This window comes from Eutrigla gurnardus, assembly GCF_963514095.1.
Source record: "Eutrigla gurnardus genome assembly, chromosome: 22".
Lineage (NCBI taxonomy): Eukaryota > Metazoa > Chordata > Actinopteri > Perciformes > Triglidae > Eutrigla > Eutrigla gurnardus.
The window spans coordinates 13,979,886-14,051,974 of NC_139933.1; the positions used below are offsets into that span (position 1 = coordinate 13,979,886).

General features: G+C 42.6%; 2 long non-coding RNA genes across 2 annotated transcripts; both read left to right on the top strand.

Moving 5' to 3' along the window:
• The first annotated feature begins 10,781 nt into the window (after positions 1-10,781).
• Positions 10,782-11,381, top strand: LOC311032603. The gene is made up of 3 exons (XR_014599193.1): positions 10,782-10,832; positions 11,059-11,150; positions 11,300-11,381. It is a non-coding gene; the product is annotated as an uncharacterized lncRNA (long non-coding RNA).
• Positions 11,382-27,728: 16,347 nt separating this feature from the next.
• LOC311032601 lies at positions 27,729-31,170 on the top strand. The gene is made up of 5 exons (XR_014599191.1): positions 27,729-27,868; positions 27,956-28,033; positions 30,429-30,518; positions 30,682-30,769; positions 30,968-31,170. It is a non-coding gene; the product is annotated as an uncharacterized lncRNA (long non-coding RNA).
• Positions 31,171-72,089: the final 40,919 nt, after the last annotated feature.

Genomic DNA, 72,089 nt, shown 5'->3' on the forward strand with positions numbered 1-72,089 from the left:
GAGGAGAAGGAGGTGCTGTCAGGTTCATTTTTAATCTGAATGCAACGTGTAACCTGTGACAAAGATGGACAAGAAGCTGACGTTGAGACACTTTTATTGGATGTAAAATCAGGATCAGGATAAATACTGATTTTGAGCAGTTTTGCTGATGATACTTTTAACAAATGTGCTCAGAGAGATATCAGTAATAATATCAACGTGATGAGATGTTTTAAATCCGACTGTGTGTGAACGCAGCACACGTTTCATCACGTGTCACCTCTGTACTTACGATACGAGTGACTGGCGGCTCTATTCGCGCTCAAGTATCGACTTTCCAGGACGAGAAACAAAGACGTCTAGTCTGAGTCTGGTCTGCTGGCGGTCTGATCTCCAATCCTGCCCGCGTTATTGGCTGTGAGGTGTGGCTGACGTCATTCTGTGTTATGGTTCAAATCCACGTGCGTTCTATCACGTTAACAACACGAAGACAACGCGTTGTTATGGACGCCATCCAGTTCAAATAAACACACGTGAATTCTAACACGTTAACAACACGTAGACAACAAGTCCATTATATCCTGCATCCTATCCATATCATATATGATTTATTCATGTGAAATTAGTTTGTTATTATTATTATCATTATCATTATTATTAGTATTAGTAGTAGTTTTAGTAGTACTTCTACTAGTAGTAGTAGTATAGTTGGCCTTACAATACACCTTCATTTCATAGAAAAACAAAAAATGAATGAGGTGAATGAAAAAAGTCCAAACACTCAGTTTAAAAGCATAGTTCATGATCAATACTTCAGAATTTCATTTGTTGACAACGAGATCCATAAATCCTGAAATCACTGTCTGACAAAATCTTTCCTCCAGTGTTGAACTTCATCACATCAAGATTAAACAACCATCATCACCACCAGAAGAGAATGTTTTCTTCTGCATTAACAAAGCCCGACCCTAACCCACTAACCCTGGTTTTTCTTTAAATATTTCAAGATATTCCTAATTTTAGGGCTGCACGGTGGTGTAGTGTGTAACACTGTGGCCTCACAGCGAGAGGAAGACTCAGACAACAACAACAACAGCTTGAGAAACCAGTGTATGAACGGCAGCTAAACATTAGGATATCTAGTATGCATGCGGTCTGCATACTTCTCCAGTGTGAGCACACTTCATACTCAGAATAGCACCTTTGTGTGCATTATTATATTATTATATTACTTTTGGCTGCTCAAAGAGGTAAAATGATCTAATAACTGACAACACAGGTAACAGAACAGGTTTTTTTTTTTTCTTGTTCCTCTCCTGTCGTGGAAACACTGTTTCTGCAGTTCTCAGTGTCCCGACACTGGGTGCTGCTGTACCTCCTCCTCCTCCTGCTGTTCCTCATCCTCGTTTTGCTGCGGTTTTTACTGCTGCTCCTCCTCCTGCTTTTCCTGCAGTTCCTCCTGCTCCAGCTCCTCCTCCTTCTGCTCCTGCTCCTCCTACTGCTGCTGTTCCTCCTCCTTGTTTGGGCTCGGATTCATTCCACTGTTGTTCAGACTCTCCGAGGTTAGTGTTTCTCTTTGTTTGTTGTATTGTTGGAGGATGTTGGTAACGTTCTTGTGAATGTGTTGCATGGGTAAAGTAAGATTTAATTGTGCCTTTTTAGATCCCAGTGTGTTTTTAATTAACAAATATTTCTGATTCTAGTGTGTAGTTTCCGCTTGTGTTTTATTGCATGTCGCATTCTGGGATTGTATAATGCTTTTATTCTGAAAAGCCCATACGGATATCACTCCCCACGGCGTAATTGCCAGCACCTGTGGCGCGTCAAATTGGCGGACTTTAAATTAGCTTCCAGAGGAAACCGACGAGGGGAACGGGTCATTCGGAAAGGGCAGGAAATCGAAGCAGAAACGGAGGGAGCGTGTTGTAGGGCGGTGTTATACAGCCTAGAGCTTCCCTGGCGGCACAGATGTATGTACTTGCTTCAGGTAACATGCCTCAGTCCTGTTAGTTGCACAGCCTGTGAATACATGTTACTGAGAGACACAGCTCGACTCTGTCTGTTATTTATGCACCTACACTTGTAACATGGTGTCAGAAGCTGTACCGGAACCCAGAGTGCGTGTGACTTTGCCTGTCGCTGGAACAGCATGCGTTTATTTGTTTTGATAGGCTTGTTAGACGTTTCAGTTAGCCTGCTAGCATTAGCATCGCGTCAAGGCGATGGCTTCCAACATTCCGCCACCAGAGCGCATGAAGATGACCAAGGATCTTCACAGTGTCATACTCACACAAGTGCTGTTCTTATTGTTTCATTTAGCCTGGAGTCACTTTTTGGTTTATTGCTCTTATTGCTATCATTTTATTATATTTTACTCTGCTATTTAATAAGAACGAGAAACGCACAATGACTTGAAGTTACAGGAAACGGACACTGGGTGGCAGCACTTACCTGCAGCGTTACTGGCGCTCTTTACAGCGCATCCCGGAAGTGAGGCTCCTCTGAAGGATTTGGAGAATGAGCCGTAGTGGTCCTGTTTCACTTACTGTTGTCCTGTGTTTCCAGGTTGGTTATTAACTTGTTATCTGACTTAAGATGTTCATAAGCTCCTATGAATCCCCGGTGATGTGGGGTCATGAAGCTAGAAGCTCGTCAAGTGTGTAAACCAACTAAAGTGCCAACGTACGTGACTATTGTAGCGCTAAAATGGCGTCTGTCACCATAGCCGATTATGTTTATTTTCTTTTGGCTCCTCACCATTTGTGGGACAATGCTGTATGTGTAAAACAAAAGTGTGTATGGTACATCATTTGAAATGGGCGTTTGTGGGCTATCATGAATGGAAATTATTATATGTGGAGTGTGTCATTGTGGAAGCTGTAAATGTGGAAGCTAATGCTAATGTGCAGGTTAAGACCATCTACGGCTACGGTTCGAGAGTTCGCGGGTTAAAGCGGCAAGCTATGGGCCAGCCATGTTTATTATTTCGGTTTGTGTTCATGCAGTGTAAATGTGAGATAGTTAACCTGCAGCAGAGATTCATTCTGTTGTATTAAGTGAACACTTAATGTAGATTAATGTACAGCTATTACTCTTTTGATGAGAGGATAGGGACTGATCTGTGTTAAAAGGAGAAGTGATTACATGATAGATGATAGGCTGATGACATGATGAAGGGAAAATGTTTATCTTTGGTTTAATACACATTTTGATGAAGTCTATTTCTTCAGAAATACAAAGAATATTAGACATTTATGGGAATGTCATTCAAATGTGGTTCATATACCAGTGCTTTAATGCAAACCAAAATAACAGGAATAATCTATGATTGCAGTTAAATGTTTAATATGAATGTGAGAATAAAGATAATCCAAAGGGTTTGGAGAATGGGCAGTAGTAGTCCTGTTTCACTTATTGCTGTCCTGTGTTTCCAGTCAGGATTATCTGTCAGCGGGGGCCTAGCCGGGACCCGCTACAACAGCAACTGGGTTAAATTTCGCTCAGAGTTTGAGGATTATTTGCTCGCAACCGGGATCGACAAGGCAGAGAAACCGGTGCAGGCAGCAACGCTCAGGAGGCTAATAGGGAAGGACTGCCATCATCTTTACAAGCACAACCTGGGTTTCACAGCGGAAGAGCAGAAAGACACGGGAGTGATACTCAACAAACTGGGGCAATACTTCACACCCATCAGAAACGTCATCTTTGACAGGTATGTTTTTGGCAACCTTAAACAAGAGGAAGGAGAACCTGGTAGATGCTTTTGTCACAAGACTGAGGGAGAAAGCTGCCACATTTTAAGAACTTTAAGAGACAAGCTCATTAGGCTTGTGCTTGGAATAACTGATGAGGGTGCCAGACGACGCATGCTAAGACAGAAGGAACTTAAGTTGGAGGGGGCTATTGACATTGGCCGTGCAGTGGAGATGCTGGACAGTAGGGCTAAACGATATGGACAAAATGTCATATCTCGATATTCATGCCAGATATCTCGATAAATACGATATGATTACGGGTTCGGTGAAAACCAAATATTTTTCAGAAAAATAAAAACATCATAATACAAAACAATGTGGAAACTGCAGTTTTATTGATGCTAACTTACTGCCAGTCATCAACATTAACATAAAGTCACCAATCAAATAAAAAATCAAACATTTTAGACCGTCTACACGGGAACCATGACTTTTGCAATGTGGTATGTTATAGAGTCTGTAATGTCTTTATGTCTGGTGGACGCCGACTCATACGGTGTAACGCTACTGAACGCATTGCAATACACGCCGAACACGACCTGCACAACACCCCGCTCTGGTTGACATCATCGTTATTGAATCCAAAATACCTCCAAATAATGGAGGATGATTTATGTTTCGACACCAAATCAGATTCGGCACCGCCACCGGCCGCATTATCTTCCGCACTCGTCTCACTTTCCTCTCTTTCTTTTTGATTTCCCCGCTTGTATGTCGTGTCTGCGTCTCCGTCTCCCTCGCTCCCGCGGCGGGAGTCCCGCCCTCGTATGTTCGTCATTGGTTAGCTTCAGCTGTCGATCCACAGCAAGCATGAAATAAGGTTTGTGGTTGGCTGGCCATAGCGGTGCATTCAAGTACAATCGTAAAAATGAAGTTCATTGTGACCGCCAGAGCTTTACATGCAGGGCGAGCGCGGGGGAAATCTATATCGTTTATATCGTTGCTTTTTCGATATTAATATCTAGAATGTTCATATCTCGATAACGATACGATAACGATATATTGTTATCGAGATATGAACATCAATCAATCCATGTCACTCGGCAGTAGGGCTGGGCTATATGGACCAAAAGTAGGGATGCTCGGATCGATCGGCCGCCGATCATTATCGGCCAATATGGATATTTTTTTTTTTTTTTTACCCGAGACCGTTTTACTGCGCCTGACGCAGTGTGGGAATTTCACGACGGCCACGAAGCCTGTCAAAGTTCCAGTGTAAACGGCGCTTGTGACGCTTGGTGAGCTTTTATGGACTTACAGCCCCCCTTGTGTGCATAGTCGGCTCGTCCCGTGTCTGTGGATCAGAGCGCTGTATCACCAGCGAATGCCTCGCACAGATTCGGCGGCACACAGAAGAGGATGTGTGTCTTCAAACACTCAAGTCGGTGGTGCTGGGGGGATGGCCAGGACACAAAGAGGAGAGTCCCAGGGCCATCGGAGAATAGGCTACTGGGCCATCAGGGATGAAATTAGCACACAGGACGGTGTGCTTTTTAGGAGCCAGCGCGTCATCATTCCAAAAGCTATGTGTTCTGAGATGCTGAGACAGATCCACTACAACCACGTGGGGGGGGGGGCCTGCGATACTCTACTGGCCTAATATGCAGGGGGAAATTAAAGACTGTGCAGCAGTGCTCTGTGTGCAACGAGTATGCACATGAACAACAGAAGGAGACAATGTCACACCCGCTCCCCACACGTCCCTGGCAGCTGGTGAGCATTGACCTGTTCAGCTACACAAGGCAGGACTTCCTGCTCATGGTGGATCACTATTCTGACTTCTGGGAGATTGATCTACTCCCAGACCTGGCAGCAGAAACAACTATCTATCAACTATCCCTGACCGGGTCATTTCTGAATGTGGAGGTCAGTTTGACTGTGGAGAGTTTCAAGCGTTTGCGAGGGAGTGGGGCTTCGAACATGTCATGTCCTCCCCAAGGCACCCGAAGGCAGGTATGAGCTGCTCTTCTCCCTGTGGCCGACCAGCTGCTGGAGCCTCAGGTCATCACCGGGGTCACTGACAAGCTGAGAATGAAGCATCAATCCGCAAAGCTGATGTATGACAGATCTGCAAGGGATCTTCCGGAGCTGGACATAGGCCAGCCCATCAGGATGAAACCGCTTCCAGGTGACGGGACGGGTCGATGGAGGAGAGGTGTATGCCTGCAGCAGGTGGGGCCGCGGTCGCCATCATCAACGTGGAAGGAACCGCCTATCGTCGCAACAGAGTTGATCTCGGACCAGCGGAGTGGCACTTCCACAGCCCTCAGCCCACACAGAACGGCCACCTGAGCAGCCTGGGGACACAGGTGCAGCTGTAGAGGGCCATGCGGGCAGGGGCAGCACGGAGGAAGTCGTCAGCAGCCCTGCATCATCTTCGAGGTCGTCGGCCCCGAGGTCACCGCCATCTTCCCCACAGGCTGTGACCAAACCATGCCATGAGTTACAGGTCCACACACACACAAACACACACAGGACAGTGGACTATATATATAGTATTTTGGTTTAAAAAAAAAAAAAGAAGATAAGAAACAGAAGATGGGATGTTCACTTCGAATGTTCTGATTCGACTATTCTGTTTGTTTTCTTCTGCAAAAGTTCTGATGGGTATTGAATTTCTCTCTCTTCCTGATAGGCTATTTCCTTTGCACTATTTTGATGTTGTTGTTCGGTGTTGTATTCTGCTTAAAGCTCTAGTCTATGATTTGAAAAAAGCTCCCCCCCACACACACACACACACCCCTCCCCTCTGTGCTCCTCAGAGCTCTATCGTTCTCCCCTCGCAGCCTCCCACCTCCCTCTTGTTTTATGAAAATAGTTCACCGAAATGTGTTTCTGAAAACATTTTAGGTAAGCAATAAGCGATGCAGTTGCTGAATTTGTCTTTATTTGAGATTGACAACGAGACCTTGCGGGCGGCGGCGCCATCTCTGGAAACTCGCCGCTCCGCGCCGGCATTACACGGCTCCTTACATAGACAATGAATGGGAACATTCCCTCCGCTGATGAGCTCGGGCAGGACGTTGTTTAGTTTCCGGTGTGTCCGGGACTTCCACAACATGTACCATGCAGTAATAGTGTTTATTACGGCCATGAATGATGAAACATTATAGGTGTAAATGCAGCGGGTGCCGGTCGGATTCCTCTCACACCCTGACTGTAGAACATCCCCGATCCCAAACTGCTCGGCGATCGCTCGCCACAATCCCGGATGGCTACTATTGGCTAAAGTTTGGCTCAAATGAAAAATAGGAGACTAGAGCTTTAAGAAAGGGTTCTGCTGTAGGGCGGTGTTATACAGCCCCCCCTGGCGGCACAGCCTGTGAATACACGTTACCGAGAGACACAGCTCGACTCTGTCTGTTATTTATGCACCTACTCTTGTAACAGAACGGACCAAGTGGGAAGAGCAGGAAGCCGAAGCAGGAACAGAGGGGACCGATCGCAGCAGCCACGCCAGAGCCAGAGCCAGGGACGAAGTGTTAGAAAGCCCCGTGAAGAAGCGGGCAGAGTGATACTCTTCCACGTGAGGAGCGATCTATGACTAAGCGTGAGCGCCCCGATTGTGTGCTGCAGCCCCTGCCTTTGCAGATAAGACTCTAGACTGCTTCATTAGACTCCCTCGGCTCTCAGCTCTTAGCTTCCCTCATTTTAATGCCCTTTTATTATTTGTCTTACCATTTTTAGTCTCTTACCCGTGTTTTAACCTGTTTTTATTCTGTAATAAACATCAGCGTTTCTGCTCTAGCATCGGTGGTCTTCTTGGTTTTAGCAACTGCTCTCTCGCCTGATTTTAAACCATAGTCATTTTGAATACACCTTTTTATGAAAATAACAAATGCACACTAGCAGCCTCCACAATAGCACCAGTGTTTATTATCATGGAAATCTGAGAACTCGCTCCAGCTATTGTGTGTCAAATTGGAATATTATTATTAGAATATTTATAATTATATAATTCCACAATGAATATTATACAATTATGACTGTATATATTTAAATCTGGTGTGGCTCCACAGAGGAGCCTGCGGTTCATGTCCATCCTGGGGGCAGGACTACTGTGTGGGACAGCGCTGGCCATCACCATCCCTGAGGGAGTGGGCTTACTGGGAGAGTCGTGGAGAGGTGAGCCGAGCCATCCTCACCTCACCTCATGACATCAGCGATGAAGCACAAGCTGTTCTTCCTTGTCTTTTATGTGGATTTACTTAAAAAAAATCAAATCCTTCTCTCTGCAGCATCCTCCCCCCTCATGTGCCATCCAGTCTGAACAATACAAATGCAAGGTCCACAGAGACGGACCGTCCACCTCAGTTCATCATCGGGGTCTCTTTGACTTTACGGGAAGTAACATGTTTGCACGTTCTGCTTAATGTCTTACTCTTTTGTAGTTTTTAGTTTATTTCTTATTTGCACACACAAGACATGTTTTGAGGTAGACAACCACCAGTGTTGATTACATATATGGACACAAGAATGTATCTTATAATTTATTTAATTTTCAGATTTATTCACAAATATATACAATGTAACAGAAAAAAACATTTACAAGTGACATGTTTGAAAACAGTTTTGGAAACAGTGTCTATTCGACATTTACAAATGGTAACAGCTCTCTTATCTGCAACCCATTGGCTGTTGAAGCGTTCATTGTTGGGGTGTAGTGTGTCATGCTGGATCAACAATACAAGTCTGTGCTCACAGAGCGGAGCAGGGCTTTACATAACATTTCATTAACATTCTATAAAATAAACAATTTCTGCACAAACTGTCAGAAACCGTCTCAGGGAAGCTCAACTGCATGCTCGTCGTCCTCATCGGGGTCTTGACCTGACTCCAGCTCGTCGCCGTAACAGACTTGAGTGGGCAAATGCTCACATTCGATGGCGTCTGGCACGTTGGAGAGGTGTTCTCTTCACGGATGAATCTCGGTTTACATTGTTCAGGGCAGATGGCAGACAGCGTGTGTGGCGTCGTGTGGGTGAGCGCTTTGCTGATGTCAATGTTGTGGATCGAGTGGCCCATGGTGGTGGTGGGGTTATGGTATGGGCAGGCATCTGTTATGGACGAAGAACACAGGTGCATTTTATTGATGGCATTTTGAATGCACAGAGATACCGTGATGAGATCCTGAGGCCCATTGTTGTGCCATACATCCATGAACATCACCTCATGTTTCAGCAAGATAATGCACGGCCCCATGTTGCAAGGATCTGTACACAATTCTTGGAAGCTGAAAATGTCCCAGTTCTTGCATGGCCAGCATACTCACCGGACATGTCACCCATTGAGCATGTTTGGGATGTGCTTGACCGGCGTATACGACAGCGTGTACCAGTTCCCACTAATATCCAGCAACTTCGCACAGCCATTGAAGAGGAGTGGACCAACATTCCACAGGCCACAATTGACAATCTGATAAACTCTATGCGAAGAAGATGTGTTGCACTGCATGAGGCAAATGGTGGTCACACCAGATACTGACTGGTTCTGAGTCCCCAGACCCCCAATAAAGCAAAAAAATGCACATTTCAGGGTGGCCTTTTATTGTGGACAGTCTAAGGCACACCTGTGCACTAATCATGATGTCAGATCAGCATCTTGATGTGGCACACCTGTGAGGTGGGATGGATTACCTCAGCAAAGCAGAAGTGCTCACTATCACACATTTAGACTGATTTGTGAACAATGTTTGAGAGAAATGGTAATATTGTGTATCTGGAATGAATTTTAGATCTTTAAGTCCATCTCATGAAAAATGGGAGCAAAAACAAAAGTGTTGCGTTTATATTTTTGTTGAGTGTACGTATGTGTGTGTATTGTTGTAGTCTTATCTGTCATAAACTGTAAGAGAGGAGAGCTGTGACCCCGGGTCAGATCGGCTCATGCAGGTTTCGTTTTCAGAAAACAGACGTGGAAGGAAGAGAGTCAGATTCATATAACTTATATGCTCTTTTACAAGATGATTCTTTCTAGGTTTAAAACATGGATCTATAAAAAAGACTAGTTAATATCTATGCTTGAAAGATCTCAACGTAGTAAAGTAAATTACTCCTATTCTCCTCTGCCTTCTAGGAAAATGACGGATCCTGGTGGTTCATCTCAGGTGAGTGTCATATCATTTAAACAATGAACCCATTTAGCATATTAAGTTGTTGCATTTTGTGTTATGAGACATTGACTTGCCATAACAAATTGAAAAATAGTATTGTATTTTAATTTCCAGTATCCATCACTCAGTCAACACCCACATTTATAACATTTGTTATTTCCTCCTGTCTAGGCAATGTTGCTTGACCATATCCTGAACAGGCTTTACAACCGGCTGTCAGGCTGGCTTGAAAGGGCCCCTCAAGATTATGATTTTCTAGAGTTCACCATTTCTCAGGAGCTTGTCATACTCAGCGCGTGTTCTGGCCAGCTTCAGATACCGCAGAATATTTTCAGTTTGTTAACAGAATTGCACGCCCTTGTGGCTGCTATAAATGAACAAGATCAAGTTGTAGCAGTTTCCCTGGAGAGAGGACAGATTGGTCGCCCTAGACTTATTTTAAGCGAGGAATATGTGTCTGAGCTTCTTAGTATGGGGTTATCAGTAACCTGTATAGCCCATCTTCAAGGGTTTTCCAGGTGGACACTCCAGAGACGGATGACAGAGTGGGGTCTCTCTGTTAGGGGTCTATACAGTACGTTATCAGATGAGGAGCTAGACAGCTTGATCTCAGATATCCACACCACCAACCCAAATGCCGGATACCGGATGGTGATGGGACTGCTACGGGCACAAGGACATCGCGTGCAGTGGCGCCGGATCCGTGCATCAATGCATAGAGTCGACACTTTGGGGGTTGTGACAAGGATGTCTGAGTTGCGTTGTGTGGTGCGCAGGTCATACTGTGTCCCAGGCCCCAGATCCCTGATGCACATAGACACCAACCACAAACTTATACGGTTAGTTTTTTGTCTAATACCACCCCATTCAAGGGCTTATTGTAAATGTACAAGATAAATGGTTCCATGGTTATACTTGTTTTACCCCCATCTACAATAAGGTACAACATCGTGATCTTCGGTGGGATTGATGGCTTCTCAAGGAAGGTAGGGATTATAATTTGAAGAATATTGTTACAGAATGTATGTTCATGGCGTAGTGATTATTTAAAGACTAGTACCATGTTGAAGTGAAGTTCAAGTGTTTCGTCTGAACATGTAGACTATATGTAGTACTAGGTTTAATCAGTTTATGTTTTCATATTTAGCTAAATCAATCTTTGAAAATATGTATGTTTTGTATACAATATGGTATTCTTTATTATTTCCATAGATTATGTATCTTGGGGTTAGCAACAACAACAAGGCTAGCACAACCCATGCCTTCTTCAGTGAAGCTGTAGAGAAGCATGGCTTTCCACAAAGGTAAATCTTGTACATTTAAATCGATATATTCGAGCTGTATATACAATATCTCACATTGTCATATAAGTGACCTCACCTATTGCCTTAAATCTACCATTACAATAAATTAAAAACTTCAGTCCTCACAAATTCCACAATCATCTCTCAAGGGTTCGGGGTGACCACGGGGTGGAAAACGTTGATGTTGCCCGTCTGATGTTTTCTGTTCGAGGAACCAGAAGAAACAGCTTCATTGCTGGGAAAAGTGTTCATAACCAGAGGTAACCACAAAGATACACGCATGCACCTACAATACTTACAAACCCTCCCCACTTTTATCATATGAGAAATACCCATTATCAACCCATTCACAATATGATTTATTTTAAGATTCATTTCATTATCTCATCTCTTATTTTCCTATTGATGATCTCTGGCATGTGCTCACACCTTGACTGAGTCCAACATTGGCACACTCAGTTGACTGAAATGATGTGAAAGGACACACACCAGCTGTCATGCATATGAGAGCAGAAACTATGAGGAGGATAGAGCTACCTATAGAGTTCAGAGATGGATATCTCAGACAGTCTCAGCTGACATCACCATTCTACCACAGGGCTGATACTCATATTGTCATTTTCTATTAGGACTTCATAGTATGCGAGAACATCATGCTGGACCATATGGACAGGCTTTAAGATATGAAATTACAGTGTGAATTGTCATTTTTATTTCACTTCTTACTCACTTCAACTATAAAACTGCTGTGATGTCAAACATGTCTCTTCACATCTTGATGATTTGTTTTCCATGACATCTCTGTAGCAACAGAACAGTTATGGTGATAACAATGCACACCAATCTCATATTTTACCTTTATTATAAAGAATGCAGTTCAAACAATTTGGGTATTAGTCTTGGACAATTATATTGTAATGGAGACTGCGCTAGTTTGAAGTGACTGGTAGCATTATTCACAATCATCCATAGATATTTACTTTTTCATCAAGGTTATTTTAGACATCCAGTGAAAAGACAAACTGTACAAAAAAGCCTGGTTCAGGTGCTGTCCAAGATGGAAAGCAGTTTTCCCAGAGTCCGTCAGATACATAAATATTACTCATATTGTCAACAACAATAACATCAATAGCCATATTAACCACGTCAATCCCCAAACGTTGTCACAGTCATTTACTCTGTTGTCTACATCATTCAAAATGGTGAATGCAAATCATGTCCTTTAAACAGAATTGAACGTCTGTGGAGAGATGTTTTCACAGCGGTCACATGCTGGTTCTACACTATGCTGCACCAGCTGGAGGAAGATGGTCTTCTTGACCTGTCCAGCAGTGTTCACCTCTTCTGCTGCCACTACGTGTTCATTCCTCGCCTCCAAGCTCATCTGGACACATTCAGAGAGGGCTGGGACAATCACCCTCTTTCTACAGAGAGGAATCTCACCCCAAACCAATTGTGGCACATGGGACTACGGCACAGCTCTGAGGAATACAATAATGGGGTAAGTATTTGTGAAGCACACTCACTATGCATGGAATGAGTCAAGATAAGTAATTACTCCTTATGTTACAGGATTTTCGCATCCCAGTGATTGACTGGGAGTGTAGTGGTCTCATACCCAGCGATCCTGACAGTGGTGTCCATGTCCCTGAGATCGACTGTCCTCTTACACCTGAAGGCCTTGCTGAAATTCATGCTGCTGTGGACCCAATGGGACCCTCATCATCCATGGGAGTGGACAAATATTTAACTGCACTCGAATATATGCAACGCAGAGGGCATGTGTAGAGTCATCTTAATTCACCTCAAAGTAGCACTTCACCCAAAATGCTCCCTCACAGCAGACTGAGACAATGCTGGGGTGCATCCTCTAACTTTGGGCCTACTCAAACCTTTCTTCGTTTCCACAACTGACCTGGCTGCTGTGTCATTACTGCATTTAAAAAATATAGATTTAGGGGGCGGCTGTGGCTATGGTTCAGGAGGTAGAGCGGTCATCCTCCAATTGGAAGATTGGCGGTTCGAACTTGAAAAAACAATATGTAACAGAGTTGGTCCATCTCAGACTGCACAGTGCACAGCATGAATAGATGCTCATGTAGAGACACATACCTCAATTGCTCTCCTTGGGTCAGAGAGCCAGACACTCTCTCCACATTGAAGTCCAGACTTAAAACCTACCTCTATGACAGAGCTTTTAGTTAGGCCTGGCTCAGGTAGCCCTCAACCATAGCTATGCTGCCATAGGCTTAGACTGCTGGGGGGCACAGCTAGGTTACATGGAGCCTCCCCCTCTCCTCTGTCCTGAGTGAGGGATCCCTCCTCTGGCACACACCCAGTGGTTTCTCCTCAGTTTTTCCTCAGTGGATGTTGTTATTATGCTGTATGCTGTGCAAAGCCATGTCAGACAAACTTTAAAGATAGACTATATAAACAAACTTGTATTAAGAAAACACTTGAACACTGGACCAAAGTATGGGTCTGCCAAAAAAGCACAAAATGCCCTGAGGAAACGGATTCACCGTGGGGCTGCAAAATGCAATGTTGGTGTATGGATGCTGAGGTGTTAACTAAAAAGTCACATGGAAACATTTGTACTTAATTAATAATTTATTTGATCAACCAACGTCTGAATATACAGTCCTTGTGTTCTTTAGGCTTAATAGTGGTTTACATCTTGCAGTGAACCCTCTGTATTTGCTTTCATAGTAGATTTGGATATTGTAAGTCCTACCTCCTGGAGAGCATTCTTCATTTCACTGGATGTTGTGATGTTTTTTTCAAGACCATCGAGATCATTCTGTGATCATTCACTGCTGTGGTCTTCTGTGGACCTCCAGGCCTTTTTGTGTTTCCGAGTTCACCACTGCTTTGTTTCCTCAGAATGTACCAAATTGTGGATTTTTCCACTCATAATATCCTTGTGATTTCTCTCATGTTTGTATCTGTTTTCCTGTACACCTGGAATAAACTCCAGACCTTTTATCTGATTAATTGATGGTGAAATAACGAAGGATTTGCTTGCAACTGTCCATGAAATAGCTTTTGAATCAGTTGTACAATTACTTTCGGTACCTTGAAAATGAGGGTGGTACACTTTAAGGAGCTGTAATTCCTACACCATTCCTCCAATCTAGATGTGGATACCCTCAAATTAAAGCTTCAGTCCATAAGCATTACATAACTGTAATTTGAATATATACCAGTAAACAGGTGAGCTATCATGTGTCAGTGTCCAAATATATATGGACCTAACTATACATCTGAAATAGTTGTTTCTACTGGCAAGGATCTAGAATGTCTATAGAAACACAGGACACAGCCACTTGTGAGTCAAGTAATTTAGGTATTTAATTGACCAATAGCTATAAATGAACACAAATAACTTTGTGAAACAATGTTAGTACAACAATGTGCCAGTGTGTCTTGTTAAAACAGTATGTCAGAGTGTCTTTTTCCAAAATGGTGGCAGTGTGTCTTGTAAGCTTATTAATGAACCACAAACTTTAAATAAGCAATAGCAACTGAATGAAACACTACTAGTAGAAGAGTATGTCTGTATGGTCTTAAACTAACTAAAGTAGTTCACAGCAGTCCAAATCCAGTGTCGCTTGTGGCAATGCAGGCGTTTAAGTGAGAACTAAATGAGTTGTAGCTGCTGTAACTGCCAGGCAAACCAAGGGTGCGGAAGCATGTCGATGATGTAGGATGTTCTGCTCGCACCACCTCCACTCTCATATCAGCCATGGGTATCTCCCATCCAATCCAGAACTTGATAAGCTGCTTCAGCTCATCTTGTGAAACTAAAATTAAAGAGTCACATCAATAGTTGTATTAGTGCATCAACATCATTGGATTACAGCATGCCTCAATAGACAAATATCAGACTTTAAAAACACTTTCAGAGCCACAGATAGTGCTCACATTTCAGTTCATTAAATTCCCTCCTCAATCATCCTAACAGATAACTTAACAAGAAGTTTGTAAAAAAAAAAAAAAAAAAGGACATTCCAAGGGGACAGAATACTGAAACTGACAGAATATCAGTACATGATTCACCTGTTGTCACAAACTGGTGCAAGTATCCCATCACCTGACACTTGCTCTCAACGGAGACCCCATCGTCCTCATCTTCCAAATGTCCTTCCTCGGGCCATAGTATTTGCTGTAGCAGGACCTGTTGGAAATAAATACAGTGGGTACGGAAAGTATTCAGACACTCTTACATTTTTCACTATTTCTTTTTTTTTTTCACTAATTCTCATATGGAAGAAGTTTGGGTCAACCAGTACCTACAGCTGGAGGTCCAGCCAAACTGAACTGATTTCTTTTTTATTTTGACATGAGGCTTCACCTTAAGAAATAGTGAATTGGGTCTGAATACTTTCCGTACCCATTGTATATTTATGGCAACTATACACAGGTTTCATTCTTTTGTTGCTTATGTGACTTGCTTGAGCGACAGAATCGCTCAACCAGCTGTCATTTCAAGATATATTGTTGTCAAACTATTTTGTTGAATACCTCAGCACTGCATCCAGCTGCTGCCTGACGTGGAAACAATGATGCCACTGCATCTGGACGAGTTTCCAATAATGGCCAAATCGAAGAGTCCTTGAGCCCTTGTTTGAGCTGCTTTAGCTGGCGCATGTTCCACCCAAGGACCTTCAAAATGTCAGAGGGATAACGTGAAGGGACTTTCTCTTTTCAAGGCCATGTTTTTAATTCACACTTCAACCATAGCTATGTATTTTTCTGTGCTACTGAGCTCTAAAATAAATAACAATGTATCATTATTGTCTTATGATTGAGCTTGACAGTGTTCCAGATAGTTATTCTTAAATTACTCGACTGGATAGAGATTTTTCCAGTTATATAGATATCAAGAAATACTAGCATAACTTTAACTCTGAACTGAGCAAGTCCTTCCACAGTGGACTGGACATTTATACTTACTGCCTACTGGAGGAGATTATGCAGGAGCCAGGTGCGGTTGCGTTCAGTTAACACAGGAAGGTCCCATGCCAGTGCCAAAGCATTCACAGCTGCCCTCTCATCCTCAGTAAGTACACTTAATTTTCTTTTCTTCTCTCCTTGTCCATCTTCAAGCTTCCGTATCATAAAGAAAACATGGCAATCACATATGACACATATAGCCACTTTCATGAGGAATAATGACACATTCAAGGCCTTTTATATGCAAGTTTAAAAGCCTAAACTTAAAATATAAACGCTCACATCGCCACAGCTAAATTAGCAAAAAATGCAGGACCAGACTACAGAAATCAAACAATACAAACTGTCACAAATTAACTGTATTATGGTTCTCTGGTGTTACCAGTCTTATGGTCTCCCTGATGTCTATGTCTGCCACATCTTCAAGGGTGATGGTGGCTGTCTGGGGTGGATTGTCTGACAGCACATGAAGCACTGCTGGGCTAACACCTGTCAGACGAGGGCCCCCATGAAGGAAAGAATGTCCTATCATTCTCCCTGCCATGACAAATATGTCATTCTGTGCCAACACTTGGGACGTGGAAGGGATTAGGTGGTCAGGTTGGCCTTCAAAGAGCACAGTGCCACATGCATTTCCTAAAGGGAAATAACACCACAAAGAACACAATATAAATGTGACGACTGTAGACAGATTTATGCCACATGAGTTAGACAAGTCTGTGACATACTGTTGCAAAAGTTTTATTTTTTAAAGATTCTTTCTGGCATAGACGCCTTTATTTAGCAGTAGACAGTCAGGAAACACGGGAGAGAGAGGGGGATGTGACATGCAGCAAAGGACCTCCGGCCGGGATTCGGACCGGGGTCTGCTGTGTATATGCGTGCATGGCATGCGCTCTAACCACTCGACTACCTGCTAAAAAGTTGTATACTTGAGATCAAAATGAAGACAGGTTTCTGAAAAGGATGTGGTCAGTACTTAGGAGTTACAATATCAACATGCTCATGCAGCTGATGTGATTCCATCATGCTTTGTTTTGAAGGCTTTTTGACTTCATAACTATCCAGTAGTGAATGCAGAAATGCATATTTACATGGTGACAACAAACACTTAAATTGTATAACAGGTTTACTTGTGTTGTTGTCTTTTTTCTGTCTTGGTATGCTATGAATCAAATCTGGGATGGATAGTCCAAAAGTGTGTAGTAAGAACATTATTTATGTTGTCTTCTTTAATAGATATTCATATCTATATTAACTTGTCTTGACATATACATAACTTACCAAAATCAGTAGTGAAACCATGCTGCAACTTGTGCATGACCATGCTAAAGAAGTGGCGGTTTACCCCATCTCCAATGGCTACATCTCCTGCAAACATAAAGGTTCAATGGTTGAATTTAAAATATAGATTCATTACACACTAAGTGGAATATTTCAAGTCTTGTTTTCTTTTATTTATTTTAATTGTAATGATTATGGCTTCACTTAATAAAGACCCCGATTCAATATCTCAAAGAAATTGAATATTACACAAGACAAATCAAAAACGCAATTTTAATATGGAAATGTTGGCCTTCTGTAAATTATGTCCCCCATCCATTATGCTCACTTCAAATTGTAACATCATATCAAGCCCACAGTCTAAGATTTTGAGAACTCCTGATTGGTATTACAGTACCTTGTAATTTAGCTTGAAATGGCCTGGCCCAGTCAGTGTTAGGAGCCTTATAGAAGTTGAAGATACTGCCTTCTTGGTCCTCTACATCCTCTCTGATGTCAAATTTTATTTTAAGCGTAGGCTCATCTTCTTTATTGTGCAGACATTGTTTTCTGTATTCCTCTGCAGCCTGCTCTGGGTCAACCATGCTTTTCCAGCCTGCAAAGAAAAATACAACAGGTGTTCAAAGTCACAATAGACAATAGTTACTTAGATCCTGCACAGGAAAACAGTAGGCCTGTAGAGCTTCTCTGTATCACTAACACGAGTTTGATTATGAGAGTCTGAATACAGAACAAGATAGATTACTTCTAACAGTTGTTGTTGCTGTCATTGCATCCTGTGCCTGACTCCCAATGGTGCATAACATCATTTTTTATGAAACTAAGCCGAAGTTAGAACACTTCTGTTTTCAGTCACTATAATGTCTTACTTTTTGTCATTTGCATTGTCCTCCGCCAGTAGGAGTGTAATGTCATCGTCAATCTACAATGTTTGCCATTTGTTGGAACCAGATAGTCAGAATATGTATCTAACAACACTATGTCTGTGAGCCCATTTAGTCCACACATGTCTGTCACACATTCTTTAAAAATACACACCCTAATTACTTGCTGTATAACATAATTCTAACAAACAAATAAATAAATAAATAAATGCAAACCTAAATCTTTGTTGTTAACAGGTGTGGATAATGGAATGTCCTCTGTGGGCAGGGCAGCTGAGGCGCTGAATGTTGCATCAAATGAGGTAGAGGCACGACTGCAGCTCCCAGAAGCTATGCCAACATTATCCATGATCACAGGACAGCTTAATACAAATAAAGAAGGAAACACAAGAATGCACACTAATTTAGAATGGTTTTACACAGTGTTTAGCAGTTGCCATCAGCTGTCCAACCATGCACTGTGAAAGTTGTTATGTAACTCTTGGTTATCACCATTATTCAAAGTGTAATTACACTCAAGAAATATATCAACCGACTCTATGTGACCTGTATTACCTTTCTCCACAAGTGCTGGCGTGGTACTCAATGACTGATGTGGGGACCTGCTCACCACAAACCGGACAGGTTTCCTAGGAGCCAAACAGTTATAATACAACACATACATTAAAATTAACATGACAATTGTCCAGCAGGAGTTGCTGCAGCACTTACTGCACTCACCATCACAATTTTATTCTATCTGATTCTAAATCCACAAAGGTTTTATTGTTGTGTAGGCAGCTCAATATTCACATACCATTACCTATGTCACATATCATTACCTAAGCAAGTGTGTGTGGTTTGCAGTCTCTTTTGAGACAAGGTGGAAACAGAATTCAACAAGCAGGCAGATATGGAGCTGGAGTCAAAACCAAAAAAAAGAAAACAAGAACACCACACAAGTGGGGGTATGAATTGATAGGACTGTACTGATATCAAGACCATTATCAATTATGCTAACAAATTCAATTATTTTTATTATTATTATTATTATTATTATTATTATTATTATTATTATTATTATTATTAAATGTTGTTTTCAGTAGTAATGAGCAAGTTAAATGTTAGTGGCGGTGCTGATATTCAGACACCTGAATCAATGTAGGGTCCAGTCTATCATTAAAATGTACTGCAGTATTTTCAGATGACTGACAAAGCAGGAACAACATCTGTTGTGAATGCAGTTAGCCATCTTGTTAATTGTTGTTGAAAATGAAAACCTGTATAGGCCTACTTTTTTCACCAACAGAAAAACCACAGGAATAGATGAAGAATCTCATTTGGAAGGCAAGTTGACAGAGGAATAGTTCTAAGTTGAATGTTATCCTTTTGCTGTCTCTAATAATGACACTACTCGTTTATTATAATCACAATCATGCCACTGCAATACAGTCCATAATAACTGCTAAGTATCCCTTTTTAAATCATCATGCAGCCATAATATGCACATAACCATAAGTAATACTTTTGTGTCATTGTTATGAAATGCAGCATTATGAAACTGAGAGTTCAGTGACAGCTTACCAGAGAAATAATCTCAGACTCCTCTTCATCAGAAACAATTTTCACATCAGATTCATGTTTCTTCAAGAGAAATTTAAAAACACCATCAGTGATACTTTTTAACATACATTTTTCAGTTGAATACAAGGTTACAGTAAAATAATTTTAGCCAATTGCAACATCGTTAATAAAGCGTTCCTTTTTTACATAGCCATAAGATAACTTACATCACCACAGGAATCAATGTGGTATTGTAGCAGCGGCAGGGGAACTGACTGTCCACATGACATGCATGCATGTTTGGGCATGTGTTGAAACTCCTCTGCGTCATAGGGTAGAGGAGTGGTGTCCATTCTCTCTTGTAGTGGGATGATGTAGATGACAATCTTCCCACCGTTCGAAGATGTTTTCAAAATGTTTGCTGTATAGCCCTCTGACCCCTGTGGCAGTGGGGTTATACGGCGTTGTCCACTGCCGCCTTTTGGAAAGATAACATTTTGTTAGAAGAAGTGCTCAATCTTCCATCAAAAGATACTTTTAGTATTCAATGTAAAACACCACCACATATTCTGAATATTTAACACAAACAAACCTGTAGCACTTCAACACGTGTATACTTTCGGTGAAGCATTTGAATGTACATGTAATTGTGAAAAAAGTTATAACCATATTATCCTTAAAGGTACTGTATAGTATACAACAAAGGCAAAGTAATCTTACCTGAAGCTTTTTGGAGGAGCCAGCCACCACACAGACTCCTCATTTTGGGATCATTTAGAAGTAGTGTACTGCTTATCTGTAAAAAGTTAGAAACTGTCATAGTGTGCACTGTATGATCTTGAATGTCTCTGACGGACTAACTATCATGTTTCCAGAAATGGGTTAAGGTTAGTGGTAATTGATAACACAGAGTTGTACAGTTTGCTGAAGATATACGCCGGTCAGGCATAATATTGTGGTGACTGTCAAGTAAAGTGAATATAAAGTGGCACCTGGTATTGGGTGTGGTATATTCGTGACAAAAAATGTTCAAAGTTGATGTGTTAGTAGCAGGAAAAATGTGCAAGCCTGAGAATTTGAGTTAGTATGACAAGGGCCAAATGTGTGATGTGATGACTAGATGACTGGGTCAGAGAATCTGGAAAAAGTACAGCTCTTAATAATAATAATAATAATTCATTTAATTTATATAGCGCTTTTCAATAACCCAAAGACGCTTACAAGGACACAAAAGAAACAGGGTAGAGACATACAGGGGGAGACGAGGGAGAGACAGTGAGACATTAATGAGCGAGGTGATGGAGAGACCGGCTATGGGTAGGGGAGGTCGTAGGCTTGGGAGAAGAGGTATGTTTTTAACCGGGACTTGAATGTGGGGAGTGAGGGTGAGTCGCGGACAGATGGGGGGAGAGAGTTCCAGAGTCGGGGTGCAGTACGGGAGAAGGCTCGGTCGCCGAAGGATTTGAGTCTGGATGTGGGTGTTGTCAGGGAGAGAGTGGAGGAGGATCGGAGGGCACGGGTGGGGCGGTGGGGAATGAGGAGGTCAGACAGGTAGGGGGGGGCCAGGTGGTGGAGGGCTTTGAAGGTGAGGAGGAGGATCTTGAAGTTGATGCGCTGTTTGATGGGGAGCCAGTGGAGAGAGTGGAGGACGGGAGTGATGTGTTCACGGGACCGGGTGTGGGTGAGGAGGCAGGCAGCAGAGTTCTGGACCATTTGAAGTCTATGGAGGGAGTGGGAAGTGATGCCGGTGAGGAGGGAGTTACAGTAGTCGAGGCGGGAGGAGATGAAGGCGTGGATGAGGGATTCGGCAGCAGGGGGAGAGAGGCAGTGTCGGATTTTGGCGATGCGGCGGAGGTGGAAGTAGGAGGTCTTGATGACGGAGCTGACATGGTGATCGAAGGAGAGGGTGGGGTCCAGGATAACGCCAAGGTTGCGTGCCAGGGGGGAGGGAGTGATGGTCGAGGTGTTGATGGTGAGTGAGATGGGTCCGGTTTTGCTGAGGGTGGATTTGGTGCCTATGAGGAGGAGCTCTGTTTTATCACTGTTGAGTTTGAGGAAGTTGTGAGTCAGCCATGTTTTTATTGTGGAGATGCAGGTTTCGATGTGGGTGAGGGGAGGGTTCTGGGTGGATTTGGTGCTGATATAGATCTGGGTGTCATCGGCGTAGCAGTGATAGTCCAGGTTGAGGTTGCGGATGATGTGACCAAGGGGGAAGAGGTAGCAGATGAAGAGGAGGGGGCCGAGGACTGAGCCTTGGGGGACCCCCTGCGTGACCGGGGAGAGGGTGGATGTGTGGCCGGAGAGGGAGACGAACTGTTGTCTGTTGGTGAGGTAGGAGGTGAGCCAGTCGAGTGCAGTGCCCTCAACACCCTGTTGGCGCAGCCTTTGAAAGAGGATGGAGTGGTTCACAGTGTCAAAGGCTGCGCTGAGGTCTAGTAGTAATAGGATGTTGAGGGCACCGGAGTCTGCAGAGGTGAGGAGATCATTGATGACTTTGACAAGGGCGGTTTCGGTGCTGTGGGGTGGGCGGAATCCAGACTGGAGGGGTTCGAAGAGGTTGTTGGACTGGAGATGGGTGTGGAGTTGAGCGGCGACGATGCGTTCCAGGGTTTTGGAGAGGAACGGGAGGTTGGAGATGGGGCGGTAGTTAGAGAGGTATCCCCAGTCTGCAGTGGTCAGTATCTATCAAGGAAGGAACTATGCTGAACTGATGACAGGGTCATAGGCAGCTAAGACTCACTGATACACGTGGGGAGTGAAGGCTGATCTACCAGACAAGCTACTGTTGCTCAAATTGCTGGGGAGGTTAAGGCTGGTGTTAGAACAGTGTTAGAATAAACTGTGCATCCCAGTTTGTTGTGTATTTGATAGCAGTTGTGTATTTGATAGCAAAGGAGGACCAAAGGGGGAACATTATGACCACCTGCCAATATTAGGCAGGTGTCTGGTCTGCTCCAGCTCAGAGCAGCTGACAATAATCTCATTTAGTATGTTAAAAACCACAAAGCTGTGTGGCAAAATGAAAGCTATTTCAATGCAGTACAACAAATATCACTGTTAATGTCATTACACATCAACCTCTACTTATTTCAAATTGATTTTTAAAAATGTCTTTAAAACTCACCTCTGTGTGGAGGGCATTGTCAGCTATATTGACAGTCCTTCTACCAAGACCTGAGGGGTATTCCATCAAACTCGCTAAGTGCAAAGCCGGGCTAATTTCGATAAGCCTCGCTACCTTTGGCGAGAGTTGCGTTCCATCAACGTGACTTGAGGCACTGTCCGCTAAGTAACCATGGGAATTTATCCGACCAAACCAGCCTGCCCTGGGGCAGGCTAACCATCAGGCTTACTTTAGCGGGGGTTTCAGAGAAGTCCGTCTGTCGGAAACAACTGTACCAGCAGAAGGTTCAGCCAAGCCTATGTAACGTAATAACAGTCGGAAGCAATAGTTTGTCAAATATGCATTTTAGAAAAAAACAACAACTTTGTCTTAGCGTGCTAATTTCTTTAAAGTTCCATTAGCCTACCCATATGACACTCACCTGAGATGAACCACCAGGATCTGTCATTTTCCAAGTGATGACTTACACAATGAAATGATGCCGACATGTTTAGCAGAGAACAACCATTAGACTGAGAATCCACAATCAGTTTAGATCTATTCACCTGGAAATTGTGCTAAATGTAGTCTACCTGTACTTAGTCATTTGCAAAGATGTAATGAGATATTGAGACATGTACTAAGACAATTGCAATTTGATGAAATGAATGAGAAATGCAATTCTGTTGTGGACAATTGCCAAGTGGTTTGGAGATTTGTTTATGTTGTTTTGAGAATGTAATTTCTGTTTCAAGAAAAGAGTCAAACCAATGGAGAAAAACTGTAATAAATATATATACATGCAAACACCATTCTATATCCATCCTTGTGAACCTCAGCGCTCACAGGGAGAGGAATGAAGGACGACACAGCGTTGTTTGGGGTTCAGAGCGTTTATTTTTGCTCGCACAAAACATGGCTCAACGTAGCAAAAACAGAACATTGATGGATTGAATACAGTTAGATGAGATGTATACAACATTAATACACAACCAAACCATCATAAATACACCAGGGGTGGACAGCAAGATGGAGAAAAAACAAACAAACAAATAAAACAAAATGTAAATAAATATTTTGTAAAGCTTACAAAGATCATACGTTTTAACAGCTTTTTTTAGTCTCACAATCACAGAGGGAGGAGATATATTGACCAACATATGCAGAAAATTCAAGGAAGTTTGGCTTCTAACCAGAAAATTTAGACTTGTGTTTGGAAAATTTAGATAAAATAATTAACAAATTAATCATATAAAACTGAGAATTTAGAATTTAAAACTGAAGCATTTTAAATGAGATCTCTTTGACCTTGTTGGTTAAAAAAAACGTAATAAAAACTAATACCCGAAGGCACAGCATCAAAAACAATAGAAAAATCCTTGGGTGTAACAGGGATTCCATACCGTTGCATAAATTCAACATAACTGTAAAGACGCCCATGTTGGTCAAACAACTGACTCAGTAAAAGTATATTGTTATCAAACCATTGTTGGAGGAAAATAGATTTGTTTTTGTGTTCTGTTTGACCGTTTGCTGTATTTACGTTTCATTTGTGGTTTGAGTTTCGTTTTTATCAAGTTTGTAAGATGATTGAAATAAAAATAAATAACATTCTATTATTATCATCACTGTCCACGCACATGTATCAACACAATTACAATTATTAGACTACTTCAGGAGTCTTCTTGGAAGCCACGCCTACGACGACGCCTCCTACGACGACGCTTCCTACGATGCTCCACGTTCTAAATGTAGAAAAGCAACAAAACAAAGACGTATTGAAAACAGAGCTCCTTTTTGACATCAGGAAAAACATCATTAAAAAGTGGAAACTTTACAACATGGCATAAAAACAAACAGATCTCATTTAAATGTTAATTACCCGTTGGCCTTCTGGAGCGGCAGTGGAGTCCACGGGGGCACTGAGGTCCGCAGGCACGAGCCGGTCCGTGGACTCCAGCATCTCCGAGCTGAACCGGACAGGAGTGGGGGGGGGGGGGGGGGGGGGGTGGAACACACGCCCTGTGAAATAAAAAATACAGAAAGACTATTAGTGGAAATGTTTCATCAAAAACAAAGCATCCATACAGTCAAACATATACACATTTTTCAATTAAAACGTAATCAAAAATAACAAACCGTGTGAACCACCCTCCTCTTCCCAGCACCTGTGGACTGGCCAAGTCCCTCAGGTCGCTTCCTCTGTAATGACGGACAGAACAGTTTGGATCAAAAAGTGGCCTTTCATCGTCATGACAGTAAACTGATTTGAAATATGACGGCCACCGACTGCAGGCACTGGCGATGAGCTCACCGAAGTCCTCCCCTGCCTGCTCCACCGTCCTCCTGGCCGTCCGGTTGTTGCTGGGGGCAAGAACACATACAAGGTCTGGTGTACGTGGCACAACTGCACTCACCAGCTCGGTCCTCAGGTCCCTGGCACAAGCCCCCGGCGTCGCCATGGCACCAAACGACAGGCGTCCCTCCGGAATCGTGGCGAACCCGTCCACGATGCTACGAAGGTGGGAGTCCCCGACAAGAAGAACAAACTGGAACGACACAACGGAGAATTATTATCATGCAAACAAGATTATGATCAACATCAAACATCGTTTGTCAAATGACTTCCAACACAACGTTACCTTTTTGTCTGGAGACTCCGGTGGGATGACCAACTTGTGGCTCCTGCCGGTGTGAGCAGAAGTTGGCCACTTCCTCACGGCATGGCGACGTCCAGTTCCACGGGCTAGTGAAAAAGAAAAAAAAATAATTTAAAAAATCAGTCAGAAATTTCATTCATAATTTATAATAAGTATAGAGGCATAGCTCTTTTCACTAGGTTTGCACTAAATATAGTGAGAAAACATCTAACAATTAATAAAGTAAAACATTTAATGATAAAAGAAAACATTTGAGTACATACCAGGGGGTCTGCCCGAGAAGGAAATGACAGGCTCCTGCCCGTCACACCGATCCTCCATCCTCCGCCTGGCAGCAGCGGACAGCCGGTGGTTGATGAACGCGAGGCTTCCTAAATGGAAAAATGAGAAAAAAAACTGGCCAAACAAGTTATCAGGAATATAACCATGAAAATTTGTATTGAATGTGTAAAACAAATAGAAATCTCTTCCTCTGAGAATCAGTGTCCACTAGTCTCCTCCTCAGATGTTCTCCTCTGCAAAAAAATAAAATAAATCCAATTACATCAAATAATATATACCATAAAAAGTCATCTCAGACCACTTATCATACAGAGCTGGACTCTAAATCTATTCTCTATAATATAAAAACATTCTTCAACATACTTGTCAGCAGTAAAAACACAAACGTAAAAAAAATTAAAACATAAAAATGTTTTATTTAAAAATCCCACAGTGAAAAATGCTGTAATTTTTGGATACCTGACGTCATCTGAAATGTACCAGTGGAATCAGTCATTGGAAACAGACGGTTTAATTTGAATTATTTTTAAAATAATGTAATATTTTACTGCACAGGAAATATCCAAAGGCATTTATTCTGATATTCCACAGTGAAACGTTATGTGAATATTATGCAATTAATCTTATTTCCGTATTGATCCTGTATATGAGCCTGGTTGTGAAATGGTTGCAATGAATTTACCATAAGTATCACAATACGAGCGCACTGCAAATTTACGGGCGGCTGGTTTAACTTCGGAAAAACGAATGACGGCTCACTCGACCGCAGCACGAACACTAACGTCGTTTCCATGGTGAACAACTAAAACACATGTTTGGCATTTTATGAAATATGGCGCCGCCGCCATTTCTTTCCCACAAATCTCCATGTCAGATGTGGAACATTTGACGCCTTCAAATCCAAACACAACTTTCCGACCACCGCACTTTCTATTACGACACTACACGGCTCTCCCGCCATATTTAACACATTCTGTCCCACACAAATATTACATTTACACGAAGACATCGTAGAGCGAGTGTCTGCTTTCACCAAATGTGGGTTTTCCCACCAGTCCTCATGAACTGATGTGAACTGTTCACCGTCAAACTCCAAAAGTGACACTGATTTCTGACTTTGGGCGCTTTTAGCGTCTTTAAGGGATGCATCAACAAGTAAAACGTAAAAACCAAACCAACAAAGTTGTCTTACCCCGATGCCTCGGTTCAGATCCGGGCCTGCTGGGGCTGCTCCTGGGTCCGCAGCCCCGAGGGGCTTCGTCGCCCTCTTTCCCGCAGTAGCTCGTTGACGATCCCTCTCGTTCGGCTTCCTAGCAAAGATGCGTTCAGGTCCTTCTTCTTCGGCGGTGTGAAACTCTCCGTTTGGATCTTCAGCGATTTGATACTCTCTACAGTTTGGATCAACTCTCCAGTCTTACCAATGTGTGTCAAGTACAAGTGCGAAAAGAGAACACAAAATGGTCGACAGCCGTTTTATACCCGCTCTGGGGGCGTCGTTCTGTTTCCACGACAATTGACGACGTCAGTGTGCGAACTATACCGCGGCTTGGGGGGGCTGCGCGTTCCTCAGAGCGAGGACTTATGTCCTGTCCACCAGAGATGGACAGAGTACTCGACCGCAGTTGTAGCCCAGATGTAAAATGAAAGCAATTAGATAAGAGAAAGAAGAGAGAGTATTTATTTTCTTATTTGTATTTGTTTATATCGGCAAAGTATTAAATCTCCCATTGCATTTGAATGCACCGCTCAGTTCTCATGATCCCACGTGTAGCCCCAACAGCCAATCAGGGGTAACGCAGACCACGTTCAGCTCTTGAGGTGAAGTGCGTTGCTTTTCCGGGTTTTTTTTCATCTTAGCCACGGGGGTGAGCGCAGCTACCTGCTTAGCAGACAGAGAAAAAAGAGAGAAACCCGAGCTAACCTGTGAAAAGAGGAAAAGTAAGCCAGCGCACTTACCCACTGGGAGTCCGGAGCCAAGTGACTACATGAAGGAGACGAGTCGCGTCGGTAAGACGAGTTGTTTATCCGGAGAAAAAAAACCTTGCTAGTACTTACCGTCGTTGTCCCTGCTAATGCTAGCTCTGTGTCTAACAGGCTAACCACTTACCTTCCATCTGGAGAGCTGCTGCAGCTCCGACATCGGCGTGCTCGGCTTTGAACTACAGAGCAACGGTGAGACACGTGTCTCTTTAGCTGCTCCGATGCTATTTCTCTGTTGATTTTCAGTGTGCTGAAAGAGAGCAGTGGTGATATTAAAGGCTATGAGAGTGAACTGAAGTGAATAATGATGCAATATTTTGAACATGTGTGTATTGTATCTATTATTTTATGCCGATATCTGAATGTAAAAAGGATTTTTTTTTTATTTTCCCAATTTACAGGGAAAGGAAGTAATTTGATATGATGAGAGTAAAATAATATTTTATTTTGTAATGTGAAAACTACTGAAGGAATTTATTTCATTTCAATGTGAGTCTAAAGTTACTTAGAGGGTAATTTTTGGTGCAGTTTATCTCGCATTAATAGGCCTATAGTGTTGGAGTAATTAAGCACACTTCTTTGATACCTCTAAATCTCTCAAATTTTTTATGTTATTTGCACATTATTTTGATATGGTTATGATATATTTTGAATGTAAATGGTTACTTACCGTAAATATCATTGAGATACTGTTCACATGAACAGATAAATAGGTGAGCACTTGGTTAGTTCTCATATTTGATACACTAGCTGTGTCCCAATTCAGGGTCCTTCGGAGGCTGCATTCGAAGGCCGCTTACGTCACAGAGCTGCGCGAAGGCTGTCCCAATTCGTCTAAATTCGAAGGCTCCTCCAAATGTGTCCTCCTTTCCCCCGTATTCGGAGGATGCACCGCTACTATCCTTCGCGGCCTCCCATATCCCAAGATGCTTTGCACGCCGCTGTTAAACGAACAATGGCGGCGGGAAACGGCAGCAGTGCCGCGTACACATTTAAATGTAACTAACAGGTTTTTGCTTAACGCCGGACGTTCAAGGGGCCTTAAAACATATTTAAATGTTAAAATGCATTAAGTTAATAATGCTAATACGTGTAGCCACCGGAATGTAGGGCCAGCTACGTGATGTAGCTTAAGGCTGTTGATACGAGGAGCTCTGTTAACGTTAGCCTTTAAACGTAACGTAAGCCTAAAACCCTTCACTTTCAAATGTTACAAGCTCCGATGGTAACTTATATCTTATTGTAACCGTGAAGCTGTTAAGTTAATTTGTTCTCGTAAGTTGTGTAGGCTACAGTTCGCTCCTCTCTTGCGCCCAAAGCTGAATGCAGCTGAATATATAACGTTAACGATGGGTTGTGAGCCCCGCTGTATTTGTAGGCTGTAAAACTGTAAACGTTTGGGCTGAATACAAAGCTAACCTTAGGAGCATTATTACTGTTAATATTAGGGGTGTAACGGTACACAAAAATCTCGGTTCGGTACGTACCTCGGTTTTGAGGCCACGGTTCGGTTCATTTTCGGTACAGTAAGAAAACAAAATGCAAAATATAAATGTGCTAGTTGTTTATTACTTTTGTGCTTTTAACAGTAGGCGCATGCACTGGAGCTAGAATGCTGCTCAAAAATATAAATACAAGTATTTAAAATATTTATTTAAAAAATAAAAATAACAGACTGTTTCTTTAAAACAAATTCTCCATCTGATGTGCAAAATTGAACAGTTGCAACACTAAATAGTTTCAAGTTGTTGCTCAGATTAAATAACATGAATAAGGCTTAGACTGTTTTTTTAAAAACAAATCTTTTCTCCATCTGATGTGCAAAATTGAACAGGGCAGGGAGAGGCTGTTTAAATGCGGTGGGGAGCTGTGTTTGCACTAAAGGCGGGTCCACACCGGACCGAAAATCGGCGTCTTTGAGAGAGTCGGCGTCCGTGACATGAGTCTCCTTGGTGTGGTCGCTCGAATCGGCCCACGTCGGCGTTCATTTCAGCCGATTCAAATGTGTAATCCGCCATTCGAGTCGGCCATATTAAGTAGCCCGACTTCATTTACCGACGCGAGTCGGGCAGTCGGTGCGGTGTGGACCCGCCTTAACGCTACGCTCGTCTTTCTCCTCGTTGTAGCGATGTTCACGTGGGGGTGGTGCCGTTTCAAATACGTCAACAGGTTTGACGTGTTGCCAGAAACATACCCGACCTCACATGAACAATGTCGGCAAACCGCTTTGCCGAAGTGTTCCCAAACGGGAGACCTTAATGTCGCGGGAGGGTCCTCCAACTCTGGCTTGTTGCCAACGCTAGCGGCATTAGCCATGACGTCCGCTACTACTGCTGTTTATTGTGTCGCGGTGTGCGCAACTGCGCATGTGCGGCTGCAGCACGCTCCACAAATGCGGTCCTCTACTTAATATGTCCGTATGGAAACTCGTTCGGTACGCCTCCGTTCCGAACCGAGCACCCCGTACCGAAACGGTTCAATACAAATACATGTACCGTTACACCCCTAGTTAATATCGTTATTATATCGTACAATCATTTTGCCTGTTGACATAACAGGAAATGTGCTTTACATGTCGTTGTTGTAGGGAGCAAGGAGCAGACGGAGGAGTTCATTAAACTCCGGGGTGAGAACGGCCACCTTTTTACAGGGGCCAAAAACACCGCCACACTTGGAGGTAACTGTTAAGGCATAAATAAATAGACCATTTGTTCTCTATACATATCTGTATGTAAAAGTTACATACATTAACCCAAGTTCTGTACAGAGATGAATCTTTACATATTTGTTATGTGATCTTGTGTGTGTTTAACTTGTATCAATGCTTCTGCCTTGTTTAGAACAATCCTGCAAAAAATGGGCCTGGAGGGAACCGTGGAGCCCCAACAGGCAAAAAAGAAATGGGACAATTTGAAAAAGAAATATAAAGTATGTGCAGGTTTGGATAATGATATGAAAACTACATTTGTTTTTGCCAAGTTAATAAATACTTTGATAAAGGAACATAGAAAAAACCTCCAAGGCACCTCATGGTATGGTCAAACTTCAAAAACACAGTCCTTCAACGCGTTTTGCCATCAAGCCTTCATCAGGAAGTTAAACATTAATTTTCTTTGTTTCTTGGAGGAGCTGGGGGAAGTGTCCGGGGAGAGGGAAGTCTGGGCGTCCCTGCTCAGGCAGCTGCCCCCGCGACCCGGTACCGGATAAGCGGAAGAAAATGGATGGATGGATGGATGGATGGATGTTTCTTTATCACTACATGAATCCCATTACAAAGAGTACCTGAAACGTTTTTGTCCGTGAAGCACTCCTTTTTCAAGACTTTTTAAATAAACACTTTACAGACAATTGCTGTTGTTTAAGTGATTGATTTCCTCTGCCTTAGGAATGCAAAGATCCAGGGACAGGGCAGGGAGTCGGTGGGAGGCCCACTGCTGCCACCTGGCCCTGGTTTGTCCTCATGGATAAGGTATTGGGACAGAGGCCGTCAATTACGCCGCCTGTCCTAATTGCCTCCATCCCCGAGGACACACCAGGGCCAAGTGCTGCAGTGGGTGAGCAGGAGCAGGAGGAGGAGGAGAGGCAGCCAGGGCCGGCAGGAAGGAGAAGAAAGAGGAAAAGGGACGAGTTGATGGAATTAATAAGAGGACATGATATTACAGAGGGAGATTGAGGAAAGAAGAGAGAGCAGAGAGAGAATGGAAAGACTTTTTGGTTTGTTGGAGAGAGTGATTGAGAGGCGTTCATTTTCTTTTGGGTGCGGATGTTTTTTTTCTGTTCAATTAAGTTCTGTTAGTAAGTTGTTAATGAAAAATATTGTGTATATAGTTCAATTAAAATCTTATTACCTACACTATCTTTTCCACTTCTTATTTACAACTAAAGTAAACTTTTGAACTGCTTTTCAGTGACAAGAAAGTACATTTATTTTGTCATTAAATATTTACAGTTACAGTAAGACAAGTGGGTGTTAACATGTAGAACTAAAAAGATCATCAGAAATAACTATTTACAGGGAACATATATACAGTGTCGGCTGAGCAGGAGTCCCTGGTGGTGCTGCTGGACTGGATGGGATGCCACAATAAGGACCCTGGAGTCTTCTGGCAATGAGTGGGACATCATCTGGGAGGTGGGGGTGTGGGATGCATGTCTCCACTGTCCACCACATCGTCCATCATCGGGGTTTGCAGGGCTGATGCAATCGACGGCTGCCATGTCACTAAAATGTTTAATAGAGAGGCAAGAATAAAATATTAATACTAAATACTACTGCACAACATTTAAACATCCCACCACAAAATACTTCAATAAACAAAACTGTTTACAAAACACTTAAAATAGGAATAGCTTTAAAATGATTTTACTTGCCCTCTAAAGGTAATCATGGTCAAGTAAACCCTCCTCCAGGGCAGACAGCTGGTCCCGCCACGGTGCTCCACTGGCTGCCTCCAACCCGTTCTCCCCCTCATCCTCCTGCATGTCGTCCTGCACTTCATCCTCTGGGGCCATGATGTCACCAGCACCCAGGCAAATGTTGTGCAGGACGGCACATGCTGTTATGACCTGTAGAAAACGAGAAAAATACGATTTAAAGTAATTGTACTTTTATTTTAATTAACTTAATTTAGTGGTATTCACCATTTAACAATAATTCTATTCTGTTGGGTAATGACATACCTGAGGCACAAAGGTGTGGTGCACCTCCAGCGCTTGGAGGAAGATGGCCCTGAACCTGGTCTTCATCATCCCAAAGGCACGCTCTATGATGGAGCGTGCCCTGGAGTGATGAGCGTTGAAGCGCTGGGCTCCCACACCTTGCACTGGACGTTTGTAGGGAGTGATGAGGGGGAGTGGATGTTGGAGGCATGGGTATCCACCGTCTGCCAAGATGAAGTACCCTGGAGGAGGGTAGATGCCACGCCTGAACAGTGGGCTGTGCCGGAGGACCCTGGAGTCGTGCACCGACCCCGGCCAGCCCACATATGTGTCGATGAATCGGCCCTGATGGTCACAAACTGCTTGAAGGAGGATAGACGGAAAGAGTTTCCTATTTCTAAAGCACTGACCATCAGGGCCGCTTGGTGGCTTGATCCTGACGTGGCAGCCGTCGATTGCTCCAGCAGCTTTTCGAAAAGCTCTGTGTCTTGCCAGCCCTGCAAACCCCTGAGTTACTGCCGCCAGGTCGTCTGCGGTCTTGGGGAGGTAGATGACCCTGTGGCGAATGGCCACCACCTCCTCAGTAACTCGATGGACGATGCGGTGAACAGTGGAGCGAGGCATCCCAAACACCCTTGAGACCACCCTGTATGATGTCCCACTCGCCAGCCAGAAGAGAAAGACCAAGGTCTCTATTGTGGCACCCCATCCATGTCGTCTTTCCTGGTGGAGAAGGTCCAGCAGCACCGCCAGGGACTCTCTGCTCAGCCTGAAGTCTTTGGTCATGTCGTGATTGTCAAAGTAAAGTTGAAAAATGGGAACGTTGAGGTTGATGCGGCAGTACAGTGGCATTGTCTGGATGGGTAAAGGGGGTAAGAACAGGACATACATGATTGAACAATAGCTATTGAATTTCAGTCAATACGACTATTCTAATTAATGTTAAAGCCAATAATGCTTTATCTGTCCATCTATACACTTTGGCTTCTCAATATTTACAGGGCTCGTACACATTTTACTATTCAATTCATTCACTTTATAAACCAAGCATTTAAACTAAAATTCAAGCACTTTTCAGACCTTGAAAAACACAGCATTAAAATGTCATCATTTTCAAAGATTTTAGATTGGAAACACCTGTACGAACCCTGTATTAAGTCTTATGGTTAAATGACATTAACCATGTCAATCTATACTTAATATGGCTTGTCACTTAACAGTATCGTTTATTAACAGGAATATTAATTACCACGGAGTACGCTAGCTATGTATGAACATTAATATCGGTTAAAATAACAGCTTTAACGTTACCTCCCCACGGCTCTCTCCCAGCCGGAGATAAACGAGCCGCCGGTGTCGCCGCATCCGCCTCTCCTGCTCCTCCAACAAAAAATACATTTAAAAAATCAAAAGCAAAACCTCTGGCTCCATGTCGTCTGTCACTTGTATTGTCTGTCGTCTGTCAGTTGTGTTTTCTGTAATGTCGTTTGTCAGTTGTATTAATGTAATGTCGTCTGTCCGTTGTATTTTAAGTTGTGACCGGTGTTTTTCCCGGGCTTGGCCGGCAGAAGTGATGACGTCGCGACGCAATCAGGAAATGCTCCGTAGGTTAGACCGTCCCATTTACCGACGGTTGACCCAGCCTTCGGAGGAGTCTCCGAAGGTGTTGCCTCCGTAGACGGCGTAGGCTGGGTCCTCCGAAGGCTGCAGACCCTGAATTGGGACACAGCTCATGATTGTTGAATGTTGTACAACTATAAAAACTAAAACTGAAGCTTCAAGATTTGATAAGATTGAAGATTTACATATGAGGTTTGATGCAATATATTGATTTTTGACATTTAAACCTTAATGATGCATCTGAGAATAGACTGTAACTTATATGACCTTGTGTATAGGTCAGGTTTTTGAGAGGACGGAGAAAATCCGAGGACCAGGACGAGATTCCGGTCGTGACAGATGGCGAGCCAACCACTTTGAGGAAGAATCACCTCAAAGGAGATATACACGTACACACTCCCACACATACATTCACATTACACTCCATGGACCTTTAAATCAGGTGCACCTGCAACAACTCTTATTTCATAAGGGCCCCAATGGACACTTTTATTTTATTTAAGTGTGCACACTATTCCTTTATTTTTGGAAATCTGGGTCATTATTTTGTATGTTCGTACAAATTGAATATGTCTCTTCATGCACTGTAAAAATACATAGTGGCTACTCAACAGTTATTCCAGTGGCTGCCTCATTATTGCTGCTCAACACATTGGCTCCTTACGAATTTGGTGTCTTCTGATTCTGGCCAGGGTCTAGTTATTAGTCCAAGTTGTTATTATACTGTAATTCACTTTTATATCACTAAGATTGGTTACACAGTACTTGAGTAAGAGTACAAATACTACTGGTCAAAATTTACTCTGTTACAAGTAAAAGTAGCTCAGTCGACATGGTACTCGAGTAAGAGTAAAAAAGTACTTGCTTTTAAAGGTACTTAAGTATCCAAAAGTACATGCTTTTAAATTTACTTTACAGTTTTTCTCCATTGGTTTGGCTCTTTTCTTGAAACAGAAATTACATTCTCAAAACAACATGGACAAATCTCCAAACCACTTGGCAATTGTCCACAACAGAATTGCATTTCTCATTCATTAATCAAATTGCAATTGTCTTAGTACATGTCTCAATATCTCATTACATCTTTGCCAATGATTAAGTACAGGTAGACTACATTTAGCACAATTTCCAGGTGAATAGATCTTGTTGATCTAAACTGATTGTGGATTCTCAGTCTAATGGTTGTTCTCTGCTAAACATGTCGGCATCATTTCATTGTGTAAGTCATCACTTGCACAATAGTCTGATCAATTGTCAAAATGAGTCAAGAACATAATACCATGAATACCATATATGAATCTCTTGGAACATTTGATAAATTGAGTTCAGTAATTGACAGTCAGGTGAAACTAGAACTTGACTAACGAAGGAGGAGTTTCACTCATCTCAGATGACCAATCAAACCGTATGTTTAGTTACCTGACAGGTGCTGTCTATGATTGTGAATGCTGCCAAACATATACAGTATATACATAAAGGTTGACCAGGACCAGTACCATTTCTGAACATGGAGGCACCTGGCCAAGCAAATGAACAAGGGCAACTGCCTGCTCCATGAAGAAGAGGAAGAGGAGTAAGGGTGCGTGGTGGTGGAATAGGGGGAAGAGGCTGAGGAGCACGAAGACACCATGTTGTCCCGGATGAAATTCGGGCCACAATTATAGACCATGTTGTCAACCACCGTCTCACAATGGTGGAGGCAGGTCGCAGAGTGCAGCCTAATGTGCCTCGCTCTACAGTCTCCTCCATCATCCAAACCTTTCACAGGGAAAACAGGTATGTACTCATATCAGTCAATAATTGAACTATATGTTGTATACTGTAGGACTGGACACTGTGCATAAAGCAAGAAATGTGCATTTACCTATTCATTTAGTGTGTGTGTGTGTGTGTGTGTGTGTGTGTGTGTGTGTGTGTGTGTGTGTGTGTGTGTGTGTGTGTGTGTGTGTTATAGCCCTGCAGTAATGTACCTCAATGGGATACAGTAGTATTCCAGTCACTGTTCAGTGATGCATTAGAATAGTGGTAAAAAGTAAAGCAACAATACAATTTCATTGGTAACTCATTCTGTAAGAAATACATAAGACATACATTACGAATGGAGTGTTGTCCTTTGAATTCTATGTTTGAACGACAACCTGGCACGGGTGGCTACTCTCACCGTAAAATCCTATTTTTTTTTCAGTTTTACACACAATTGTATTCTGTTAGCTAGACAAAAAAACAAGTACAGTAACCATTGTCAATGAAGGACTGGGCTAAGGCTTAGTGGTGGACATGAGGGATATTTCAATTGTCCTCTGCCATAGTGACAAAACGTCTAAACATTTTGACTTGCAGTGCTTACACAATGCCAAAGGGATGATGCATTTTGGGGGCACCGACTATTTATATGAGAAAGAAATTTGGTTTTGACACATGAGTGAACTGTTTGGGAGAGATATGAGCTTTTGCAGGTGAACCATGGTGTTGTGCTGAACCATCCAGGTTTTTTTTGGCAAAACCACCAAGAGTGTTGAGAACGTCCGGTCTGTTTCGAGAAATGAGCCAAAGCAACTGAGAAGGATCTTTTGTCTTTTGGGGGCACTGACTAATTATATGGGAAAGGAATTTAGTTTTGAAGCATGAGTGAACAGTTTTGGGAGAGATATGAGCTTTTGCAAGTGAACTATGGTGTTGTGCTGAACTGTAAGACTGTTTTGCCAAATGATCTTAGAGTTTTGAGAATGTAATTTCTGTTTCAAGAAATGAGCCAAACCAATGGAGAAAAACTGTAAGTAAAAGTAAGAGAGTAAATTTCAAATTAAATGAATGTTTATAGGCTTAACATAGTTAATAAATATTTGTGTAAAAAAGTCTTTGGGAGTTCATGTCTTCCTGCACCACCAGTAAATACCAACCACTGCTATGCGCTATACAGTCACACAAGATAAGCAAAATATAATACAATACATATACCTTTAACTAGTATGACTAGATTATCATAATGTATCTTACGGTGTAATATTGCCAAGGAAACTGCACTGTCGTAACTATGTTGGGAACATAGCCCATCTACAAGCTCACAAACGCATAACTTCTGACTTCTGCTATGAGCCTGCCTGTTAATCAGGCATGCAAGGATGTTGTACGACAAAGTATACATCCAGTTTATTCAGCCCAAAAACAGCGTTCCCCCAGGATTATACTAGAACAGCATTTCTCAGTAATATGGCAAATGGATTAACTAAAGCAAAGCAAGGGGGTCGACAAAAGTTTGGTGAGTGTTAATAACAAATAACATTATGTTATGAGAGCGTTTCATTCGGCCATCGTTTCAAACCACAACACACACACACACACACACACACACACACACACACACAGCGCCACTTCCTACAAAATGTAGTTTTTGTGATCAACACACATTCTCACAACATGATGACATTGACCGAGACAAATAGAAAAAAAACATGGTAAAACATATAAATAGTCAGTGCCCCCAAAATGCATCATCCCTTTGGCATTGTGTAAGCACTGCAAGTCAAAATGTTTAGACGTGTTGTCACTATGGCAGAGGACAATTGAAATATCCCTCATGTCCACCACTAAGTCTTAGCCCAGTCCTTCATTGACAATGGTTACTGTACTCGTTTTTTTGTCTAGCTAACAGAATACAATTGTGTGTAAAACTGAAAAAAAAAATAGGATTTTACGGTGAGAGTAGCCACCCGTGCCAGGTTGTCGTTCAAACATAGAATTCAAAGGACAACACTCCATTCGTAATGTATGTCTTATGTATTTCTTACAGAATGAGTTACCAATGAAATTGTATTGTTGCTTTACTTTTTACCACTATTCTAATGCATCACTGAACAGTGACTGGAATACTACTGTATCCCATTGAGGTACATTACTGCAGGGCTATAACACACACACACACACACACACACACACACACACACACACACACACACACACACACACACACACACACACACACACACACACACACTAAATGAATAGGTAAATGCACATTTCTTGCTTTATGCACAGTGTCCAGTCCTACAGTATACAACATATAATTCAATTATTGACTGATATGAGTACATACCTGTTTTCCCTGTGAAAGGTTTGGATGATGGAGGAGACTGTAGAGCGAGGCACATTAGGCTGCACTCTGCGACCTGCCTCCACCATTGTGAGACGGTGGTTGACAACATGGTCTATAATTGTGGCCCGAATTTCATCCGGGACAACATGGTGTCTTCGTGCTCCTCGGCCTCTTCCCCCTATTCCACCACCACGCACCCTTACTCCTCTTCCTCTTCTTCTTCATGGAGCAGGCAGTTGCCCTTGTTCATTTGCTTGGCCAGGTGCCTCCATGTTCAGAAATGGTACTGGTCCTGGTCAACCTTTATATATACTGTATATGTTTGGCAGCATTCACAATCATAGACAGCACCTGTCAGGTAACTAAACATACGGTTTGATTGGTCATCTGAGATGAGTGAAACTCCTCCTTCGTTAGTCAAGTTCTGGTTTCACCTGACTGTCAATTACTGAACTCAATTTATCAAATGTTCCAAGAGATTCATATATGGTATTCATGGTATTATGTTCTTGACTCATTTTGACAATTGATCAGACTATTGTTCAAGTGATGACTTACACAATGAAATGATGCTGACATGTTTAGCAGAGAACAACCATTAGACTGAGAATCCACAATCAGTTTAGATCAACAAGATCTATTCACCTGGAAATTGTGCTAAATGTAGGCTACCTGTACTTAATCATTTGCAAAGATGTAATGAGATATTGAGACATGTACTAAGACAATTGCAATTTGATGAAATTAATGAGAAATGCAATTCTGTTGTGGACAATTGCCAAGTGGTTTGGAGATTTGTCCATGTTGTTTTGAGAATGTAATTTCTGTTTCAAGAAAAGAGCCAAACCAATGGAGAAAAACTGTAATAAATATATATACATGCAAACACCATTCTATATCCATCCTTGTGAACCTCAGCGCTCACAGGGAGAGGAATGAAGGACGACACAGCGTTGTTTGGGGTTCAGAGCGTTTATTTTTGCTCGCACAAAACATGGTTCAACGTAGCAAAAACAGAACATTGATGGATTGAATACAGTTAGATGAGATGTATACAACATTAATACACAACCTAACCATCATAAATACACCAGGGGTAGACAGCAAGATGGAAGAAAAACAAACAAACTAAAAAACAAAATGTAAATAAATATTTTGTAAAGCTTACAAAGATCATACGTTTTAACAGCTTTTTTTAGTCTCACAATCACAGAGGGAGGAGATATATTGACCAACATATGCAGACAGTTCCAGGAAGTTTGGCTTCTTACCAGAAAATTTAGACTTGTTTGGAAAATTTGGATAAAATAATTAACAAATTAATCATATAAAACTGAGAATTTAGAATTTAAAACTGAAGCATTTTAAATGAGATCTCTTTGACCTTGTTGGTTAAAAAAAATGAATAAAAACTAATACCCGAAGGCACAGCATCAAAAACAATAGAAAAATCCTTGGGTGTAACAGGGATTCCATAACGTTGCATAAATTCAACATAACTGTAAAGACGCCCATGTTGGTCAAACAACTGACTCAGTAAAAGTATATTATACAGTAATATGCTGTATTTACGTTTCATTTGTGGTTTTAGTTTAGTTTTTGTCAAGTTTGTAAGATGATTGAAATAAAAAAATAAAAAATAACATTCTATTATTATCATCACTGTCCACACACATGTATCAACACAATTACAATTATTAGACTACTTCAGGAGTCTTCTTGGAAGCCACGCCTACGGCGACGCCTCCTACGACGATGCTTCCTACGATGCTCCACGTTCTAAATGTAGAAAAGCGACAAAACAAAGACGTATTGAAAACAGAGCTCCTTTTTGACATCAGGAGAAACATCATTAAAAAGTGGAAACTTTACAACATGGCATAAAAAAAACAAAACAGATCTCATTTAAATGCTAATTACCCGTTGGCCTTCTGGAGCTGCAGTGGAGTCCAACTGCTGGAGTGCGTAGCTCCACATCAGCTGGACCAGGACACCCATCCCATGGTTGTCACTCAGATGGACCTAAAAAACAAATCACAATCACAATTAATTGACTGAACAGACATTTTACAGTAAATCTCCCATGCACTTAAATACTTGTATACTTACACCATCCCGGCTCCACAGCTCAAGGCGGTTCAATGGGAAGTGCTCCGCGATGCAGCAGTAGGCCTACCGCACGTCTACAATAAATACACAGAGATGGCATAGTTAAAAGTCTGCTATCGAACACATGACACACCATACATGTAAATGTACTTCACAAAACATCCTTTTAAAACGTACCCATGACTGCTGCAACGCGGCGAAACTCCTGCCTGAAGTTATGCTGGACATCCACGTTGACCGTCAGGCGAGGAACGAAGTCCAGGACGAACACCTTGGGCCACCGACTGCAGGCACTGGCGATGAGCTCAACGAAGTCCTCCCCTGCCTGCTCCACCGTCCTCCTGGCCGTCAGGTTGTTGCTGGGGGCAAGAACACATGGTGTACGTGGCACAACTGCACTCACCAGCTCGGTCCTCAGGTCCCTGGCACAAGCCCCCGGCGTCGCCATGGCACCAAACGACAGGCGTCCCTCCGGCATCGTGACGAACCCATCCACGATGCTACGAAGGTGGGAGTCCCCAACAAGAAGAACAAACTGGAACGACACAACGGAGAATTATTATCATGCAAACAAGATTATGATCAACATCAAACATCATTTGTCAAATGACTTCTGTTGAGTTATGGTATATTAACTGTTGCAGCTTAACGTTGCATTCGGATGAAAAGAGTCAGCGGGTTTTCTTCAGCCTTTCTTGGCATATTTATTTGCGAACTGTAGACACATCAGTCTCACGGTCATACAGCTTCGTCTCAAAACCTACGGCATATCAACTGGAACAAAAAACGAATGACGCTTTTGCGCCCTGCCTCTATAGCCTCCTTGTGGCATAAACATATACACAGTACAGAACACATAAGAACAATACAGCATCACATCACATACAACTGAGGACATAAACATATTTTAACACCCCCACTTGTACTCAGGTTGCTACACTCTTAAGCAAAAAGAAAACAAAGACAGAATGAATGTGGACCCCTGTCATACACACATCACTCCCCAAAAAGAGCACCTGCAAACCTCTCCAGTTTCAACTTATTTACAGGTTTGGTCATTACATCAGCAACCATGTTGTCAGTAGAACAATACATCAAAGTCACTCTTCCCTCATTCACAGTAGACCTGATGAAGTGGTATTTTATGTCGATATGTTAACACCTCCTTCTATTTACAGGGTTTTTGGCAAGAGCGATTGTTCCCTGATTGTCCTCATGTACTACAGTTTGTGTGTACCTGTAGTTATCTATGCCTCCCAATAACTGCTCTAGGTATAGACACTCCTGTATGGTGGATGCCAGCGCCATGTATTCTGCCTCGCATGTGGATAGCGCAACGGTAGGTTGCTTTCTAGTCTTCCACGAGACTAGGGAGCTGTTCTGACTAAGGCTCACACAGTAGCCTGTGGTACTGCGTCTGTCACTGGTATCAGCCGCCCAGTCGGCATCACTGTAGGCCTGTATACCTAGCTTCTCACTGTCGTCTCTCCTAAAACTTAACCCTTTCTCTGCAGTGCCTTTGAGGTATCTAAGTACGTGCTTCACAGTGACCCACTGCTCCTCTGTAGGCTCAGCAAAGTACTGTGATAACCTGCTCACTACAAAACTTAAATCTGGTCTGGTACAAGTAGTTAGGTACATAAGACTTCCTACGGCCTCCCTATAGAGCCTGACGTCTTCCATCTTTACTGCATCCTCAGTATACTCTAGCTTTTGCTCACAGGGTGTCTCTCTGATCCTACAGTCTTGCATATTAAAACGCTGTAGTATCTTGTTAGTATACCTTTCCTGTGACATCTTTATACATCCATCTGACTGACTGAAATCGATTCCCAGAAAATGCTTGAGTTTGCCTAAATCTTTCATTTTAAACTGTTCTGCAAGCATCTCTTTCACCTTTTTCAGTTTCTCTTCATTGCTTGCCGCAATAATCAAGTCATCGACCCATATGATTATGATCACCTTCCCTTCTTTTGATTCTTGGGCATAAACACAGTGGTCGGCTGGGTTTTGCGTCCCATTCTCAGTTAGACAATCATGCAAAACCCTATTCCAATTTCGCCCGGATTGTTTAAGACCATATAGTGATTTCTCTAGTTTGTACACTATACCCTCTTTCTCTTGATAACCCTCTGGTGGATTGATGTAGATCTCATGGTCTATGGGAGCGTGCAAGTACGCCGTTTTCACGTCCATTTGGTGCAGGAGTAAATTCTCCTGTACCGCTTTCTGTAGCACTACCCTTACACTCGTCAGGTCTGCAGTGGGTGAAAACGTCTCCCCATAGTCAACTCCCATTTTCTGGCTGTAACCCTTGGCCACAAACCGTGCTTTGTATTTATCCTTTCCATCTACATCAGTCTTAACAGCGTAAACCCACCTACCCCCCACTGTTTTCTTGCCTATTGGCAACGCTGTCGGGGTGAAGGTTTTGTTCTCGTTTAAAGACTGAATTTCCTCCTCCATGGCTTTTACCCATTCTTTTGAGTTAGCTGACCCCATTGCTTCCCCAAATGTCTGTGGGACGCCACACACCGCTCTGCAGCAGTAGTCTACCGTGATATGAACCCCATCACTATCACAGTCATCAGTTATGAAGTCACCTAAGTAACTCTGTGTTCTCCTTTCTCTAACTGGATACCTTCTACTCTCGGGTTCATCACTCTGCTGTGTGATTATGGTCACTAGACCTAGGTACTGTACCTGGACTATCACTATGTGCACTTCTACTTCGTACACTTGGCTCTGGAGCATTTTCTGTACCCCTACTAACCCCTTGCGTGATCTCACTAGTCCTGGGTCTCACACTGTCATCGCCATCGCTTGGATCTGGCTCACCTGTCTGTGTCTGTTTCTCCACAGCTGCCTTGCTCACAAACTTCACTAGCCTGTGTTTTTGTACTTTATTCGTATCTGGATGATACACCAAATACGCCGGGCTGTTCTTGTCGTAACCTACAAAACGCCCCTGATCACATCTGGAATCAAGTTTTCCCTTGTCCTGTTTGTAGGTGTAGCATGCAGACCCAAACTTTTGCATTTTAGACACATTGGGCTTCTTGTTGGTCAGCAGCTCATAAGGAGTCTGCCCTGTACGCCTGTTATAACACCTGTTGCGTACCATTGCTGCCGTTTGAACTGCATATTGCCACAACTGCTTTGGCAGTGCACTTTCAACTATCATGCACCTACCCATCTCAAAAAGAGTACGCCAACCCCTCTCTGCAGTTCCGTTTTGGTGTGGGGAATACGGAGCTGACGTTTCATGTCTTACATTGTTTTTCCTGAGCAGTGCTTGGAAATCACCGCATGTGAACTCTGTTCCGTTGTCGGATCTCATGCACCTCACTTTCCCGTAAGGGGATATATCTGCTAGGAACTTTTCCGTAGCCTGTACTGTGTCACTTTTCTTCTTCAGAAAATAAACAAACACTGCGCTTGAGTAATCGTCAGTAAATGACTGCACATATTTGTACCCATCTATCGACTCTGTGGCTACAGGACCTGCAAGGTCTGTGTGTACCATCTGTAAGGGAGCCTGTGCTCTGGTATCAGGGTCCCTATTTTTGGTTTGGGCAAACTTCCCCTGAATACACACCTCACACTCTTGTTCAGGTCTACCCATTTTACCCTTGATCTGCATACCTTCAACAACATTTTGCAACTTAAGGACATCCTCATAGTTACAGTGGCCTAATATCTCATGCCATGCTTGTATGTCGTGACATGCATTACACTTATCATTAGGCTCAGCTTCAGTATGCAAATAATACATCCTGTCATAAACATGAATGTTAAATCTGGTACCGTCTCTGGTTATCAAGGCGTCTTTATCTTCTTTAAAGACAACCGTAGCCCCACTCGTAGTCGCCGCCTTCACCGAGAAGATGCTTTGGGGGTACGACGGTACGAGCAAAGCGTCTCTCAGCGTCGCCTTGCGTCGTTGTCTTCTGCTGTTGATGAGGGAAACCTCAGCGTCTCCCCTCCGCTGAGCGACCCCGCTGCACCGGGTCCCGTCTGCCAGCTCGACTGTGTGCGTTTCTGGCCTGAATGCACAGTCGAAACTCTTAAACATGGTGATGTCGGTGACGATATGAGAGGTAGCCCCCATGTCCACCATCAGGCCCCTCTCCTGAATGCTGCGTGCCGGCTGCCGCTGGGTCCCTCCGTCTCTCACCTTGAACATGTAGTCCTCCTCAACATCTTCTGAGGCTTTACTCACACCATCCTTTTTGTCTTTACTGTCCTTGTCCTTACGCCTACACGTGGCGTCTTTGTGTGTGTCACTTCTGCAAAAACTACACCATGTCTTCTGACGACACGCTTTCGCTCTGTGGCCTTTGGTGCCACACTTGAAGCACACCATTTCTGTGTCGTCTTTGTTCCAGCCACGCGCGCTCGTCTTGGCGGGCCGCCATCCGGTTTTCCCTTGAGTTTTCATCACACTGTCGACACTGTAGCTGGAGTCGGCTGCTTTTATCTTCTCTGTCTCTTCAAAACTACGTAGTTTAGTCTTGAATTCTGCAAACGTGATGTTATCGTTTGTATGTGCCACATGTATTGCAAATGGCTTAAAACTCTCAGGCAATCCTTTTAAGGCCATAGCCACTAGCAGGCCGTCTCCTAATGTTTCACCCGCGTTTCGTAGTGCTGTGATGGCGGTTTCAGCTCTGATGATGTAGTCCATTACACTTTCATTGTTTGCCTTCTGAAGCGATGTCAACGTGGTGTACAAGTTGATTATACGGGGCTTTCCTCCCCCTGCATAATACTCTCTCAATATTTTCAGAGCTTGTCTTCCATTGTTGGGCGCATCCCTCATAACTAAAGAGAGGCTTTTGTCATCTAACAGCAAAATCAACTCCGCATAAGCGTCAGCATTTTTCTTTGGATCTGCTGCTATCTCTGCTTCTGTCCGCGGTTCTCTTAACACTGTATTCTTTAGCTCTGACAAATGAAAATGTCCCAACATTTTGGTCTCCCAAAGCTCATACTTAGTCTCATCTCCGTCGAACGTCAGTCGAGGCAATCTCCTTCGTTGTTCCGCCATGTTAGCTTGCTCTTTTTCTAGTTAGCAATCCCGTCAGCACGCGGTCCGTTGCGACTTTCTAAACGGTGATAGCAAACTTATCATCCGAACGACTCCTGGGCCCATAACCTGTTGAGTTATGGTATATTAACTGTTGCAGCTTAACGTTGCATTCGGATGAAAAGAGTCAGCGGGTTTTCTTCAGCCTTTCTTGGCATATTTATTTGCGAACTGTAGACACATCAGTCTCACGGTCATACAGCTTCGTCTCAAAACCTACGGCATATCAACTGGAACAAAAAACTAATGACGCTTTTGCGCCCTGCCTCTATAGCCTGCACATTAGCGCCTCCTTGTGGCATAAACATATACACAGTACAGAACACATAAGAACAATACAGCATCACATCACATACAACTGAGGACATAAACATATTTTAACAACTTCCAACACAACATTACCTTTTTGTCTGGAGACTCCGGCGGGATGACCAACTTGTGGCTCCTGCCGGTGTGAGCAGAAGTTGGCCACTTCCTCACGGCATGGCGACGTCCAGTTCCACGGGCTAGTGAAAAAGTTAAAAAAAAAAAAAAAAATCACAGTCAGAAATGTCAATAATAATTTATAGCCTAATAAGTATAGAGGCATCGCTCTTTCCACTAGGTTTCCACTATAGTGAGAAAACATCTAACAATTAATAAAGTAAAACATTTAATGATAAAAGAACACTTAGGTTTTGCTTAGGAAGGTTCCTAACTGAAGAAGTGACCCAGAAGTAAACAAGTGGCCGCCATGATAAGAGATTCTCTAAATGCAAAGGAAAGGAGCTCCAATGCTTCCTTTCAGAGCTCCTTTAGCATAGGATGCAACGGACCTTCCTATGCGAAAGGAAAGGAGATTACACCGACCCACAATTCTTTGCGAGAGCAACATTTAAAGTGCCGCACACCTCGGCCGTTCATGAAAACAAACGATATGTGTATTTGCATATTTAGCATTAACTTTCATGCAGACATATAGTCATTGGAATTGTGTTGATAAATGTGTGTGGACAGTGATAATAATTTAATGATATTTTTTATTTATTTCAATCATGTTACAAATGTTTGACAAAAACGAAACTAAAACCACAAATTAAATGTAAATAGGCCTACAGCAAACGGTCAAACAGGAAGGAGGAGCTGGACCTGAAGCCGGTCAGTGAACCAGCTGTTTATAAAACCAACATGTGGAGAAGTGGACGAAGCGCTTTTTGTAGTCCATTATTGTAGTTTCTCCAGCGGAGACGCACGTCAATCGCCGGTGCCGATCATCAGCTGTCAATCATCAGCGGCCGTGTTTTAATGACGTAGCTTAGTGAAAGTCCGGTCGGATTCTCTGAGCACCGCGGTCGACTATTCCTAAGTCCTTTTGAGTTCTCCTATCGCCTTTCCTTAACCCCGTGACGTTTTCCCCAGAGGTCAAGGAATAGGAGTTAGGAATAGGAGGACCTTATTTTCTGACTATTCGACTGCACCCACCGTCTGCGCGGACGGGAGGAGCTTCGCCGGGTCGTCTAGGAGAGTATCGGCGACGAAGGCTGCTTCGCTGCTGCCGAGGGAGACGGAGCTTCGTCGCTGCGAGCTGCTGCGGACGGAGACGGTTGCGACCGCGACGAAGGTGCCATTCATCAGCTGCGGCCGGGTCCCGCTGATTTCACCGACACACGGAGGTACCGTTATAAAAGGTTTCCATCATGAGCTCCAACTAAGCGCGCCAACGAAACTAAACTAAGAGTGCACTCAAAATGAGATAGTCTGAGGGACAAACTATCACTACCCGGGGTTTCTGTTTGTTGTTTTCATTAATGGTGAATGTGTTTCTCCTGCATACTTGTGAATACATTTTTCTAAAATGTATATCCTGTGTTTGTATTATTGCATTGTCTTTTTCCTTTGAAGTATTGCATTCTGCATGACATCAGAGTTTACAGGTCGGAGTGTATTCGTATAGCCTCTGAACTTTATGGATGAGAGTGAGAATCATATATTACCCTAGACAGTTATTGCTATTTGAGATGCTTCTTTTACCATAAAATATTGAATTAAGGTTAAGGCTTCACTTTAGAGCATAAGGTGGGTTCCTTAATACACGAGCCGGTGGTAAAAGGGTTACATTAGAAAACGTTTTTGATAGATATTACTCTGCAAGTTATTGGTTACATAACTACTGGCTAAATGTCATGCTAGTGTGGGATAATGTTTTGGTTAACCAATCAGATAAAAAAAATAAGGTTTACTCAATATATATATAAAAAAAAAAAAAAAAAATCCTGAGTGAGGGTGGTTTCCACCGTTCGGTAAAATATGGTTTGAACCCAGTAGTGCAGCTAGGTTTAAAGTCCGTGGGTTTGAGGCCCAAAAAGCACCGTGTAGCTGAATCCAGGATTCTCAACTTGCCGAGAATGGTTTTACCAAATAGGATGGAAATATTTTCTACTCATTTAGCAAGACACAGAGAACTGTGTTGACGACAGTCGACCAGTTACAAAAAAGAAAAAGAGAGAAAGGAGGTTCAAGACTTGCAGGCTGTCAACAGAGCTGTGATACCAAGGGCGCCCCTAGTGCCAGATCCACATACGCTGCTAAATTAGTTAAGTCCACAGGCCAAATTCTTCTCAGTCATTGATCTAGCGAATGCTTTCTTCTCTATTCCAGTGCACCCAGACTCACAGTTTTGGTTTGCTTTTCAATACAGAGGAAAGAAGTACACTTACACAAGGATCCCTCAGGGATATTGTGAAAGTCCTACCATTTTCTCGCAGGCAATGTCATCAAATCTAGCCAAATTTAACCCACCAAAACAAAGTCAAATTCTGTTGTATGTCGATGATATTTTGATAGCTTCAAAACCTCAAGCTGACTGTAAAACAGACACTCTGGTGCTGCTGAAGTTTTTAGCTGAACAAGGTCACAAAGCAAGTAGAAACAAACTCCAGTTATGGAAACAAACGGTGAAGTATTTGGGTTTTAACATATCTCAGTAAGGAAAACATCTCGATGACAAACACAAAGAAGCTATTCTGCAAGCTCCAAAACCAAAAACCAAAAAAGCAAATGATGTCATTCTTAGGCATGACAGGCTTTTGCAGGCAATGGATTGCTAATTATGCTGAATTAGTACAACCACTGCAGGGTGTAATCTATGATCAACCTAAGACAGCCAGGGATAATATTATTTGGACACAGGAGGCAGAACAATCCTTCAAACAACTAAAACAGGTTTTAGTGAGCACATCAGTATAAGCACTCCCAGACTACAAAAAACCTTTCATTCAAACATGTGACGCGAGACAAGGATTCATGACCAGCGTTCTAATACAGCCTTACGACTCTTCTAAACTTGATCCCATAGCAAGAGCTATGCCTCCATGCTTGCAGGCAGTGCAGGCAGCAGCTTTTGCTGTACAAAGTTCAGCTTCACTCGTGTTGTTTCATCCATTGACATCGAAGGTTTCACATGCGGTTTCTGTACTTCTGATGCGAAACAAAGTAGCTTTCATGTCACCAGCACGGCATCTCAATTGTATGACAATACTAATGGTGCAGCCACATTTGACGATCGAACGTTGCAATACATTGAATCTGTGATGGGAATTTTTCATTTAGTAGTTCATTATAGTATAATTAGTAGTTTGAGTAGTTTTAACTCATACTATTCCATGTGTGTCATGAGGTAACCTGTATTCTGCACTTATGTCATGTCATGTGTTACATGAGTTGTGAAATGCATCTTGTGACACCAGCACAGCTGGCAAGTCAATATGGATCTATGGACACTGATGAGTGGTTCAAACACCACATTCTGGACAAAGTTCTCCGTCTACACAAACAACGGAACAATGCTTCTCTGATGACACATCACAAACAACTGTATAAAAAGCCCTTCTCAAGACTGAAGACATGGTCAGACTCTTAAGGAGTCTGCCCCTATCTGGCCAGATAGTTTGCTCTGAAGCTGTATGTCGGTGATGCGGTCCGCTTGGACACCCTGTTTGCGAGGGCTTTGACTTATTCGACTTTGTCTGTTTACAGTCTGTCTGTAGCGACTGCTAGCCTGTTTTGGACTCTTTATAGAATAAATTACTAAAAGCGCTGTTAGGAGTTGTATTCTTATTTCTCATCAGGTGATCATAAACTGATTTCCACCACAAACTTGGCGACGAGGATGGGATTGGACGTGTGATCTGGACTCCGTCGGATGGACAGGAGGCCGTATTCCTCCCCAAGGGGTGAGAAGCTGCCCTCCAGCGGAGCCCCGATTGCCGATCCAATCCAGTTGAAAGGACAGGAAACGTGGTGAGAAATTTTAAATGGTCTAAAACAGCCTACAGAGTCAGAGCGAAAGAATGTTGAATACGTATTTCTCACAACCACTGAGAGTTGTTGACAGACGTGTCATAGTTAAACCTGTATTTATTCGTTAGTATACGCCGGTGAATCCTGGTAATTCATTGACATGCACAGCGGGTAATAATGAGACAGATAACTAGGGATGGGCAACCGTCGTAAGGGGAGACAAGCGCGAAGAATGAAACGGGGAGCTGTGGTTGCAGCGTTGTCTTGGCCTTATAGATTTCAGACCGGTTGCTGCAAGGGATCCCAGGGGGGAATATAGCGCTAGCGGTAAAGTGTTGAAAGCCGCAGGAATGAGAACAGTACTGTAAAGAACAGCAGAGCTCTTGGAGGTACATGAACAGCACGGATTTGTATTCACTGATATCAGTGGATAGAAAACGCTGCGCTGTCCCAGGTTCCTCCTTCACTACGGACCACTCATAAATATGATGTGGGACTCATGAAAGGCGCCGCACTATTGATAGTGCACCTCAAATTTTATTATAGGCCGTGCCTTAAACAATACCCACTCAAACAAGAAGCCTTCGATGGTATAAAAATTATATTGGAATCTTTATTAAAATTAGGCATTATTGTTCCATGTGTGTGCACACCTATTTTCCTAGTTAAAAGATTTGTGACAAAAACCAAATTGACACAGTAGCGCTACTTAAAATTTTAGACACAAGGCTAGCCTTGAAAAAACTCCAAATTGTAAAAGAAGTAATCTATCTGGGACATGTGATCACAAGAGGGGCAAATTCCTCTCTCCCAAATGTATTGCAGCAATTCAATCCATGCTGAAAACAATTGATGACGTCATACTGTAGGTAGTGGATCCCAAAATTACTTAGAAAGAGGTAAAACTCTTAGCGCGCATGACAAACTGACTTGGACTCTCGAAGCTTAAAAGTTTTGACGACTTAAACTTTGACTTCTTTATCTCAGGCCCCGACTTTTGGCCTGTCTAGACTAGACTTATCGTTCACTCAGTTGATAGACCAGAAGGACTGTTACATGACATCAGTTTTGTGCCAACTGCACAGAAAGGAGAGTGAAAATATGCTGCGATCGTACCATTTATAAATAACTTTGCTTTGCGGTGTAAGTAATAATCAATTAAGACAGTTGAAGGTTCAACTGAGGAGAATGGAGATAACTTGTGCAGCTCAATACACAACTCTGTCCAAGAGAAAGCAGAGAAAGATTGTGCCATTCAGAGCAGACTGGGGGCATTTGGGATGTGGAAATGTGAGTCAGAGAAGAGAGAGACAGAAAGAGAAAGCATGTGATACATAGTGGATGCAGGAGCAGTCATTACACTGCACCTTGCACGTAAACGTAGGGATAGACAGAGATTTTGAGAAAGTGTGGTATGTAGTACAGAAAGAACCAGAAAAGTTGTTTGAAGCATTTCTATTGGACAGATGAATGTTCTGCTGTGTCAGTGACTCCTCCCCTCGTATTCAATGAGTGTCGGAACTACGATTAGCTTAAATTTGCCGTGCATCATATACGTGTTGCTGTGTACAACGACGGCCTTGTACGAGCAACTACCGGCTTTTTATCTGCTTCGGATCGACGTTCTCAGCTAAACTCAGCTTGTCTAGTAACGCATCTTCAAAACATTGACGTAAATAAACACAAGGTACGGCGCACGCATCTCCCCCTCCCACCTCAACTGAAATGTGATGCCGTCGGCATAGGTTTCTGATGTTTTTAATTTTGCAGAACGTGTTGTTAGGACAAATGCAGTTCAACCGTTTGCATAAATTAAATGGGTTTAGCCACGTACACCAAAACCCTACTCAGACGTAAAACTTGCTGTTTCCCATATTTTGCATGCTCAGCTTCCTCCCACAGTCCAAAGACATGCAGGATGGGGATAGGTTCATTGGTGACTCTAAATTGCCCGTAGGTGTGAATGTGAGTGTGAATGGTTGTTTGTCTCTACATGTTGGCCCTGTGATAGACTGGCGACCTGTCCAGGGTGTACCCTGCCTTCGCCCAATGACAGCCTGGATCGGCTCCAGCCCGGCGTAATCCTGAATACAGGATAAGCGGTAGATGGATGGAGAAAACATCTCATCAATCTGCTCAAAGATGGCTTGGATATCATACAACGTTGTTGGAAATGGCCTTCATGCACAGGTGAAAGCTGCACTTCCATCACCACCTACTGCATTCCAGCATCACCTGAAGACTGGGTGATCATCAAAAATCACAGGAGAAAACCCTGGAAGCAAAGACACGACACGGATCCCTTCCAAGTTCTCCTGACCACAAAGAGAGCAGTGCATTCAATGCAAGCACATTCCAAGTCCGGAGGGAGAAGATCCTGTCACTGGTTCGACTAAGAGGCAAGGATGAAATAACACCTTCCTCCACCAGTAGCATGCCAAGCTCCAACAAGTGACAGCTGTGTCACCACCGACAGTGAGTAGTCAATCGCATCACCACAACCTAACACCCCGGTGCGAGGGGAGGAGTGCAGATTGGGTCCTGCCCACACTCCGAGCTTCAATACACGTCAAGAAGGTGTGACAGTTGTGGTGACGTAGGAGACGTTCTCTGTCCAACAATGAAGCCATGGCACCCTTTCAGGTTGCATGGTTGGAGTTTGAGAGAAGAAGCATGTGTGTTACTATCACTAACTAGTAATGGCACTTTTTCCTCATCTGTGAATTACAGTATGCGACTCCTCCAACATTGCAGAGCCTTTGGAAAAGTCCTCCACAACAACAAAATCATCCACGAAGATGGTGACGACGATGATGTGTTTCCAGAGCTGCCTCAGAGTGGAGAATATCTTGTCAATGGCAGACAAAGGAACACAGGCAAAGACAAACAGAGGAGCAGAGATACTGTGAGTACAGAAATCAATCGCACGACCAGGAGGTATGGTTATGACATGGAGGAGGAGACCAGCAGTAAGAAGGAGTCTCCGCAGGTCAAGTCTTCCTGGTCGGAGTCAATGAACCAGCTGATAAGGAAACTGGACCACCTTAATCTAGACATAGAGGGGGCTCTGAGTGCAAACTCCTCCCCCTCCGACACACCCTGCACCCTTGGATGCTTTTTCAAAGTCCACGTTACAACAAGCCCTGAATGAGCGAGTTCTCCAAAGACCAGACAGAGGGAATCATTGTCTCCCTGAAGCTCACTGCTGGAACTGGATGAAGACATACACAAGCGGGAAGCTGTGTGCTTGCAGGAGCCTGGACACTCATTCTCAGCAGAGCACCCGTGGACCCAAGTCCACAGGTTCATGAAGCAAAGGGTCTGTGCCCTATTCTCAATCTGGACTCCAGTCCTCTACTCACTATCCTCGCAACTGTTCCTGATTCTGGGCCAAAAGTCCTGGATCTCCTACGCATGGTGAAGCACAAACCGAGCTCCATCACCTTTTCACACTACAACCGTCCCTCCGGATCTGGCGGACATTCTTTTATCAAAGAGAGTTCGGCCGATGGAGAGTGTTCACTGGAGGAGCCCACAGAAAAGGAGGTGGTGACACAGGGGAGGGTGTTGAAATCCTCACCTTTGCCATCACATTTCTCAGCACAGGCAGCAGAGATAGTAGCTTTGATGGAGGCATGTAGATTGGGGGAAGGGAAAGCTATCACAGTCTACACAGATAGCCAGTATGCGTTCTCCACACTGCATGTTTTCGCACAACAGTGGAAAAACAGAGGCATGGTAACATCTACAGGCAAATCTATTCAACACAAAGATTTGATTCTAACTTTATTGGATGCTATTCTCCTACCAAAAGCAGTTGCAGTCTGTAAATGCGCAGCACACTACCGGGACTGATCCAGTTTCACGAGGAAATCGCAAAGCAGATGAAGAAGCTAAACGCGCAGCAACAGAGGGACAGGGTTCAGATTAGATTTTAGTAGCTGATAGCCCATCCTTCCTAAAACCCTCTATAGATTTGCAGCTATTTTGACCCATGGAATTACACATGTCTCAACAGGAGGGATGGTGGCAATGATAGGTAAATGTTTTACAACATATGGATTCCAAAATTACTCTAAAAAGTTTTGTGCATCCTGTTTGATTTGCTCCAAGCACAATTCACAAGGAAGAATGAGACCTAAAAGAGGAGCGTTCCCGAAAGCTGAATATCCTTTCCAAACAATATGCATGGACTTCATCGAACTAAACAAATCAGAGGGGAAAAAATACTGTCTGGTAACAGGAGATATGTTCTCAAAATGGGTTGAAATCACACCAACAGCAACAAACGACGCTATAGTGGTAGCAAAAATCCTTGCTACTGTTATTGCACTAAGATTCGGTTCCCAGAAACAATTTATTGCGATAACGGTCCACATTTCAGAAACCAAGTCATGGCTAAATTATCAGAAATGTTTAACATCCAACTAAAGTTTCATTGCAGTTATCATTGGTATCACTGGTCATCTCCTCACTGGGAAGGTCCATATCAGGTTCTGCTATCTACACCGACAGCAGTCCACATCGCTGAGAGAGGAACGTGGGTTCATCTGACACACTGTCCCCCGGAGGGGACAGATAAGTAAAAGCACCACACCATGGCCGACAGACCATGGAATCCATACCGAAGGACGGGATGCGGTATGAGAGGAACATTGCGTCTAATCAGTCTGGTAGCAGTGATAGTGGTAATTCCGATACTCTCGGTACACAAACTTCAGTCTCAACAATCGAATGGCAACAACAATCGCACCGCAGCTGAATCACTGATTATAAATTCCACACTAGCCAATACAACGCTAGCTAATTCAACACCAGCCAAATTAAGAGCTAAAAGAGAAATCGGACCGCAAATTGTATAACTTTGTGTCTCTACCCGCTGACAGGAACTGCACCAATGTTACACCACTTGTTTCCCCCTGTGCCAACTCACACGCGGCCACCCTGGTTTGAGCCATATGACGGCAACTACACCTGTCTGTCTAGAGAAGAAGGTACGGTTAGTGTAGGAACTTTGGCTCCCTGTAATCTAACCCTGAAGTTATCAGCAGGAGACTGGGGTGTGCAGGATGCGTGGGTGAGAAGACAACTTGTGACCAGGGAGGACATCTGGTGGTTCTGCGGTGGTAAGACACTTAGAACAACATTACCAATTGATTGGATTAACTATTCGTACTATAATCAACAGAGATTCACCAATTAATAAATAACTACCGGCCTGTATCCAACTTACCATTTTTAAGTAAAATTTTTAGAAAAACTTGTTTTTAACCAAGTAAATGATTTCTTAAACTCAAACCATATTTTAGAGACTGATCAGTCTGGTTTTAGGAGGAACCACAGTACAGAGACAGCACTTTTAAAGATTTTAAATGACATCAGGTGTAATTTAGATAATCATAAACCTACAGTCTTGGTACTACTGGATCTAACCGCCGCCTTCGATACAGTAGACCATCACATTTTATTAAATAGACTGAGGAACCTGGTCGGCCTCTCTGGTACTGTTTTGACCTGGTTCACGTCCTACCTTACTGATCGAAGTTTCTTTGTAAGTATGGATACATGTTCCTCAGAAACCCATAAGATAAAGTGTGGGGTTCCCCAAGGGTCAATTTTAGGTCCAACTCTTTTTAACCTTTACACGCTTCCCCTTGGGGACGTCATCAGGAGGCACGGCATCAGCTTTCATACTGATTATACGCAACTGTACATCACCGTGTCTCTTGATGACACAGGGCCAATTGATGCCCTTTTTAACTGCATTGTAGACATCAAGTCATGGATGGCAGCTCAACCAGGACAAAACAGAGGTTTTAGTAATTGGTCCTGAAGGCCAGAGAGAGAAACTTTTACCAAAGTTACAGGATTTTAAACCCTCAAAATCTGTAAAAAATCTGGGCGTGATTTTTGACTCTGAGCTGAATTTTATTCCACACATCAAAAACATAACAAAGATAGGTTTTTACCATCTTAAGAATATAGCCAGAGTCCGCCCGTTTCTCTCTCAGGCCAGCACGAGGTGCTGATGCATGCTTTTATCTCTTGTCGTTTAGATTATTGTAATGCCCTGCTCTCTGGTCTTCCCAAAAAGAACATTAACAATTTACAATTATTACAGAACTCAGCCGCACGCGTGCTGACGAGGACCAGAGGGCGGGAGCACATTACACCAGTTTTAAAATCGCTGCATTGGCTCCCTGTGCGTTTCAGGATCGATTTTAAGGTTCTTTTACTAGTTTTTAAATGTCTTAACGGTCTCGGGCCTTCTTATTTATCTGCACAAATTTTACCCTATCAACCCTCGCGGACCCTGAGGTCCTCCGATGCTGGCCTTTTAACCATACCACAAGTCAGAACCAAAACACACGGGGAGGCGGCATTCAGTTACTATGGCCCCCGATTGTGGAACAGCCTGCCGGAGAACCTCAGGGCCGCAGAGAATGTTGATGTTTTTAAAAAGAAGCTCAAGACCCACCTTTTTAATCAGGCTTTTAACTGACATGTTTTCTAATTTCTTTTATGCTTCTTACATTTTTTATTATTATTCTATTTTATATTGTTTATTTTAGCTTATCCTGTTTTACTGTTTTATACATTTTATTTATTTTTATTGTTTTATTTATTGGGTCAATTTTATTTTATTTTATACATTTTGATACATTTTACTGTTTTTATTGTTTTTATTCCCTCAGTTTTTAGCTTCTACCTTGTATATTATTTAGCTGTTTTAGCCCCTCGGTTTTCCAGTGTTTCCTCCTGGGGGTCTACCACACCGGGAGTTGTTTCTGATTCACCGTTGGGGGTGCTGTCCCGTGGACGGCCATGGCCCGGGTGGCAGGAGAGCTCTACACCTTGGTGTGGAGCCTCCTGTCTGCCTGGGCTGGGGTGGTCCCTGTGGTGGCGCCCCCTGCAGTCATGGACCATGATTCCTCTCAGTGTGCACGGCCCCCAAAGGTATAGCTTCTTCCTCACCTCAGATCTTGGTGCCCAGCCATGTCTCCTCAGTAGGGTTGCAAAATTCCGGGAATTTTCAAAAGTGGAAACTTTCCATGGGAATTTATGGGAATAAACGGGAATAAACTGGACATTTTTAAAATTGATGGTTGGCTCTTCAAAGGGGACAAAAAATATAGCTGAGGAGTTATTTTGTAGCATAATCTTGACTAAAACAAACAGATGCCATTCAAATACACTTGAATATCCATGCCATTCCTCAACCACATGCACAGAGCACACTGCTTAGTGCAGGCTATTGAGACCACACTCCCTACTGGCACTGTGCATGCCTCCATCACATGTACAGAAGATCACTAGAAGACTGGACCACACTTTTGAGCCTGAAGCACAAAAACTATTGAAGGCACACATTTGAGCTTCTGGACTAAACAAAGTGAAGTACGTTTTGATGCTATTATGGGGAAATATATTTATTACAGCTCTAGTCTACGATTTGAAAGGTTTGAAAAGCACCCCCCCCCACACACACACACACACACACCCCTCCCCTCCCCTCCCCTCCCCTCCCCTCTGTGCTCCTCCGAGCTCGTATCGTTCTCCCCTCGCAGCCTCCCACCTCCCTCTATTTTACGAAAATAGTTCACTGAAATGTGTTTCTGAAAACATGTTAGGCGAGAAATAAGCTATGCAGTTGCTGAATCTGTCTTTAATTTAGATCGACACCGGTCAGTCTAAAAGATTTTCGATTGCTTGCGGGCAGCGGCGCTCCGTCTCTCGAAATTCGCCGCTCCGTGACGGCATTGCACGGCTTCTTACATAGACATGAATGGGAACATTCCATTCCATTTTTGAATGAGTGGGGTTGGGAGTATTGAACCTAACATTCCTGTTTTTGACTTCACCCATGAAGCAACTAATTAAAACATGTTCTGTTCTACTTTCAAATAAATCTGTTGAAATATCTGTTGAAAACATTTTGTATGGATGTTTTCTTATGACTTCTGTTCATATTTATGCTTGGATATAATATATTCCCAGTTAGTTCCCCTAAATTCCCCTTAATTCCCATAATTCCCATTATTCCCATGGAGAGTTTCCAAATATGGAATATTTCCAAAATTCCCAACCTTAAGTTCCCGTGGAAATTTACCGGAAACTTTCCGGAAATTTACCGGGAATTTTCCGCCCCTTTGCAACCCTACTCCTCAGCAACAGCTAGTGTATGTGTGTGGGTGTGTGTGGGTGTGTATGTCTGTGCATATGGCTATGTGTGTGCGTGAGTGTGTATGTCTCTGTGTATCTCTGTGTGTATATTTGTGGGGGTGGGAGGCTTGGGTTTCAAGGTGTTCTTGTTGTTCATATCTTGTTTTGTTTTTGTTTTGTTCGCTTTTATTTTCTGTGAGGCACTTTGTGCTACTTTAAAGTATGAAAAGTGCCATATAAATAAAGTTTGATTTGATTTAATTCAATCAAAATGTATACTTAGATTATATTATCATCTTATGTAGTTGTTATGCATTAATTAATAAGGATTTGGGAGCACTTTTCCACTCCGTCAGCTCACATGTCAACACCGTCAGACGAAATATCTGACAGAGTTGACGTCTGACGGAGTTGAAAAAATGACATGTTTTTTCAAATTACTCATATATAGTAAATGGTAGCCATTTTGATTTTTCTCAGTTGTTAGCTGCCACTAAACTAAACCTAAATACCAACTTTTATTTCAAAATTATTGATTGAAATCACCCCTAATTTGAAGACAGACTAGCTGTGACCACAGAGATTTCAACTTGTTTGCTGAATATTTTTAAAAATGTAAAACTTAAGAGACCATGTGTTGGACTGCTGCATCCATCAGCAGGAAGGAGTCAAAGGGGGTCCTCAGGGTTAAGGCTGACCAAAATATGCGTGATTTATTTAGAATTTGAAAAATATCTTACGGAGTTGACTTGAATTAAGGACAAACTTTGAGAGGCTGTTGTAAATGTATAAAATAATGGAATGTCCACTTTAAATGTTTTGTGGTATTTTATTAAGCCATACAATTAACCTCATATTAATATTTGGACATTTTGGGCTTTTTAAAACACTTATTTTCGGCAGTTTGATACTGTGACCTCTACGGAGGACGAGTTCATTTGCATGGGCTTTCATAGTACAGTTTTATCAAATTACTATGAAATAATATAAATATATACAAAACTAAGGGTGTACACATACAAAAGTCTTTCATATCCATCTTTTAAAGCCTTTTAAAAATAAATCATTTATTGTTTTTTAAGACAAATTGCAACATTTTGATGTGGGACGTGTTTTGTCCCTTATCTCAAGAATCAGTGATATATATATATATAATTAGCCTGCATGTGACAGGAAGGGAAGCCAAATCAAGTCATACAGAAATCACATTTATATCATCCATCAGTCACCTTTACGTCCAAAACACAAACACAAACATCTGCCCTGTTGGTTCACATTCAGCTAATTCATCCACCCTTTGTCTATCCGTCAGTCTTGTGATCTAACGCCTCAGTCTCCATGTGTTCAGTCATGTACAATCACAGATAAAGAAATGAAGGAATCAAAGGTCAAAGGTCACGTTCCCTCGAATACGGCAGGGCAACGGGAAGGGAGGTCGGGAGACGAGGTGAGACGGTAAAACAGAAGAGACATCACAAAAGACAGTAAGACTGGAAAAACAGAAGACAAAGGGAGATTAGAGAAATGAGAGAAAACAAGATGGCAAGGGAAGAGCTCAATGAGGCGGAGAGAGAGAGAATGTGTGTAAACTCTGACATCTAGTGGTGAAAGACAGCAGCACAGGATCAGTTATGTGCTTGTAAGAACAAGTTGTCCAACTTTGTTACTGTCTTATGGACCCAACAGACCACAGTTCAGCTTCCAAGATGATCAAAGGTTAATTTGCATCATTTGTCAACTGGAGATTTCTAGACGACCACCAGAATACTTGCTAAGCCTTTTTTGTTGTGGGTTTTGTGTTACTTTGTAGGTGTTTTGTGTCTCTTTGTGAAGTTGTTTTATACCTTTTAAGATCATTTTGAGTCTCTTCCTGGTTGGTTCATGTTTCTTTGTAGGCGAAGGCTGGGGTGAGGGCTTTAGGGTCTGTTCCCGGTAGGTCCGTCCATGTCTAGGAGGATGCATCTCTAGCCAGCAATATTCGCAAGATTTGCTTTGCATGATGGTGTTGTTTTGTTCCTCCCTCCATGGAGCCCTGGAAGTGCTGGAAGATCATATCTGTGTGTGTGGGAGAGATGAGTTGATGGGGCGGTAAGTCACTTGGCTTCCCTCCTCTCTGCCTTTGCCAGGCTCGGTCCTACAGCTGCTATCTGGTGGATGTCAAAGGCCTAATTGTTTTTAAAGCCGGTGCTGCCAGACCCGATGCCAGCGCCTGTGCCAGTCTATTCTCCAGAACGGTGTGATGTTGAACACTCCAGGTGCGTCCGCAAAACCTCTGCCAGGTTCTCAGCGACCAACGCCTGCTCGTGTTATGGTTATAATATCGGGTATAATACTGAACATGATAAAAAGCTGAGTTTAAAAGAAGAGCTTATGGCTAATAATAATAATTCATGGTAAAATGTGGTTAAAAGGACTGTGTCATGATTATAATGTTGAATGTTGTTTAAAACAGGATATAAGCAATGAAAATAATAGTAATTCATGGAAAGACTTGATTAATAAGATAGTTCATGATTTTCATATGTTAATATAGCAATTCATTACAAAGAGTGAGTTAAAGAAGAAGAAGAATTCATTGTTTTCATGTGTCTTGAGTTAAAAAGGTTAAAATGATGATTGATCATCTATTCGGTGTTCAACTGCTTTTGCCTGGCAGGTATGGAAAACGACAACAGAGACAGTAACAGCACTTACAGATAAAAATAGTTTATTTTATATCACATTTTGTTTACAACATTTTATTTACCTTTTATCAAAATTCACTTGCATAAGTTATATTTTTGGAACTTCAATTGTTTTTATTTTCTTTATCAAGTCTGTGGCGAATGTGCTGCACGGTGATCGATTGTTGATGCCTGTTTTCCGTGTTGTCGAAGAAGCAGTATGGCTGACTGATGAGAATACACACTGGCTGCTAACGTGTCGTGCTCGTGTAGTTTTTCCACCTTTTTTACATTATCTTTTCCCCGGCAACGGGGCGTAACATTCGGGGCATTGAACCCCTCACGGTACAGCGGCACTGGTCTATTGGCTGGCGGGGGGGGGGGGGGACTGGTGCTGGCAGAGGGGGCCGCAGCATGCCATGCAGGGATTTCAGCCAGGCTTAGCGCTCCTCAGGAACTGGGGGTGTCTGAGGTTTTGAAGAAGCGAGGCTTGTTGCCAAGATGACCTGACTGCCCCTGAAGAACCAGACAGCCACAGCGTGGTGCATGTCAACAAGTCCCGGGATCATTTCAGGTCCTATGAAAGAACAGCCAGGACCCACCGTCCAGATCTGGAGTCGTTTCCACATCTTGAATATTAGGACACGGAGACACTTTTATCCACAAAAACAGCGAAAAGGCCGGATTTGTTTGTTTGTGTCTGTATCGCAGACTTTCCTAGTCGTAGATAGTTTATTTGATGATCAATTCAATTACAACAAGAAAGAACAAACCAGATGGTCCAGTCATTTCTCTCTTTTTTGAGTTGGAGATCACTGCTGTTTTATTTACACCTCAAAGACCCCATGAAAGTATCTTTAGATTCACACATTAAGCTTATTTCAAGTAAAATGGAATATAAGATAAGATATAACTTCATTAATCTTCAAGGAAATTCCCAAAACAACCACTTTTTAAGGTGCTATTGACAACATTGATAACATCCAGCCACTAGATGTCGCACACGCACTCCCCCTTCCATTGCATTCTGTTGCTCGAAGCACATGCAATGGGCGTTTTTATGGTCGAGTGGAGTGACAGACTCAGTCATGTCAGGTAATGAATCTTTCGTGGTATGAATTAATTTTCCAACATGAAGCTTTACATTTGGGTTACTTTGAGCGGTGGTGTTTCTTGGGACTGGTACTGAAAATGCCGCCCCTTACCGTCAAACTCAGCCATTTTTCCGTTTTTTCCACACTAACTGGCAACCCCAAAGACTCTTGACCCCTGACTACGCAGAGATACCACGTGATACCAACGTTGTTATTCTATTGGCTCACAAGCAAGCTGCAGCCACACGTCACACATCTACACAGAGGTAATCAGAACATTCATTTTGGACCCGTCAACATTTTTAAAATGATTAATTCACAATCAAAAAACGTTTTTCACGAGACGTGATACTTTGATTCTGCACTTCTTTTAATTAAAAATGTTATGAATATGACTTTTAAGGATTGCATGATGAAACTACTTCCTGGTTAAAGTAAGGGAGAGACTGTGGTCTTGATTAATCATTGAAAAAAAATAATGACTCTAGCGTTGAGGCATGACTTGTTTACATCATCACTCAACCAAAACCACAAATGTTCCCTTTTTGTTCCACATTCTGGACTCAGCATATATTTTGTACTTTTCCCCCTTCAAAACATAGCTGATAGAAACGGTGGGAAGTGTAGTGGTGGGAGAAAAGGAGGAAAAAACGAGTGAAAATGCAGGTGTGGAACAGGGTGAGATCAGTGAAAAGGGACAGGCAGGGGAAACAGGTGAAGGGCAGGCAGATGAGGTTAATGAAGGAAAAACAAATGAAGAGATTGGGCAAGGTAATACAAGATGGAGTGATCTGGGAGAAGAGGATGAGATGGAGGAAGAGGAGGCTGCAGCAGAGGTTGTTAGAGAAAAACCTACTATAAAACGTAGAAGAAAAACAAAAAACACAACAAGTGATGCTAAAAGGAGTAAAGCCAGTGAAGAAGACGGGCAGACGGATAGGAGGGCCAACACAGACGAGAGCAGTGACGAATATGTGTCCGACGGCAGTGAAGCTCCTAGCCTCAGCAACGGCCAAAAAAAATCACAATACACTCCAGAAAAAATCAGGAATTTCTTAAGAAGAACAAAAAACCAACATGGGGTAAAAATAGAGGATTTCTTCCTGGATCTAACTTTGTTTTGCTCCTCGGCCCGGCTCCATATTAGCCAGCAAGAGTTGTCCGGTTTGACCAACCAAGAAGTCTATAGACTAAAGAAATTTGTAGTCAAGGTAAAAAAACAAATGAACAGTGATGGAAAATGCTCTAATGTGTGTTTTAATTAATTTATTGTTTTTAAGCCTCGTTTTTAACCTCTCACTCAACATGGATTGTTTTAGAGTGGGAAGTGTTCATGTGAACGGAGCCAGAGAGGACAAAAAAAGAGCAAGTATTTATGAAACAGCAAAAATGAAACAAATAGATGTTTTATTTTTACAAGAAACACACAGCGACAAAGGCAATGAGGCAGACTGGAGGAGAGAGTGGGAAGGGGAAGCCATTTTGAGTCATGGCACTTCTCTGAGTGGAGGAGGAGGCTTCCTCTTCTCCAAGGCTTTTACTCCAGTCTCACTGGAGGTTGAGCATTTTATCGAGGGGAGGCTACTTTTAGTCAAAGCTCCATTTGACAATTTTACAGCTGTTTTTATTCATGCGTATGCTCCAACAATCGGTGCAGAGAGGAAGGTTTTTTTAGAAAAAGTAAGTGATGTTTTAAACGGCTGTGCCACGGAGGATTTTTTATTCTTGGGTGGGGATGTTAATTGTACTGAAAATAAGGGTTTAGACCGAAACCATGTGTGACAGGTCGTCTCCCTCCTTACCATTATGGGGCATTATGTCAATCTGCTGAGTGCATTAATTGAGGGGCGGGGCACTTGATATATACAGGTGCGCACACCTGCCCTCTCTCTTTCTCTCTTCCGCTTCCCCGTGGGGACTGGGCCGTTCGGTGTGGCCAGCGTGGTTGTTTGTGTGCAATCCTCATCGTTCAGGTAATGCACTTTGTCACTTTACCGTTGTTCCTGTGTGCATCAAACGGGCGTTTTGGTGACGCGCTTTCCGCTTTTATAGCGTAACCGGCTGCTGGGGCTGTGGAGGACGCATCGCTCCGCCAGAAGCCCTTCCTGGGTGCGATTGCTTGCTCCTTTTGGTATGTCCTCAATTGTTTGCATTTTAGTGGCTCCATCACTCATTTGTTTTTAGCTCATTATTCTCTGGCGTTTGCAGCTGGGCGATTTGACGCGCAGCGCGTCCCTTTCCCGTCGCTCTGGAGCGGTAATGTAGCTCAGAGTGGTATGTATAAACTCTTTTAGCAACTCTTTTAAAAATGTTTATGGTAACTATATGTTTTGTACCGCGGTGAAGTTAGTTTTAAGTTGGATATTCGACGGATATTCACTCCGGTTCCAGCCGCGACTTTACTGAGGTTTGCCCAGTGTTGGCAGCAGGAGAACGGCCCCAGTGCCTCGCGCTAAGTCGTTGGAAAATGATTTAGGGACCATCCTTAAATTACTTCCCATAAATATACGAATACAAAATGATTGCATTTTTATCAATAGCTTCCCCATCATGTGACCCAGTGACTCCAAACCAGTATCCAATTGTATTTCTAAACTGATCAAATAAGACACACCACTTTTTATGCTATGTTAGTGCTTTGTGTATTTTTTATGAATATTAATATGCAGAAATTATCTTATTTTTTCAATAACTTCCACATCACGTGACCCAGTGACTCCAAACCAGTATCCAATTGTATTCCTAAACTGATCAAATAAGACACACCACTTTTTATGCTATGTTATTGCTTTGTGTATTTATTATGAATATTAATATGCAGAAATTATCTTATTTTTTCAATAACTTCCACATCACGTGACCCAGTGACTCCAAACCAGTATCCAATTGTATTCCTAAACTGATCAAATAAGACACACCACTTTTTATGCTATGTTAGTGCTTTGTGTATTTTTTATGAATATTAATATGCAGAAATTGTCTTATTTTTTCAATAACTTCCACATCACGTGACCCAGTGACTCCAAACCAGTATCCAATTGTATTCCTAAACTGATCAAATAAGACACACCACTTTTTATGCTATGTTAGTGCTTTGTGTATTTTTTATGAATATTAATATGCAGAAATTGTCTTATTTTTTCAATAACTTCAACATCACGTGACCCAGTGACTCCAAACCAGTAACCAATTGTATTCCTAAACTGATAGAATGAGACACACCACATTTTATGCTATTTTAGTGCTTTGTCTATTTTGTATGAATATTAAAAAATGAAGATATTAATATTATCTTATTTTTTTCAATAACTTCCACATAATGTGACCCAGTGACTCCGAACCAGTATCCAATTGTATTCCTAAACTGATAGAATAAGACACACTACTTTTTATGCTATGTTAGTGCTTTGTGTATTTTTTATGAATATTAATATGCAGAAATTGTCTTATTTTTTCAATAACTTCGACGTCATGTGACCCAGTGACCCCAAACCAGTATACAATTATATTACCAAACTGATCAAATAAGGCACACCACTGTTTATGCTATTTCTGAGCTTCGTTTATTTTTAATGAATATTAATATGCAGAATATCCACATCATCTGACCCAGTGACTCCAAACCAGTCTCACATTGTATTCCTGAACTGAATAGATAAGACACACCACTTTCTTAAGCTATTTTAATGCTTCGTCTATTTACTAACTGCAGGGGTAGTTCACATGTGCCTTTTCAAGTTGTTGTTTTTCCCCACAGCATTGAACACTATACGTTTCAAAGAAACACTATTTGCTCAAGATACATCCCCAGTCTCCTTTCTTGGCCTTTTCATAACTGTTGCTGTCCATTGCCAAACACTTGGCATGAAACCATCGTTGACAGTCATCACACTGGACCTGTTAAAGTGTAGAAAAAACACACCACATTTTATTTTAATTTTGCTATCAGTGTGTTTAAATGCTTGTGTCAGTTGGCTTTCCCTTAGCTTGACTCAAGTGTACTTGTTATGTCTACATAACAATTCTACATTGGAACTGCTGCTTCACAACAACTCACCCAGTCTGTAATGGGAGGTCCAGATCCCGGAGATCCCCCAGATCCTCCATTTTGGCTTCACGGAGGGTCCGAACAAAAGCTTCTCATGCTCACACCGAAACTCGTATCGCCAACTTTTTCAGACCGTTTAGAGGTTGCTAGTTCAAATTCTGTAAATCTCACAGAGTTTTTGAGCACATTGTGAGAGACAGGACAAGTTTGTCTACAAAATTGGAAAATATCACGTGTGTAGAGTGTAAATTGTGGCCAGGAGGAGTTTGGAAAGAAAAAAAAGTATTTTGGGCTGCTCTGCCACTCTGACAATGATGTCACCCACTCTAGCACGCGCAATACACACCCATTATAAACTCTGATGAGGTCTGAAAAAACCATTAAACATAAACTGTGATTATAGAAAAACTTTAAAAGATATCAAAAAACTAAATAAGAGTTTTATAGTTCAAAGTCTTGTAGATTGTTTAAATGAATGGAGTCTGTAGGTGGAAGTATGTGAAAATAGTCGGAGTTCAAAGAGGAGGATGTTAAAGAGGTTTTTAGGCTGATCTCCATAGGAATGCATTGAAAAAAATATGGAAAAGGCTGAATATATGAAAAAGTATGAAAGGCAGAAAAAAGGTTGAAAATCAGCACAAAAGAGCTGAAAAAGCTGAACATTTTGATAGTTGAATGGTTTTTAGTTGCTTTTTGTGCTGTTTGCTACAGCAAGTGAAATTGAGGACCACTGCTCAGGAGTAACATTTATTTGATTAAATCTATGAAAAATGAAGGACCTGAGAACAGCGTCCCTACCTCCAGCTTTTTGCCAAAGATCTGTAGATTTTTTTCTCTGGCCTTTTTTGAAGCGGCCCATCTTCTGCAAGTCTGTCTGCAAAATGTCTTCCCTGCCTCCCTCTTCTTCTTAGGATGTTCTATGTGATTATCCTTCAACTTCACATACATTATCGCCACCTACTGGTGATCACAATTTCAGTGAACCTAAATAATTGAACAATCCTGCCTCACATTGATAAAATTTAGTTTTATTTTTTTCTTCTTCATCATTCCTCCTTACCCATATTGTGCTTCCTCCAACAATGGTGAAACATTCTGCATATTAATATTCATAAAAAATAAACGAAGCGCAAAAATAGCATAAACAGTGGTGTGCCTTATTTGATCAGTTTAGGAATACAATTGGATACTGGTTTGGGGTCACTGGGTCACATGATGTGGAAGTTATTGAAAAAATAAGATAATTTCTGCATATTAAATTCATAAAAAATACACAAAGCACTAACATAGCATAAAAAGTGGTGTGTCTTATTCTATCAGTTTAGGAATACAATTGGATACTGGTTTGGAGTCACTGGATCACGTGATGTGGAAGTTATTGAAAAAAATAAGATAATATTAATATCTTCATTTTTTAATATTCATACAAAATAGACAAAGCACTAAAATAGCATAAAATGTGGTGTGTCTCATTCTATCAGTTTAGGAATACAATTGGTTACTGGTTTGGAGTCACTGGGTCACATGACGTTGAAGTTATTGAAAAAATAAGACAATTTCTGCATATTAATATTCATAAAAAATACACAAAGCACTAACATAGCATAAAAAGTGGTGTGTCTTATTCTATCAGTGTAGGAATACAATTGGATACTGGTTTGGAGTCACTGGGTCACATGATGCGGAAGTTTTTGAAAAAATAAGATAATTTCTGCATATTAATATTCATAAAAAATACACAAAGCACTAACATAGCATAAAAAGTGGTGTGTCTTATTCTATCAGTTTAGGAATACAATTGGATACTGGTTTGGAGTCACTGGATCACGTGATGTGGAAGTTATTGAAAAAATATGATAATTTCTGCCTATTAATATTCATAAAAAATACACAAAGCAATAACATAGCATAAAAAGTGGTGTGTCTTATTTGATCAGTTTAGAAATACAATTGGATACTGGTTTGGAGTCACTGGGTCACATGATGGGGAAGCTATTGATAAAAATGCAATCATTTTGTATTCGTATATTTATGGGAAGTAATTTAAGGATGGTCCCTAAATCATTTTCCAACGACTTAGCGCGAGGCACTGGGGCCGTTCTCCTGCTGCCAACACTGGGCAAACCTCAGTAAAGTCGCGGCTGGAACCGGAGTGAATATCCGTCGAATATCCAACTTAAAACTAACTTCACCGCGGTTATATTTGTTTACTACATCATGTGTGCCCTCTTGTAGAGGCCTTGGTTATCCACTGGCGCGTATCCAGCCACCGTTCCCTGGATCTGCGCTGCTGTTTTGGCTCCCTCTCTTTAATACATTGTGGACGCGTCTGGCTTGCCGGGTGACGCCGGCGCATGATTTACCGACTCTTTTATTCTGAGTTGAATGCGACCGAGAGTCGCTGAGCCAACTTTGGCCTGGTTACCGGGCTCCTCAATTAAGATCGTCACCCTCTCATTGAGGCTGATTATTATTGATTCATTGATTGGTGTTATTGATTATTGTTATTGATTATTTTGCATTATTTAGTATTTTGTATTTTTGTGTTGAACCCTTTACTTTTCCTCCCCACCAGTCTTGTTTAGCACTTTTGGGCATGTTTTAATTGTTTGTTTCGTGTTTGGTTAGGTGCGGCGGCCCAGAGGCGGCAGTCCAGTTCCTGGTGGTGGTCCCCTTCACCATTTCCTTTTCTTTCGTTTGATGTGTGAGTGTAGTGTCACGGGTGTTTTAAGTTAAGGACCCTTCTACTTTGAGTTGCCCCTGCCGCCTGGTAAGCCCCCGCCCTCTTCCTTAACTGTTTTTATATCCTTGCCCAGTGCTAACATTTGTGACTATTAGTATTATTATTAGTAATATTGTGGGGGATTTTGGTTAATTATTTTTGTTTAATAAAGTATTCTCCTTATTTGAAACCGTCTCTCGCCCCTGTGGTATTTCGAACCTGTGTGTCTTAGTTACATGAAGAACTGTTAGAAGTTCAGGATTTCCTGCGGTTGAAACTGCCGCAGGTGGCGTTGTCGCAATCTTTATCTCCTTGCTCATGCCACACATGCAGAGCCACATCCAGCATCCCAGCATGCTCTGAGGCGGCTGGTCTCTGCTCATGGCCTGGTGGATGTGTGGAGGAGGATGCACGCAGACTGCCGACAGTACACATGGTCCCACCTTAGAGAGAGCAGGATCTCCTCATTCAGACTAGATCGTTTTTATTGTTTTAAGCATCACTTTAATATTTATAAATCATGCACAATTACTCCAGCTATTTTTACTGATCATTCTTGGGTCTTGGGACATCACTAGATCTATGAAGGACCTGGAGATAGATATAGTGGAACTTGAGAATTGAAGTGAATCCACAGGAGATCGAGAACATATTGAAGTCCTCAAAGTCAAAAAGCTAGCTTTAGCTGACCTGCTGGAAAGTAGAGCACAGGGCGCACTGGTCAGGTCCCGGTTTCAAGCCATGGAAGAGATGGATGTCCCCTCTAGTTATTTCTTTGGCCTGGAGAGAAAGAATGGGCAGGGGCGAGTAATCCACACACTGCTTTCAGACACAGGGCAGGAGATCGTGGAGCCAAGCCAGATCCGAAGGCGTGCGGTGGAGTTTTATACCTCCCTCTACACAAGCGAATATGAGGAGCAGGACACTCTACTGGAGGGGTTCACTGGTGGACTGCCTCAGGTCTCTCAGGAGACCAACACCTGTCTCGAGGGGCCGCTGCAGATGCAGGAGCTACACGCTGCCCTGCAGGGCAAGCAAGGGCGGCGGGCTCCCGGCATCGACGGCCTCACAGTCGAGTTTTAGAAAGCCTTCTGGGACATCTTTGCAAATGATCTTTTAGATGTTTTTAATGAAAGTCTGGCCTCTGGCTCCATGCCCACTTCCTGCCGCAGAGCAGTTATCACTCTCCTACCAAAAAAAGGTAACCTGCAAGAAATCAAAAACTAGCGCCCTGTGTCTTTGTTGTGTGTGGATTACAAACTTCTGTCCAAACTCTTTGCCTCCAGGCTGGGGAAAGCTATGGAGCAGGTCATCCATCGGGACCAGACCTACTGTGTGCCCGGCAGGTCCATGGTGGACAATGTCCACCTCATTCAGGATGTTTTGGACGTCTCCAGCTCATTGGGCAGTAACACTGGTCTGATTTGTCTAGACCAGGAAAAGGCTTTTGACCGCGTTGAACACAATTTCCTCTGGAAAGTTATGGAGAAGTTTGTGTTCAGCGCTGGTTTCATAGCTAAGATCAAGGTGTTGTACAGTGGGGTTGAGAGTGTGCTGAAGATAAACGGTAGTCTGTGTGCTCCTTTTAGAGCATGTAGAGGCGTTCGGCAGGGCTGTGCTCTGTCTGGCATGCTCTACGCGCTCTCCCTGGAACCCCTCCTCAACAAAATACGTTTTAATATTGAAGGTCTAATTTTACCTGGTTTTAATGGAAGCATTGTTTTATCAGCCTACGCTGATGACCTCATTGTTTTTATTAAAAATCAGGGTGAGTTGGACATTTTAGAAAATATTGTAAACAATTTTACTATTTTATCAGCAGCGAGGGTGAACTGGAAAAAGAGCGAAGCCCTCGCTGTTGGTGAATGGGCTGACGGTCTCCCGGTTCTCCCCCAGAGCCTTGCCTGGAAAAAAGACGGGCTGAAATATCTTGGGGTGTTTCTCGGGAATGAGGCTGTGGTGCTGAGAAACTGGGAGACCGTCCTAGAAAGAGTAGAGAGTAAAATAAAAAAAATGGAAATGGCTGCTCCCTCAAATGTCATACAGAGGTAGAGATTTAATCTTAAATAATCTTGTTGCATCCCTCCTGTGGCATCGTCTGTCGTGTATAGACCCCCCCTCTGGCCTACTGGCTGAAATACAGAAAAAAATAGTTGATTTCTTTTGGGGGGGTCTGCACTGGGTGCCACAGGGGGTGCTATATTTACCCAGAGAGGAGGGGCGACAGGGCCTCATCCACCTGGCCAGCAGAACGGCCACTTTCAGGCTTCAATTCATACAAAGGTTTCTGACAGGGCCGTCCGTTTGGTTTCGAGGAATGTGACCAGCTGTATCCTCAGACATGTGAGTAAACTGGGGCTGGATACTGCTCTGTTTTTAACTGATTCTAAGATTTTAAAACTAAATGGGTTTCCTCCTTTTTATCAGGGCCTTTTTAAGTCATGGGCCCTTTTTAATCGTAAAATGTGTGAAAATACTAACTCTCTGCACTGGTTATTAAAGGAGCCTCTGATACACGGGAGCAGGCTGGACATTTGTAGCTTGATGCCCGGGCTGGTGACAAAGCTGTCCAACTCAAAGACTGTGAGCCTGCAGCAGCTGGTGGAGGCTGCAGGGCCTGAGCTGACAGGGGCCGGGGCCCTGGGCCACATCCTGGGCATCCACTCTGTCAGGGTGCTGGAGCTCTGGAGGCACAAGCTCTGTGGGATGGAGAGGAACCTCCTCATACAGTTTGGTCAGGGAGAGGTCATGCCAGACCCCACGGACCCTTTCCCTGAGATCTACCTGAGCCCAGAGTTTGGCGAAGAGACTGGACCCCTGTTAACTGTCACTAGCCCGGGCAAGCTCAGCCTGCACAGAGCCGACAAGGCAACGCTGTATACCAACATTGTCAAATCAGTCAACAGGAAAGGACTGAAAAGTAGGCCCCCCACAGCTTGGAGCAACAGAGCGGGGTGGGACGGGGCCTGCCCGCAGTGGAGGGTTTTATACAAGCCTCCCCTTAAAAAACGGACAGCTGACCTCCAGTGGAGGGTACTTCATGGTGCCATCGCCTCAAATGCCTTTGTCTCAGTTTTAAATCCTGCTTTTTCAAACCAATGTCCTTTCTGTGGCCTAAGAGAGACAGTTTTCCATGTTTTTACTGAATGCCTGAGACTCACAAGCTTTTTTTCTTTTCTAACGTTGGTTTTTAGCTCTTTTAATGTGTTTTTTTCAGAGAGAGTTTTTATTTTTGGTGCAGGATAGAAAAAGACAGATTGTGTCAAATGGCAGCTGATAAACTTCCTATTAGGAGAAGCAAAAATGGCAGTCTACATCAGTCGGAGAAACAAGGTAGAAGAAAGAGGGGGCATGAGGCCCTTCCTGTGTTTCTCTGTAACATTAAGTCAAGAATATGTCTAGAGTTTAAGTTTTATAAGACCATTGGGGATGTGGAAAATTTTAAACGGCGGTGGTGCTTCGGTGATTTTATCTGCTCTGTCAAAAATGATGATTTAGTATTTGCACAGTTTTTTATCAGATAAACTCCTCTTTTTATTAACCTTATGCACAAATAGCACTTTATTGATGCATTGCATTTTCTCTGTTGAGATATTGATGAATATTGTATGTATATGTATATATGAATATTGTAAATAAAGTGTTTTTTGTAAAAATAAAAAAAATCTCTCTCTCTCTCTCTCACTCTCACTCTCACTCTCACTCACTCA